Raw genomic sequence first — 72,089 nt, forward strand, 5'->3', positions numbered from 1 at the left:
CTTCGGCAGTACCTCCCAAACCGGCGACCTCTGCCACCTAGAAGGACAAGGGCAGCAGATGCATGGAAACACCACCACCTCCAGGTCCCTCTCCAAGTCACACATCATGCTGACTTGGAAATATATCGCCATTCCTTCATCGTCGTTGGGTCAAAATCCTGGAACTCCCTCCCTAACAGCACTGTGGGAGCACCTTCACCACACGGACTGCAGCAGTTCAAGAAGGCGGCTCACCACCATCTTCTCAAGGGGCAATTAGGGATGGGCAATAAATGCCAGCGACGCCCACATCCCGGAACGAATGAAAAGAATGACTAGTTTCAACAACCAATTTGACCACAGACAGGTGCCATTCTATCATTGGTTGACACACATACATGCCCACTTTACAGCAGGTGCACTGGATGATTGCCCCGCACCACCCCCACCCTTGCCCCTGGAATCTAGGGGTGCTGAGGTCAATTGCAGTGCTCCCTGGCCTGCCCAGGTTGGGTCAGCTGACTCACCACAGACAGGGATTCAGATTGGGAACTTCCTGATCTTGATGCCTGAACTGCTCACTAGCTTAACCAGTGGGGTCATTGGGAACTTCATCCTATGCCTTGATGAAATCTTTATCTCAACCGTTGAGATTTTAATTTTTTTTTTATATATCACATCAAGCCAAACAACCACAGCAGAAATTAAGTGGTCACAGCTTTCCATTTTCCTAATTAATAAGAAACAAAAGAGTTTTTGAACAAAGATAAAAGGAATCAAATAAATAAGGAGAGGAATCTGCCTCATGTGGCATGGCTGGGAAAGTACTGACTTGATGCAATGCGGAGATACACAAACCAGGGAAATCCCAAATTGGATCGTTGGTGTGTGCTGAGTTAGTTGATCTCAGCCATTGTAGACAGAGAATTGCTACAATTAGCCTTAGGTCACTGGGATTCAGGAGCAGCAATTGGCCAGGTTGCCCAGTCCAAATTGTTGGTCAGAGGCCCATGAAGACTTTATAAATGGCTATAGTAAGGGAAAAATGGGAAGACTTCTCCTCCCACGAGCGAGCCCCCTGATATAGAGGGTCGACGCTCGCCCCAACCCGCGTAACAGCCCCTGGAGTTAGCAGATAGAGATGAATGGCAAGGTATAACGATCTTTTATTATGAACGTCCGGGAACACCTCTCATCACAGCCGCCTGTGAGTGGAGATGCTCCCTGAACAGCACAATCATACAACTTTTATACATTTCAAAAACCCCTCCATTCCCTGGTAAGAATGCCCTAGATCTCTAATTGGACTACCTTATCAGTGCTACTTCTCTAATTGGATTACCTTATTAGTGCTACTTTGGATTGACAGGCCAAGACTCTCGTGACCACTTTAGGCCGTGACTAGAATGACTTCATTAGGTCAGAATTTGTTGATTCTCCTTGGTGCCCGTGAGTCCGCCTCGAGCCTCTTCGCAAGGTCTTATCAATGTCTGTTTAGGTTGTTTAGGTTCTCACATTGTATCCTGTCGGAATATTATTGAATTGATAACTTCTGGAGCCTTGGTACAAGGCCGAAGAGAGGCCTTTTACCTCCTTATGGGTCGGTGCAGGAACCAGCACTTTAACCCTTGTCCCGCTGGTACTCTTAATGCCAAATTTCTCTTACAATTCCCCCCTTTTGGCCCTTGGCTATATCCCAAGCTGGCCATATTTCCAGATAACTATCTCCCTGTAGGCAAGTTCCAGATAGGTCCGTTCACCTGGGTGGCCATCTCCCAAGCTTCGGGAGCTCCTGAGACCTTTCCCGCAGAGTTATATAAGGTAAGTCCTTCCTGTAGGACTGCTTAAATTTTCATCCCTTATGGCCTTAATCATAGTGCGTGACCTGACGTATCGTTTGGCCTGTTTAATTCGTGCACAGGTTAGCCCGACCAGTACCATCAGGACTAGGCCTCGTATTCCTACAAGTGCATGTGATATAATTCTTATCCATAGGAATATTAAGTCCAATGTCCCACAGCTTTGAGTACTAGGGCTGATCAGCCAGCATCTCATTAGGGTCTCTTTGTAGGTTTGTCTATTTCTTCCATCAGCTGAATATTGCACCAACCGTTCCTCCCTTAATTCGGGTATCTGTTTTTCTTGCGGTTCCCATACTGCCTCCTTGTACCCTTCTCGGAGGGTATCTGTGACCGTTCCGTGGATGATTCCGTTGTCTCGGGATGTATGTGGTATCCATTTATGTCTATTTTTCCCATGGGCCTGAAACAGAAGTTAGCATTGGTGATGACACAGGGGGTGACTCCTCCCCTGGTCTTAATCATCGGGTTGGCTGCTCCTGTGCTCATGCACCAAATCTCCATTCCCTTGTGGAGCAGCGATTGTTTCGGAATCGTATTCGAGAGGAGTGATACTCAGCATACATCCGTTTGTTTGGTGGAATCTGCAATCATCATTCGTCATTCGTGGCGTACCTCGACATAAAATCACTTGATTTTTTTACAGCAATCAGTTATGTCAATGCCTTTCGTACTAATTTAATTTTTATCACCTGTCTGGCAGGCTGATGGTAACGCAACCGAGTTTGGTTTCTTACTTCACCGATATTATCGATCTGATATAAGGGGTCTCCCTTTGTTACATCATACTGTGGTATGGACAACATAAATCCGATCATATTCGCCCGGCCAGTAATACATCTGAATTTTTACGTATGCTGTTCGTGATCCAATCTGGTATGTCCCCATTCTGGAGTTGCTCCAAGTTATGTTGTACTTCACTTAATATCCAGGCCTCATACCTAGAGCAAACTATCTCAGCTTGTAATCCTTTACTTATGTCGTTCCCCATTGCGTGGATCAAATTTTTGTCTTGGCATGTTTCTGTAATGTATGGGCCACCTGTAACAGTTCACCTTCCGCGCCATCTCCCAACCACGCTTGTAGGGCTTGGTTATCCATGTCCCTCCCCAGTACACCCCTCAAGATTTAAGTTAAGTTGTTAACCCGTCATCTATTGCATACAGGTGTATGGAATTCATCGTCGTAACCCCTGCCGCATAACTCGTGCCTAGTGTTTCCATTATTCCCCTTTTTGTTCAACCTTATCCTATTCCCTTTCTGACATTAAATCTCAGGGTAGTGGATTCCAGGCCTTTGAGGATCCGTTGTGTCAGGTTCTGGTATAGACTTATAGTTTCATTCCCACAGAAACTAGGAAGAATGATATCCATTAGGTTTAGGTTAAGTAGTCGCTGACGCACCCCAAATTATATCCTTTCTTTAGGTTCTTTCATTACTAGGCCCCTTTGGCTCCAGTCTTTATGGACGGGCTTATGAGGGGACTTGCGTGGCTGTGCTGGGAAGAGTTGTTGTCCCCAGGGTGGTTGTCAGGGCAGCGGTAGGGCTTCCCAGGGTCCCTTTGGGCATGTTTGGTGTCCCAGCCGGACCTTTATTTCGGGTCCACTACATTGTCATCTTTCCGCCACACTCCACCCACCTCCTTTTTGCTCCGTTCTGTTCCCACCCTTCTGTCTCTTGCTGGGTGGGTTTGGCTGCTTGTTTGCAGCTTCGTCCGCCCAGACATGTGCTTCTAGAACTGAAATTCCATCCAGTTGGATTTCTGCGCCCTTCCCCTTTTGGTCCTATGAACTTGCTCCTGTCCTCGGAATCTACTGGCGCCCATGGCATCGGCAGCCTGCTGCATTACAACCTTACTTAATACATTATACATAGCGTTAAAATAAGTTCTGTCCTTGCTCCAGTCCTTGGCTGCTGGGATGCATATTTCAACAGTTAAATTAAACAAAGCTAGTTCATGTAGTTGTGTCTTTCCTGCATGTGCTATATCTCTCGTAGTCCATCTGTATTATCCAGTGCTTGCGTGGGCCTTAAGGTCCCCAGTATCCTGAGTCTCCAGAGTCGAAGTAGCCGCTGCGGTCCCATCTCGGTGAGTGTTTTATCTGCAAATTTTAAACAGATAGCCTGGTCGTCACCAGGTGTTAGGTTCTGGTCTACTCATCCTTTATCCATGCATGTCAAGGTCACTCTGTGAAATCGGAGGTAAGGTTAGGTTGGGTTTGTGGACTACACTTACCCACCGTGGGGTACATTGGCTCTATTGCCGTAGGTGATGGTGCTATGGCTGCGCACTGCACTATCCGTCTGTTCCCGTTTAAAAAAAAATCTCTTCCAGCTTATTTATCTTAACTCTTGAATTTGTTTTGTTTGAGTATCTTTTTTTTATTTGTATCAGGCAAGTATTATTACATAGGCTAGTTCTGTTTTTATTTTTATTCTGACTATCGCACCATTTCCTCTATCTGTCAGGTGAGTCTTTTTTATTCTATTAAGAAATCCAAATTAATAATGTCCAGTATAAAACATCTGTCAATGGAAAGGGTTAATTCCTTTACAGGTTTGTAAGAAAGCCTGATGTCATTACGTGACTTCGCGTAATCATCCGAAATTTTTTTTTAAAGTCTTTGTGCCTTCAAAACTTGCTTAGAAATTAGGAATCCGTTAAAACAGCAGAAATCATTAGTAAAGCCATCATAATAAAAGTCTTCTCTCAGGAAAGACGGCATTTTAGATTAAACTCCAATTTTTTCTTAACTTCTAATTCAAGTACTTGCCAAAAAAAATTTTTTAATAGCTATTTTGTTTACTGAAATCCAATTTTCACACAAGCTGTATGCATTCCAACATTTCGTTTTTTTTTAACGGTCCCGTTCACTGGGCAAATCTTGTGTTTTATTTCTCTCAGCACAAAATTCTCTAATTCCCAGTTTTTTTCCTTTCTGTGCTGAGTTCGCACAGCTTAGATTTTTTCTCCTCGTTATTTTAAAACCCTCCTGCTTGTTTAGACTGTTCGGGACTTTTCTTGATAAACAACGTCCATTTTAGAAATCTTTCAAACTGCAGTGAAACTTTCTCGTAACTTAAAATCATTATCAATGGAGAGTGCCTTTTACCTCTTCAAATTATTTTTTTTCAATTAAGCCAATATCCTTTTCACAGCCGATATCAACTAGTATTTAGTAAGTTATGTCTTTTTCCATCGCAAACACCCCTTTTTTTCCAGCACCTATTCAGTACGTTACATCTTTTTTTTTCAGATCTCCTTTCTTCAAATTAGGTTTTGTATTTTACACGGAGGGCTCATGTCTCCATAAATTTGTTAATTTAAAATCATCAGACAATCGAAGACACTTTTCCTTTCAAATTTGTTCAATTTGTTTACTTTCAAAGTTGCGTCTTTATCTTTTTTATTTTCTCCATAACTAGAACGGAGTCTAGCATATAGGCTTTGAGGGCTGCTTTTCGTTATCTCAAATGTTCCAGTTTCAAGGCCGTTACAATTTTTACTGAGCTAGAAGCTTTCATGTCAAGGTTTTACACAAAGGAAAATGGGAGCGTACTTCCCTAGCCTGCAGCCTCGAGAGACCCTCGCAGGCTTTTTTAAAAGGCATTCTTTATCTCATTCCTAGACTAAATTTCTGTCTTTCAACCCAATGTAATCAATGATTGCGTGTTTTCTGTCAACAAGTAAGTGAGCGTGTCAAATAAATTATTTTTTTTTAAAACCACCGGGACCATGTATTTTTATCTTTTGCTCAACAAACCTATCCTTTGTGCATTTCCTAGCTCCGGAACTTATCATCTGAATAAATCCACATCTGCGTTTCTAACTTAAAATGTCTTAAAACGTCCCACACACAGGACAACACTACAAAGGTTAAAAAAACGTTCACAATGTCTGAAAAAGTGGGTGGAGCTAAAACAAACAGACAACTCCCCCATTGTTCCAAACAGGCTTTCAGAAACATGAAAAATTCATTCCGCAATCAAAAAATCACACAAGGACTCTCACTCAACGACAGACATTCACAAAAGTCTCTCTTCATTCAACAAAGCTTATTAATTGTTTGGCCGGCTGTATTTTTGGATCCCTATGTCACTTAAGATAGTCACTATCAGCTTTTTTATGGCATTACATAGTTACGCAAGTTACAATTAATGATTGGTTTTATTCACCTTTTTACTAGCCGTGTTACCCATCTTCTTCGGGGCTATCTTGGGCACTCCCTTTAATTCGTGTTAGGTATGCTGGACATTATTTATATCTATATGTCTTCCCTTGGCGCTGTACACTCGTACTGCCACGCTTTGGGTCAATATGTCTCGTCACTGCACCGTGCGCTCGTATCGCTTCGGGTCAATAGACCTTCCTCTATATCTTCCCTTGTGTCATACCCTCGCACTGCCGTGCTACCTCCACGCGCGCATTTTAGGATGCACCTTTTGACCCCCTTCTACCCCTAGATCGTCCCTGTCCTCCGTCTCCGTCCCTCCTGGACCTGCTACAAATGGTTCTTAGTACAGATGTCCTTCCCTTGCGGTTTACAATGCCACAGCTCTAACTTGAAGATGGTAAATTAAAACATACTCACCCCAACAGCTGGGTCATTGTTCCATTTGGGAAGTCTGTACCCTGCTCGCAGCGCCAAATGTAAGGGGAAAATGGGAAGGCTTCTACTCCCACGAGCGGGCCCCTTGATATAGAGGGTCGATGCTTGCCCCATCCCGCGTAACAGCCCGGAGTTAGCAGAGACGAATGGCAAGGTATAACGATCTTTTATTGCGAACGTCAGGGAACATCTCTCATCACAGCCGCCTGTGAGTGGAGATGCTCCCCGAACAGCACAATCATACAACTTTTATACATTTCAAAAACCCCTTCGTTCCCTGGTAAGACCTCCCATGGTCTCTAATTGGACTACCTTATCAGTGCTACTTCTCTAATTGGACTACCTTATTAGTGCTACTTTGGATTGACAGGCCAAGACCCTCGTGACCATCTTAGGCCATGACTAGAATGACTTCATTAGGTCAGAATTTGTTGATTCTCCCTGGTGCCCGTCAATCTGCCTTGAGCCTCTTTGCAAGGTCTTATCAATGTCTGTTTAGGTTCTCACATTGTATCCTGTCGGAATATTATTGAATTGATAACTTCTGGAGCCTTGGTACAAGGCCGAAGAGAGGCCTTTTACCTCCTTATGGGTCGGTGCAGGAACCAGCACTTTAACCCTTGTCCCGCTGGTACTTCTAATGCCAAATTTCTCTTACAGCTTTGAATCAATTATGATGGAGGGAGCACTGCACCATTGGAGCTGCCGTCTTTCGGATGACACGTTAAACCGAGGCCCCTTCTATCGTCTCAAGTGGACATAAAAGATCGCGTGGCACTATTCAAAGAAAAACAGGAGAGTTCTCCCAGTGTCCTGGCCAATATTTCTCCCTCAACCAACATCGCTAAAAAAACCCCACAGATTATCTGGTCGTTATCACATTTATGTTTGTGGGACTTGTGACAACACTTTAAAAAAGTACTTAATTGGTTGTAGCTTCCCTTTGGGAACATCGTGGGGTTGTGAAAGGCGTTCAGAAAGAAAGACTTGCATTTATATATCAGTACACTAGTAAGCTAATTACAATACTTGGCGATATAATGCTAAAAAAGAAAATGAACCAAGTGGTCCTATTTTTCCACATTCTAATACATTCCTCAACATCCTGTCAGCCACATAAAACCTGGCATTGGTCAGCAAGACCAGAACAATTAATCAGCTTGTCACACCATCATAGGCAGTCCCTCGGAATCGAGGAAGACTTGCTTCCACTCTAAAAATGAGTCCTTAGGTGGCTGTATAGTCCAACACGAGAACCACAGTCCCTGTCATAGGTGGGACAGATAGTTGTTGAGGGAAGGGGTGGGTGGGATTGGTTTGCTGCACGCTTTTTCCGTTGCCTATGCTTGATTTCTGCATGCTCTCGGCGATGAGACTCGCTTGTCTAAGGCATCATTAATTGGCACATAAAACACAAATAATCAATCCGAGCCAATGGTGACATGACAATTGTTATTATCATTACATTTCTAACTCCTCAGCTTCCAAGCTCTAATCTCCCTTGCTGCAGCTGTACACTTGTCAGCAGATAAGGACAAGTCCTGATCGGCGATGCTGCAGAAATAAACTGCTCTTGATCTGCAAAGATAACTCGTAGCAGATTATGGTAAATCGCAATATGAGCAGAAGAATTTGGTATGCAATGATACAGAAATGAGCATAGGACATAAATGCATGATAATGAGATGGAGGTGCGGAGACTTTATTCACCGCAAGAAACTAAGCAGGTTATGACACAGTGTTACACGAAAATGAGCAGGTTGTAATTCATAATGAGGTTTTGATACCTAATCGCAGCCTACAGGTTACAATATAGTATGATAATGAGCAGGTTTTAATAAAATAGCAAGCTTTGTGTAATAATATGATAATGAACAGAATTTGACATAATATGATAATCATAGAATGATACAAAACAGAAGGCATCCATTCGGCCCATCATGCCTGTGCTGGCTCTTTGAAACCTATCCAATATCAACGACTACCTCCTCCTCTACTGTTACATTGGCAGCATCTTCTTCTCTAGTGAAGGCAGATGCAAGGTATTTATTTACAACCTCAGCCATGTCCTCTGCCTCCACAAGATCTTCTCCTTACTGGTCAGTAATTGTTCCCACCTTTCCTTTGACTAACCTCTTTATATAGGGCTAGACTTTCCCGAGAGCCCCTCAACACCTATTGCCGCCCAGAAAAACCGCTAACATTTTGCAACTAATGCTGGCGAGAATTTCCATAATTAAGGTAAGAAAATGGATCTTGCACCAGGATTCTCGACGGTTAAAGGCGAAACTCGGTGAAACGAGCGGTTCTTAAAATGTTTTTAAAAATGTAATCCGAGGCTGCGGTTGGGCCTAGGGAGGGGGGAAACTTAACAAAAAAAATTTCACCAAAAAAAAAGTTAAAAAACATTCCCAAGATAGTTTTACACCTAATCGTGTTTTACAATTTAAAAATAAATAAAGAACCTTTAAGTTACCTTCCTTTGCAGGGTACCCACCTCCCGCCCTGTTTAGGCAGCTTTCACAGGGCGGTTCCCTCGGCAAACGGGACGGGTTCCGTTGAGGCCAAACTTACGGCCCGGCGATTTTCTCGGCGATGTACGTCGGCGGCTTGGTCCCGGCGGGCATTTCGAGATTTGGGCGATACCATTCACAAAGTAAGGGGCAAACTTTCGCCGGGCGGTTTCTCCCCCAAAAACAGCTGTACCGCCGAGAAAACCACTGAAAATGACGGCGAAAGCCTCCTTCTGTATGTTTATAAAAGGCTATGGGGTTCCCTTTTATGTTACCCACTAATCTAATCTGATATTGTGGTGCCGGAACAGCCCTGTATGGAGCCTCCTGTGAGTGCCTCCGGGCCGCACTAACGGGGCACTAATCTATTTTTGCCCGGATTGGGGGGCTACCGGCTCCCGCAAAATTGCGGAGGAGTTAGCGGAGGCACTGATACGGTAACGCCGCGCCCCGCCAGTAGCACCCCGGGCTGCCGTACAACCGCCGATGATATCATCGCCATGAGTGGCAACCCCTGTCCGCCCTGCGGCAAAGATTGCCCAGTGCCCCGTGAGTGCTGTCAGCGCCAGGCCGTGCCGAGTGCACAGCGGCCCCTCGCCTTTAACGGAAGGGGAGGGGCGTTGAAACATGTCAGCGCCTCGCGGAGCAGCCGCGAACACGCCCGAGTGGCGCTCCCGAATCCGCTCCAACAGGAAGTTGTTCTGCACCCTCTCAGTGACCTTCTTTACCCACCAGGGAGGCAAAACGCCATGCGGGTCTCATGTTGGTGGTTGCAGAAACACCCGCCTGCCACCCAAGCCCGTGTGGTGGCTGGTGTGCAACGGCCACCACACGTTAAAACAATCCACGCACAGGAATCTTCCACCCTTCAACATGAAGTCCGGGACCTGGAATATCAGGTCCTCCATTGAAACATCCGTGAACTCACCCTTTTTTGGCGTGGATGCAAGTCATCTTCGACACGAGGGAGCACCTATGATCATGATGAATCTCCTATAACCTGGATCAAAATCCTGGAACTCCCTCTCTAACCACACTGTGGGAGTACCTTGTACCTTCACCACATGTACTGCAGCGGTTCAAGGCGACGGCTCACCCCCACCTTCTCAAGGGCAATTAGGGATGGGCAATAAATGCCGGCCTTGCCAGCGAGGCCCACAACGAATACAAAGAAAACCTCACTGTATTCCTACAGGTTGCTGTACACCCTGTGCAGTCCCTTGCCCCATTGTGTCATCCTCCAGACTGCACTCTTTCAATATTGAAAACCGTATAGTGAGCGCTACACTCACGGAGTATCCCACTGCACTGCCTGTCTCTTCCTACCATTGTCGGATGGCCACCCACTTACTGTCCTGTGCCCTCTCTGGCTGTGGGGTGACTACCTCCTGCAACATATGGTCCAGGAGATTGTCAGCCTCCTGTAAGCCCTGCAGTGATTCCAGACATTCCCCAAGCTATAGTAATGCCCAGTAGGAGTCAGTGCTTTTGAGGGAATGGGGAGAAGGGGAAAATAGTTGAATTAAATAATATTGAAAGGGTGACCATGGAACAGACATTTGAATCAGAGGTAACTCAAGTCGTCCAAATGAAAGGCAGACTATCAATGGGATTCTAGCTCTGATACTTTGGTTACCCCAGACACCTTGCCCTTGAAATGGAGCAATGCGACTTTCCATTGTGGCAGATACAGAGTAAACTGTGCATTTCCCCTTACGTTGGCAACATGATGATGTGACTGTGTGCTCAAATTACCATAATCTGAGTCACAATCACAATGATAGCATTCTCGAGGCAAGTTAGTGATGAAAGCAAAAGCCTTTAGATGGGTTTATTAGAATGCATGCTTTGAAATGCCAGGACTATCAACAGACTGGCAGGTTGGATGGATCATCAGCCCTTTGCTTCAATCTTCTTAACAGGATTAATACTATATTAACACGATTAAGGCCAGGAGAATATGCTGAAATATCTGTATAATAGTCAATGGGAAGATCACCGAACTCTGATGGCATTCGTTTATCTTTCTGGCCTGATTAATCTTCATGCTATTCCTGGTTTTACTGTCAACTTTCTATTAAAATGCTAAATGTCAAAGATAATGTTTGTTCAGAGTTTGTTTGGATGAAATATCCTCTTTTGAATAGTGCAGTTAATCTCATTAGTGATGGTGGGGTTCAGTGAACACGACTCTTCTCCTAACTCCGATTTCATTGCGGAATGCCAGTAGTTGTCACAATGTAAGACTACTGAAGGCCTCTCACGTTCTTCACCAGGAATCAGGGGAAGCCAGTTGTGAATATTATTCATCAATGGTCTTTTCATCTGTGTCATCCAAGTTCAATTGTAGTTCAACGAGGGAGAATGAAACCCTCTGTGACAGACGGTGAGCTGTTCAGTGTCAGATCACCCTACATTCACTTCCTGAGGCACAATTAGCGGTGAATTATTAGCAGTGTACTTATTCTCCTGCACAATTCTTCAAAGCTTGGAAGGCAGGTATTTCCATACTAGATTTGGAACGTTGATTTTCCTACTTAGGTTTTTATTAACATTCTCCCTTCAAATAACCTACATCAACATATTGATATTGCTGAGTGATGGATTGCTTATTTTTCCCTCCTTCCTGGTTAACCCTTGCCATTGGATAAAGGCCGAGCTCTATCAAGCCCGTGTGGTGGCTGATGTTAAAAAAATCCACGCACAGGCATCTTCCACCCCCTCAACTGGAGTTCAGGACTGGAACATCGGGTCCTTCATTGAAACATCTGTGAACTCTTGTGGAAGCAAGTCATCCTTGTTCGAGGGACCGTTTATGATGATGATGATGTACAGGATATCAGCTGTGGCTCAGTGGGTAGCACACTTGCCTCTGAGGCAGAAGGTTGTGGGTTCAAGTCCCACTCCAGGAACTTGAGCACATAAATCTAGGCTGACGCTCCAGTGCAGTGCTGAGGGAGGTGCTGCACTGTCGGAGGTGCCGTCCTTTAGACGAGATGTTAAACTGATGCCCCTTTTGCTCTCTCAGGTGGACATAAAAGATGCCATAGCACTATTTTGAAGAGGAGCAGGGAAGTTGTCCCTGCTGTCCTGGCCAACATTTGTCCCTCAATCACCATCATTAAAAACAGATTAACTGGTCATTATCATATTGCTGTGTGTGGGAGCTTACAGTGCGCAAAGAGGCTGATGCGTTTCCCACATTACAACAGTGACTACAGTGCTGTAAAGTGCTTGGGATGACCGGAGGTCATGAAAGGCACGATAGAAATGCAAGTCTTTATTTATTTGCTTTCATCACACCACAGGCACTGGAACTAGTTGTACAGTGACAGACCTGTACCCACCAGTACTGTACCCCAGTGTTATACAGTGACAGATCTGTACCCACAAGTACTGTACCCACTGTTATACAGTGACAGACCTGTACCCACCAGTACTTTACCCCAGTGTTATACAGTGACAGACCTATACTCACCAGTACTGTACCCCAGTGTTATACAGTGACAGGCCTGTACCCACCAGTACTGTACACCAGTGTTAAACAGTGACAGACCTGTAACCATCAGTACTGTACCCCCCAGTGTTATACAGTGACACACCTGTACCCACCAGTACTGTACCCCAGTGTTATACAGTGACAGACCTGTACCCACCAGTACTGTACCCCAGTGTTATACAGTGACAGACCTGTACCTACCAGTACTGTACCCCAGTGTTATACAGTGACAGGCCTGTACCCACCAGTACTGTACCCCAGTGTTATACAGTGACAGACCTGTACCCACCAGTAGTGTACCCCAGTGTTATACAGTGACAGACCTGTACTCACCAGTACTGTACCCCAGTGTTAAATGTGCTAAAATGGTTCCCCCAGTTCCACATGGTGACTCCAGGACTACCCGAAGGTTTCACCCTGAGCCTCCTCCTATTCCTCATACACATTCTACCCCTCAGCAACATCATTCTTATTCATGGAGGTCATCCTCCATTAATACACTGCTCTGCCTCTCTGTTGCTGCTGTGGGATCTGATTGCTTCACTAACAGCAAGTCTAGCATGAGCCAGAACACTTTCCAACTTACTAGCAAGATTGATGTGAACATCTCTGGCTCATTTCTATCCCCTGACAATGAGCTGAGCGTTCAGCCCCATATTCTATCCATCACCAAGCCTGTCACTAAAGTCCAACTCATCCACGTTTGCCTCACTTCCAGCCTCGACTTTTGCAATGCAGTCGTCACCAGCCTCCGACGCCCAGTCATACATAAAATACAACCTATCTAAACCTCGGTCCCTTGAATCCTATCCAGTATCTCCTGTCATTTATGTCTTTGACGATCTCCAATCCATTGTTTCCCAATAGATTGAATTCAATGTTCTGGTCTTTGATCACAAATCTCTCCACTGCCTCGTGTCAGTCTACCCGGGTGAACTTCTGCAGCTCCACGTACCACAGACTCTTGGTATTCTTTTCATTTCCCCTTCCCTCTCTTCCCTCGTGAAAGCACTGGCTTCAGCCATTGGGCCTCAAGCTCCCACTCCCAATCTCTGAATCTTCCAACCTCTCTCCCACCTTCAAAAGCATCCTCAAAATCTACTTCCTCAACCATCGTCATAGGCAGTCCCTTGGAATCGAGGAAGACTTGCTTCCACTCTTAACATGAGTCCTTAGGTGGCTGAACAGTCCAATACGAGAACCACAGTCCCTGTCACAGGTGGGACAGACAGACGTTGAGGGAAAGGGTGGGTGGGACTGGTTTGCTCTTTCTGCTGCCTGTGCTTGATTTCTGCATGCTCTCGGCGACGAGACTCAAGGTGCTCAGTTCCCTCACGGATGCGCTTCCTCCACTTAGGGCGGTCTTTGGCCAGGGACTCCCAGATGTCAGTGGGGATGTTGCACTTTATCAGGAAGTCTTTAAGGGTGTCCTTGTAATGTTTCCGCTGCCCACCTTTGGTTCATTTGCCGTGAAGGAGTTCCGAGTCGAGCGCTTGCTTTGGGAGTCTCGTGTCTGGCATGCGAACCCTTTGGCCTGGCCAGCGGAGCTGATCAAGTGTGGTCAGTGCTTCAAGATGGAGATGTTGGCCTGGTCGAGGATGCTAATATTGGTGCATCTGTCCTCCCAGGGGATTTGTAGGATCTTGCGGAGGCATCGTTGGTGGTATTTCTCCAGCAACCTGAAGTGTCTACTGTAAGTGGTCCATGTTTCTGAGCCATACAGGAGGGCGGGTATTACTACAGCCCTGTAGACCATGAGCTTGGTGGCAGTTTTGAGGGCCTCGTCTTCAAACACTCTTTTCCTCAGGTGGCCGAAGGCTGCACTGGAGGCAGTGTTGGATCCCGTCATCAATGCCTGCTCTTGTTGATAGGAGGCTCCCGAGTTATGGGAAGTGTTCCACGTTGTCCAGGGCTGTGCCCTGGACCTTAATGACTGAGGGGCAGTGTTGTGCGGCGAGGAGAGACCATACCTTTGGTCACCGCTCTGATGCTCGACTTGAAGTACCTTGGGACATTTATTATGTTCCATAATTCAGATTACTGTTGTGGTGGTTGAGTTCTGCGTGCAGGAAATAACTAAGGGCAGTGATTTGCTGTGGCAAAATAAACTGAAAATCGTGTGAAGAATTGTAGGTCTCTCACTGCTTTACTACATGATGCTGTGCATGAAGCACATTAACACTCAATGCTCCCAAATGTACACATTTATTGGCTTTGTTCACAACTGTTACTATATGTAAAGTCCTTACTCTACAGTATGAAACCACACGAGCCACATTCTGGGGACAAGGTCACTCTGTGACCTTAACTCTTTATTCACAGGACTCCAAAGACGATGACCCTGCGTGGGACCTCCTTTTTTATACCTGTGTGATCAGGCAAGGAGTGTCTCCCACAAGTTCACCCCTTGTGGTCAAGGTGTGCATCTAGGTTGAGTGTATACAGTAATACAGTGGTGTTACATTGTGGTTACATACATGACATGAACAACTGCGATCACCTGTTATACTTTGGGATCCAATAACCACCAATTGCCATTCACCATCAGCTACTAATCCGTATCCTCTTAAAAGGGGGATCATGATCTCAACCTCAACGGCTTCTGTGCAAATCAAACGACAACAGAAGTAAACAGCACAGCCGGTGTGTCGAGCTCTTTCTAAGTAGAATTGTCTTGTGCCCTCTGACTGAGTTCAAACCTAGCCAAGGTGGATGGCTGGAAGTCTCCTCAGTCTTCTGGCTGCAAGGGTCTTATGCAAAATGAATTTAGTGGAACATTGGCATCCGGTCCAGCAAGGTCTCAATTTTAAAATTCTCAATCTCATGTTCAACGCCCTCCATGGCCTCACCACTCCATATCTCTCTAACCTCCTCCAACCCTACAACCCTCCGAGAACTCTGCATTCCTCCAATTCTGTCTTTTTATGCATCTGCCACTCCCTTTGCCCCACCATTAATATCCAAAACCTCAGTGTGTAGGCTCCAAGCTCTGGAATTCCCTCCCTAAACCTTTCCACTTATCCCTCCTCCTTTAAGATGCTGCTTAAAATATATTTCTTTGACCAAGCTCTTGGGTAACCTGTCCTTATGTTTCCTGCTTTTGGCTCGGTGTCAATTTTTGTCTGATTGCACATCTGTGAGGCATTTTGGGACATTTTACTGCGTTAAAAAGTGTCAGCCGTGGCTCAGTGGGTCGCGCTCTCACCTCTGAGTCAGAAGGTTGTGGGTTCAAGTCCCACTCCAGGAACTTGAGCACATAAATCTAGGCTGACACTCCAGTGCAGTGCTGAGGGAGTGCTGCACTTTCGAAGGTGCCGTCTTTCTGATGAGATGTTAAACCGAGGCCCTGTCTGCTCTCTCAGGTGAACGTAAAAGGTCCCACAGCACTGTTTCGAAGAAGAGTAGGGGAGTTATCCCTGGTGTACTGGGCAATATTTATCCCTCAATCAACATAACAAAAACAGATTATCTGGTCATTATCACATTGCTGTTTGTGGGAGCTTGCTGTGCGCAAGTTGGCTGCCGCTTTTCCCACATTACAACAGTGACTGCATTCCAAAAGCACTTCATTGGCTGTAAAGTGCTTTGATACAGCGGTCATGAAAGGCGCTATATAAATCCAAGTTTTTCTAAAGGTGGTATATAAATGCAAATTATTGTTGTATGATTACACATCATAAAACGGCTCCCAATTTGTCTTTACCTAGCAATTACGCACGCAGTACGTGAACCAGAAGTGTTTGATGTCAACTCTTAAGGCCTCAAGTGGAAAATGTTTAATTCCCCAACAGTGATATCCCTCACCATGGGCACAAAAAGTAAAAGCAAGGTCTCTTAGCCTCTAAAATTTTCAATGTAGACTATAAACAGTCAACATAATAAGATGCATGCTCCACTCTAGTTCATGTACACATGAGAGCTATAACTCTTCGCGATTTGTTCAGTTCTACAGTGGAACTCAATTAAGTCAAACCAGACCATGCAGTGAGATGCTGCGACAAATGTTAGATTACGGTTGTAATCATAACCTGTCACGGGCCACATCATTTTGATACAAGAGACGGCAAATTTAAACAAAGCTAAAAATCACATCAGGGACTTGTATTCATTTATCTATGAAATGTTTAAAAAACAGGAATTTAGAAAAGGCTAACTTTTCCATTTCTAATTACAAGTGAGATTGGCGGACTGCACAGAGCAGGATTAAACGGAGTGCACTTAAACAAGAGTATTTTATTCTGGAATTTGGAAAGAGTGAGAATTCGGAGAAGAGAGGGAAGGAGTTGTTGCTTTTTGCCGACATTATTTGTAGTGCTTTGTGTTACAGGTAGATATTTAATTTCATTGTCCGTAACTTAATCTAGATCAATTAAGTAGTCAAGAAACTAAACTGTAAACAATGTTACTTAAATACAAATGTAATTAACTGGAACAAGGTGATATATGTACAGCAGTGCCGGTAGTGTGCCACAACTGCAGCATGTGGGAGTTTGTGGAGAGCATTGTGATCCCGGACAATCACGTTTGCAGTAAGTGCCTGCATCTTGAGGAACTTCAGCTCAGAGTTGTTGAGCTGGAGTCTGAGGTGCAGACATTGCGGGGCATCAGGGAGGGGGGAGAGTTACCTGGATACTTTGATCCAAGAGGCAGTCACACCCCTTACGTTAGATAGTGGTGTCGACTGGTTACTGATCAAGGACAGGAGGGTGTGACTACAACTCAGGCAGGTAAGGGGACCCCAAGTGCAGTGCTGGAGGAGCCTCGGCATTTGTCCATATCCAACAGGTATGAGGTTCTTGCTGCCTGTATGGATGAGGGAAAGGCCTGCAGGATGGATGAGCAGGCTGACCATGGCACCATGGTGCAGGAGGCCATTCAAGTGGGAGACAATATAGTCAGGGGGATAAGTACTGTTCTCTGCATCCACGACCGGCAGTTCCGAAGGTTGTGTTGCCCGCCCGGTGCCAGGGTTAAAGACATCTCCTCGCGGCTGGAGAAAAACTTGGGAGTGGGAGGGGGAGGATCCAGTTGTCGTGGGCCATGTAGGAACCAATGATATAGGTATAGGAATGAGGTTCTGCGGAGAGATTTTGAGGAGTTAGGATCCAAATTAAAAAGCAGAACCTCAAAGGTAATAATCTCTGGATTGTTACCTGGGCCACGCATCAATTGGTATAGGGATAAGCAGATTAGAAGGTTCAATGCGTGGCTCACAGAGTGGTGTGGGGGGCAAGGGTTTTGCTTCATGGGGCACTGGCACCAGTACTGGGGAAAGAGGGAGCTGTTCCGTTGGATCAGGCTCCACTTGAACCGTTGGAACCAGTGTCCTGGCGAATTGAATAACTAGCACAATAGACAGGGCTTTAAACTAATGAAGCGGGGTGGAAGGGGGGGATTCAGGAAAGAGTAATGTCAAGGCTCTAGGGCAGAGTAGAGTTTTGGGTAAAATAAGCAGAGTGGGTCAGGGAGGGACAGAGAGAGTAACAAAGATCATAGGGCATCACTGACTAAATTGACAAAATAGAAAAAAGTCAAAGCTAAAGGCTCTATATCTGAATGCACGAAGAATTCACAACAAAATAAATGAATTAATAGCACAGATAGAAATTAATAGATTTGATTTAATAGTCATTACGGAGATGTGGTTGCAAAGCGACCACGGTTGGGAACTAAATATTCCAGGATTCTTAACTTTTAGTAGAGATAGGCAAAATGGAAAAGGAGGAGGGGTAGCCCTGATAATAAAGGTTGGGATGAAGACAGGAGAGAGAAAGGATCTTAGCTCCGAAAATCAAGATGTAGAATCAGTTTGGGTGGAACTAAGAAACAGCAAGAAGCAGAAAACATTGGTGGGAGTTGGTGCAGGCTCGAAGGACCGAATGGCCTACTCCTGCACCTATTTTCTATGTTTTCTATTTTTCTATGTTGTTTATAGGCCTCCAAACAGTAGTGGTAATGTAGGGCCCAGTATAAATCAGGAAATTAGAGACACGTGTAACAAGGTAATACGGTAGTCATGGGGGACTTTAATCTACATATAGACTGGGCAAACCAAATTTGGAGTAACAGTACAGAGGATGAATTCATGGAATGTATACAAGATAGTTTAGATCGTTTAGTTTAAGACCCAAGTTTTGGATTTAAGTAAATCGCTTTCAAACTCAATTTAAAATTCTATCATATTATGGTCACTTGTCCCTAAGGGCCCCTTTACTACAAGCTTATTAATGAACCCTTTCTCATTGCACAGTACTAGTTCTAAAATAGCCTGTTCCTTTGTTGGTTCAACATTAAAATGTATGATGGTAGACAAGCAATGGTTAGCTTTTAACGAATTAATAAATAATTTACAACAAATTTACATTCCTATAAGGCACAAAAATCCCATGGGAAAAGTGATCCAACCGTGACTAACAAGAGAAGTCATAGCTAGTATTTGATCAAAGGAACAAGCTTATAATGTTACCAAAAAGAGCAGTAAGGCTGAGGATTGGGAGGAGTTTAGGGGTCGAAATTTGGCTGCGGACACCGGCGGTAGGCAGCAAACGGGCGGCAAAGGCCGACCGTCATCGGTAAGCGGTGAAATTCAGTCATCTCTTTGGCAGAGGCGCAAAGAGTCAACGCTGTGCCGGCTAATGCCACCCATGTGGTGACATCATCCAGCGTACAATGCCTCTGTCGCAATATTTGCCGTACCAGCAGGCGCCTGTACAGCCTGAAAAAAGCGGTGGTTGAAGAGTGGCTCTCAGGCGCAATCGGCCAGAAAGGAAGGTAAGTTTTTCTCTTTATTTATTTCTGCATGTTTTCATTAGTTTTAAAAATGGGAAAGTGTGTGTGTGGATCGGAGAAGTTTCAGCATTTTTTTTTCTTCCCAGTTTTATCCCTGCATGGTGTCAGTGGGGAAATTCAGTGGACCTTCTGAGCTTCCGCCCAAGAATGAGTGTGCAATGCCACTTTTTAGCGCTGCTCTCTCATCTTTGGGCCTAAAAAGCAGAATTTGGCAATTTGAGCCTGCACCTAACGCCTGGCGGTAAAATCAGCTCTCGGACGGTGACACCGCATCAGAAACAGCAGGAACGAATTTCGAACCCCTAGAATAAAAATAAATAATAACTTTTATTTATATAGTGCCTTTAATGTAGTAAACCGTCCCAAGACGTTTCACAGCAGTGTTACAAGACAAAACAGATAAATTTGCCACCGAGCCATAAAAGAAGAAATTAGCGTAGATGACCTCATGTTTAAAGAGGGAGGTTTTAAGGAGTGTCTTAAAGGAGGAAAGAGAGGTAGAGAGGTGGAGAGGTTTAGGGAGGGAGTTCCAGAGCTTGGAGCCCAAAAGCTGAAGGCACAGCCACCAATGGTTGAGCGATTATAATCAGGGATAATCTAGAGGCCAGAATTAGAGGAGCGCAGACATCTTGAAGGGTTGTGGGGCTGGAGGAGGTTACAGAGATAGGGAGGGGTGAGGCCATGGAGAGATTTGTAAACAAGGATGAGAATTTTGAAATCGAGATGTTGTTTAACTGGGAGCCAATGTAGGTCAGCGAGCACAGGGGTGATGGGTGAGGAGGACTTGGTGCGGGTTAGAACACGGGCTGCTGAGTTTTGGATGACCTCAAGTTTACGTAGTGTAGAATGTGGGAGGCCAGCCAGGAGTGAGTTGGAGTAGTCAAGTCTAGAGGTAACAAAGGTTTGGATGAGGGTTTCAGCAGCAGAAGAGCTGAGGCAGGGGCGGAGGCGGGCAATGTTACGGAGATGGAAAAAGACGGTTTTAGTTATGTCGCAGATATGTGGCTGGAAACTCAGTTCACAGTCAAATATGACACCTAGGTTGCAAATAGTCCTGTTCACCCTCAAATTGATGCTAAGGAAAGGGATGGAGTCAGTGGTTAGGGAACGCAGTTTGTGGCAGGGACCAAAGACAATGGTTTCGGTCTTCCCAATATTTAATTGGAGAAAATTTCTGCACATCCAGTACCGGATGTCAGACAAGCAGTCTGATAATTTAGAGCCAGTGGGGGGGTCGAGAGAAATGATGGAGAGATGGAGCTGGGTATCATCAGCGTACATGTGGAAACTGACTCCGCGTTTTCAGATGATATCTCCAAGCGGCAGCATATAGAGGAGAAATAGGAGGGGGCCAAGGACAGATCTTTGGGGGACACCAGAGGTAACGATGTGGGAGTGGGAAGAGAAGCCATTGCAGGAGATTCTCTGGCTACGATTAGATAGATAAGAATGGAACCAGGCGAGTGCAGTCCCACCTAGTTGAGCGATGGTTGAGAGACGTTGGAGGAGGATGGAGTGGTCAACCGTGTCAAAGGCTGCAGACAAGTCAAGAAGGACGAGGAGAGATAGTTTACCTTTGTCACACTCACAAAGGATGTCATTTGTGACTTTGATGAGAGCTGTTTCGGTACTGTGGCAGGGGAGAAAACCAGATTGAAGGGATTCAGACATTGAATTCATGGAAAGATGGTCACGGATTTGGGAGGTGACCACACGTTCAAGTACTTGGGACAGGAAAGGGAGATCGGCGACAGGTAGCTAGCAAGCAGGGGTTAAGGGTTGATTTTTTGAGGAGAGGGATGATAGAAACATAGCAACATAGAAAATAGATGCAGGAGTGGGCCATTCGGCCCTTCGAGCCTGCACCACCATTCGATAAGATCATGGCTGATCATTCCCTCAGTACCCCTTTCCTGCTTTCTCTCCATACCCCTTGATCCCTTTAGCTGTAAGGGCCACATCTAACTCCCTCTTGAATATATCCAATGAACTGACATCAACAACTCTCTGCGGCAGAGGATTCCACAGGTTAACAACTCTCTGAGTGAAGAAGTTTCTCCTCATCTCAGTCCTAAATGGCCTACCCCTTATCCTAAGACTGTGTCCCCTGGTTCTGGACTTCCCCAACATCGGGAACATTCTACCCGCATCTAACCTGTCGGCAGATTTGAGGGAGAGAGGAACAGTACCTGAGGAGAGAGAACCATTAACAATGTCGGCTAACATGGGAGCCAGAAAAGGAAGTTGGATGGTCAGCAGTTTAGTGGGAATAGGGTCAAGGGAGCAGGAAGTGGGTCTCATGGACAGGATGAGTTTGGAAAGATCGAGAGGGGAGATCAAAGAGAAACTGGAGAAAGATGTGAGTTTAGGGCTGGCGCGGGGGGGGAGGGGGCCTCAGAGGAAGTTTGTCCGGTGGGCGAGGGGAAGGAAGGGAACTCGCAGAGGCAGCTGATCGGATGGTCTCAATCTTTGAGATGAAGAAGTCCATGAGCTCCTCACACATTGTTGTTGGAGGTGAGTGTGGTGGAAACAGGGGAGAGGGGCTTAAGGAGATGTTAGCAGTAGGCGGGGGTTAGCTTTGAAATCCAGAATGATCCTGGAATAGTGAGCAGTTTTTGTAGACAGGAATAGGACCCAATAATGCTTTACGTGTTCTAGTCAGATCTGGCGGTGAATAGCTAAACCAGTTGTCCGCAACATCCGTTCAAGTCTGCACCCTTTGGATTTGAGGGAGTGAAGGTCAGGGCCATACCAGGGGGAACGCCTAGGGAGGGAGAGAGTAATCTATTTAATAGGGACTCGGGCATCAAAGGTGGTAGTGAGGGTGTGACTGAGCAGATCGGTGGCTGCAGAAATGTCATTGATAAAAGAGGGCCAAAGGTTGAGTTGATAAGTGCAGTTTTAAGAGAGTTAAAATTAGAATTCAGCAAAGGAGGACCAAGAAATTGATAACTAAAGAGAAAAAAGAATATTAGAGTAAACTAGCAGAGACAGAGGCCCAGAAATCACGGCCTCCCCAGGTCTGTACGAAGTTTCTACAGACCCACGAAGGCATTGGAAAAGCCGGTATTCAGCCCACAATGCGCATGCAGTGAAAACCGGCTTTTCCGATCTGTCAAGCTGGAGCTTGACAGATGATCCACATCTCGGGAGCGAAGACATTTGCTTGGGCATGATTGCGGGATTTACCCATATCTTGCCCGACAAATGTCCTCAAAACTCTTGCGCCTGATAAAAGCAGGCACATAGCTTATTGTTACAGGGGTAAGCGTTTAAAAACATACATGAACATAATAAAATTAAATGAAATAAACACATTATATTGCCCACTACGGTAAGTTTATTTTTAATCCGAATTACAAAACTTTAAAAAAAATTGGAAAAATATTGTTTTTTTCTAAGGCATTTATTAACTTTAATTTCAATTAATTTTAATTATGTGAGGTCCGTTTTTTAATTATTATTAGTGTGTTTGTTTTTTTTCCCATTAATAGCAATGAGAACTGGTTATTGCTATTAATGAGAAAGCTGTGGAATACTGCACCTGATTGGCTGAGCAGTCACACATGACTGCACCGTCTCCGTGGGAACCTGGAGGATGGGAGCGCGCTTTGCAGCGCAGGAAGAGAAGGCCCCCCCACCGGAATCCCAGGCTCCTCCCGGACCCCCAGGTAAATCCGTAGAAATGTTTCAAGTCAGAGGCAATTGCCCGCGGGAAGCCTCCGACCGCAATTTCTGGGCCATTAAAACAGATTGTAAACATTTCTATAGGTATGTAAGTAGGAAGAGATTAGTGAAAGTAAATGTGGGCTTATTAGAGGCAGAGACAGGAGAAATTATAATGGACAATAAGGAAGTGGCAGAGGCATTAAACAAATACTTTGTGTCTGACTTCACGGCAAAAGACTCAAAAATATTCCGGAAATAATGTGTCGACAGAAAATGAGGAATTTAAAGAAATCAGTACACGTGAAGACACAGTACTGGAGAAAGGAATGGGACTAAGTGACGACAAATCCCCAGGATCTGCATTCTAGGGTTTTAAAAGAGGTAGCTGCAGAGATAGTGAATGCACTTGTACTAATCTCCAGAATTCCCTAGTTTCTAGAACGGTCCCCAAGGATTGAAAGGTAGCAAACATAACACCGCTATTTAAGAAAGGAGGAAGAGAAAAAACGGGGAACTATGGGCCAGTTAGCCTGACATCAGTAGTAGACAAAATGTTAGAATCTATTATTAGTGATGTGGTAACAGGGCACTTCGAAATTCGTAGTATGATTAAGCAGAATCAACATGGTTTTATGAAAGGGAAATCTTGTTTGACAATTCTGTGAGAGTTTTCTAAGATGCAACTAGTAGGATGGATAAGGTGGAACCAGTGGATGTAGTGTATTTCGATTTTCAAAAAGCATTTAATAAGGTGCCACACAAGAGGTTATTATACAAAATTAGGACTCATGTGATAGGGGGTAATATATTGCCATGGATATGATGTGATTGGGATTACAGAGACGTGGCTCCAGGATGATCAGGGCTGGAAACTCAACATCCAAGGGTATTCAACATTCAGGAAGGATAGAATAAAAGGAAAAGGAGGTGGGGTAGCATTGCTGGTTAAAGAGGAGATTAATGCAATAGTCAGGAAGGACATTAGCTTGGATGATATGGAATCTATATGGGTAGAGCTGCAGAATACCAAAGGGCAAAAAACGTTAGTGGGAGTTGTGTACAGACCTCCAAACAGTAGTAGTGATGTTGGGGAGGGCATCAAACAGGAAATTAGGGGTGCATGCAATAAAGGTGCAGCAGTTATCATGGGTGACTTTAATATGTATATAGATTGGGCGAACCAAACTGGAAGAAATACGGTGGAGGAGGATTTCCTGGAGTGCATAAGGGATGGTTTTCTGGACCAATATGTCGAGGGACCAATTAGGGGGGAGGCCATCTTAGACTAGGTGTTGTGTAATGAGAGAGGATTAATTAGCAATCTCGTTGTGCGACGCCCCTTGGGGAAGAGTGACCATAATATGGTGGAATTCTACATTAGGATGGAGAATGAAACAGTTAATTCAGAGACCATGGTCCAGAACTTAAAGAAGGGTAACTTTGAAGGTATGAGGCGTGAATTGGCTAGGATAGATTGGCGAATAATACTTAAGGGATTGACAGTGGATGGGCAATGCCAGACATTTAGAGACCGCATAGATGAACTACAACAATTGTACATCCCTGTCTGGCGTAAAAATAAAAAAGGGAAGGTGGCTCAACCGTGGCTATCAAGGGAAATCAGGGATAGTATTAAAGCCAAGGAAGTGGCATACAAATTGGCCAGAAATAGCAGCGAACCCGGAGAAATTTAGAACTCAGCAGAGGAGGACAAAGGGTTTGATTAGGGCAGGGAAAATGGAGTACGAGAGGAAGCTTGCAAGGAACATTAAAATGGATTGCAAAAGCTTCTATAGATATGTAAAGAGAAAAAGGTTAATAAAGACAAACGTGGGTCCCCTGCAGTCAGAATCAGGGGAAGTCATAACGGGGAACAAAGAAATGGCAGACCAATTGAACAAGTACTTTGGTTTGGTATTCACTAAGGAGGACACAAACAACCTTCCGGATATAAAAGGGGTCGGAGGGTCTAGTAAGAAGAAAGAACTGAGGGAAATCCTTATTAATCGGGAAATTGTGTTGGGGAAATTGATGGGATTGAAGGCCGATAAATCCCCAGGGCCTGATGGTCTGCATCCCAGAGTACTTAAGGAGGTGGCCTTGGAAATAGCTGATGCATTGACAGTCATTTTCCAACATTCCATAGACTCTGGATCAGTTCCTATGGAGTGGAGGGTAGCCAATGTAACCCCACTTTTTAAAAAAGCAGGGAGAGAGAAAACAGGGAATTATAGACCGATCAGCCAGACATCGGTAGTGGGTAAAATGATGGAATCAATTATTAAGGATGTCATAGCAGCGCATTTGGAAAGAGATGACATGATAGGTCCAAGTCAGCATGGATTTGTGAAAGGGAAATCATGCTTGACAAATCTTCTGGAATTTTTTGAGGATGTGTCCAGTAGAGTGGACAAGGGAGAACCAGCTGATGTGGTGTATTTGGACTTTCAGAAGGCTTTCGACAAGGTCCCATACAAGAGATTAATGTGCAAAGTTAAAGCACATGGGATTGGGGGTAGTGTGCTGATGTGGATTGAGAACTGGTTGGCAGACAGAAAGCAAAGAGCAGGAGTAATGGGTACTTTTCAGAATGGCAGGCAATGACTATTGGGGTACCGTAAGGTTTTGTGCTGTGGCCCCAGCTGTTGACATTGTACATTAATGATTTAGACGAGGGGATTAAATGTAGTATCTCCAAATTTGCGGATGACACAAATAGGTGGCAGTGTGAGCTGCGAGGAGGATGCTATGAGGCTGCAGAGTGACTTGGATAGGTTAGGTGAGTGGGCAAATGCATGGCAGATGAAGTATAATGTGGATAAATGTGAGGTTATCCACTTTTGTGGTAAAAGCAGAGAGACAGACTATTATCTGAATGGCGACAGATTAGGAAAAGGGGAGGTGCAACGAGACCTGGGTGTCATGGTACATCAGTCATTGAAGGTTGGCATGCAGGTACAGCAGGCGGTATAGGAAGCAAATGGCATGTTGGCCTTCATAGCGAGGGGATTTGGGTACAGGGACAGGGAGGTGTTACTACAGTTGTACAGGGCCTTGGTGAGTCTATACCTGGAGTATTGTGTACAGTTTTGGTCTCCTAACTTGAGGAAGGATATTCTTGCTATTGAGGGAGTGCAGCGAAGGTTCACCAGACTGATTCCCGGGGTGGCGGGACTGACATATGAAGAAAGATTGGATCAACTGGGCTTGTATTCACTGGAGTTCAGAAGAATGAGAGGGGATCTCATTGAAACGTTTAAAATTCTGACGGGTTTAGACAGGTTAGATGCAGGAAGAATGTTTCCAATGTTGGGGAAGTCCAGAACCAGGGGTCACAGTCTAAGGATAAGGGGTAAGCCATTTAGGACCGAGATGAGGAGAAACTTCTTCACCCAGAGAGTGGTGAACCTGTGGAATTCTCTACCACAGAAAGTTGTTGAGGCCAATTCACTAAATATATTCAAAAAGGAGTTAGATGTAGTCCTTACTACTAGGGGGATCAAGGGGTATGGCGAGAAAGCAGGAATGAGGTACTGAAGTTGCATGTTCAGCCATGAACTCATTGAATGGCGGTGCAGGCTTGAAGGGCCGAATGGCCTACTGCTGCACCTATTTTCTATGTTTCTATGTTTCTATGATTGAGGTTTGGTTAATGGACAGAAAACAGAGAGTAGGACTAAACAGGATTTTTTTCTGGTGGGCATGGTGGAACTAGTGGGATATTGCAAGGATCAGTGCTGGGGCGCCAGCTATTTACAATCTCTATCAATAACTTAGATTAAGGGACTGAGTGTAATGTATCCAAGTTTGCTGACAATACAAGGCTAGGTGGGAAAGTAAGGTGTGAGGAGAATGCAAAGAGGCTGCAGAGAGATATAGACAGGTTGGCTGAGTGGACAAGAACATGGCAAATGGAATACAATGTGGGGATGGGTGAAGTTATCCACTTTGGTAGGAAAAACAAAAAAGCAGAATATTTGTTGAATGGTGAGAGACTGGGAAATGTTTGCATTCAGAGGGACCTGGGTGGCCTTGTACATGAATCACAGAACGTTAACATGCAGGTTCAGCAAGCAATTAGGAAAGCAAATGGTATGTCAGCTTTTGTTACAAAAGGGTTAGAGTGTAAGAATAAAGAATCTAATTGCAATTATACAGGGCATTAGTGAGGCCACACTTGGAGTACTGTGTACAGTTCTGGTCTCCTTACCTAAGGAAAGACATACTTGCCTTAGAGGTAGTGCGGCAAAGGTTCACTAGACTGGTTCCTGGGATGGAGGGATTGTCCTATGATGATGAGGGGATTTCCCTATGAGGAGAGATTGCGTAGACTAGGCCTATAGGGTTCAATTTTGCCCAAAGCTGTTTTTTGGCGTGCTGCCAGAGTTACGCCCATTTTTTTAGGCCAGAACTACTTCAAAAATAAATGTGGCAAGTTTCCCCGTTCTATTTTTCAACCTATCCTGCAGCACGGGGGGTGGAGCCAACTGTCTGTGCCGAGAAAACGATGTTGCCCCTTTTGCGCATGCGCAAAAAAAGGATGTTTTTGACGTGATTCCTGGGGGCACGCATGCGCAGTACAACTCCCGATCTGCAATCGGCCATTTTTAAAGAGCCAGTTGTGTGTGTGAGAACATGGAGTGCTGTGTGAGAACTTTAATTATCGTTGGAAAAATCAAAGCTGCAATACAAGCTGCAAACACGGCGCAAGGATCAAGAATTTATCACAGGACGAAGTGGAGGCACTAGTTACTATGATTGAGGCCAGATGGCAGGAGCTGGACACCAGCAGAGGTCACATAAAAGTTCCACCGAAAGAAATGAAGAAACACTGGAACTAACTTGCAGAAGATTACTGTGCAGTGGTGACCACCCCGAGGTCTGGAGGCCAGTGCAAAAAGAAGTGGCAGGACCTTGGTCAAGCAATTAGTGTAAGTAATATTTTCATTTATTCACTGGAATTGCAATTGTAACTGTGACCATCTATATGTCCCACCCAGTAGAAAGACACCCTCTCTAAAAAGTTGTATTTTCATCTTTGCAGAGGAAGATGGCCAACAACAAACGAGAAAGAACTCAAACAGGAGGCGGCCCGGAAAATTTGCAGCCACTGACACACTTGGAAGAGAGGGTCGCTGCTTTGATGGTACTGCCTGGAGAAAAGCAACCACCACTGCACAAGTTGGGCCCACACTCGAGGGAGGGGGTATGTCCTGCAAATTCCAGTCTGGCTTTGCTAAAAGTTCAGTACTGCGAGGGCTAGCCATGCTTCGGTTCATGGGGATGTCTCCATCAATTACGCTTCGGTTGATGTAATGTGCTATCATTCATCGTGGTCCTTCAAATCAGCCTGCTGCCTGCGCTGTGAGCCTACTCATGTCACCCACCCTGCCCCCTCCTCTGCTGCTAACCATTTGTCTGTTCTGTTATATTTTGCAGAACTTGAGGCTAACCCTGACGATGCAGAAGAAGATTCAGACGAGGACGAGCCTGAAGAGGAGAACATCTTCCAATCCCACCTTCCAGACCAAGAGCATGGGGGTGAGGGGGAGGGGGAGGGGATGGATGAAGCCCTCACTGTTATACTCACTTTGGAGGAGGTGCAGGTGCCGTCCATTGAGGGGCCAGTCCCTTCCCTGAGTGATTTGTGTTGGTGGGACATTCTATGGTTTCACACCGTCCAAGGCTGCGGGTCCCAGTGGGATGCAGTGAGGCAAACCCAGGACCCCACTGTCCGAGTCTGTGGGTCCAACTGGGATGCTGTGAGCCACACCCAGGGTGAGGAGGGGAAGGAGAGCTCGACCACGCTCTCCTGAGGTGCAGGATCTAACAGATGTGGTTCAGATGATGGCAATGAGTGCGGGGAGCATTGACCTTACCCAATCACTCCTGGACACCATCAGTGGGGTGGGTGATGAGGTATCGGGACTGTCGGGAGAAGTAACAGCACGAGAAATGGGAACACTGTCCGGGAACATGAGAGAAGGAATATCTCAGTCAGCTGAAACCATGTCGGTGCAGATGAGGGAGGGAATGTCGGATTTAGCCGAGACACTGTCAGCGAACATGAGGGAGGGAATGTCGGAGTTAGCTGCTGCAATAAGGGATCACGCCCAGACCCCGCGCCCATTGACAGAATCAACTGCCACTCCCACTCCAATCCCCAGACCAGCCTCTGAAGAGGCCCAAGCCGGGCCTTCCACATTACCAGCTGCACCCCCCTCCCTCCACCAAGAAGTGCACATTATCTGAGATGTTCGAAAGAATAAGCTTGGTACCAACCCAAGAAACACTGCGCTACTGCCTGTGGGTCAGGGTGGAGTCAACAAGACCCAGCGCAGCGGGCGGTCTTAGAATAAGGTGGAGGAGAGATGGGTGCAGCCTTTCTTTGCTGCTGTTGTTATTGTTATTATTGTTGTTGTTATTATTGTTGTTGCTGTTGTAACTGTTCTCAAATTAAAAGTTTTTTGTAAGTTATGTAAATTTACAAGTTTCAAAATTAGTAAGTGATAAAATTTTTAAGTGATCTTAGAGTTTGTAAGTAATTTAAAGTCTGTAAGTGATCTTAAGTGAAAACTTTAAAGTTTCATTCAAGAATAAGAACATAAGAACATAAAAAATAGGAGCAGGAGTCGGCCATGCGGCCCCTCGAGCCTGCTCCCCATTCAATAAGATCATGGCTGATCCGATCATGGACTCAGCTCCACTTCCCCGCCCGCTCCCCATGACCCCTTATCCCCTTTATTAAAGTTAAGTACAAATAAATATTTGTTAAACTTTTGAATAAAATATGTTTTAAATTATAACTGAATAATTTCCATTATTTGTTCCATTATTAACACAACTTTTTGAAGTAAATAAGAATCATTACATAACAACACAACATTACGGAACAGGTCCAAACAGTAAACATGGTCCATGTGGAATAGTTGCCGCTGAGCCCTCAGGCAGCAAAGCGTTCATGGATGCGTTAAAGGGGCATGATGTCCTGGCCTCCTCCGCCGTTATGCTCCGGGTTCAGGTAGTTGCATGGCTTCCTCATCCTCCTCCTTGTCATCTGCATCTTGCTCATCGTTATCATCAGCCATTCTCACCGCAGGTGGGTCTTCTACTACCAGCTGCTGCTGCCTCATGATGGCTAACTTATGCAGCCTACAGCACACAACAGTGAGCTGACCGACAATCTCAGGGGAGTATTGCAAGTAGGCCCCGGAATGTTCCAGGCATCAGAAATGCTGTTTCAAGATGCCAATGGTCCTCTCTATGATGCTGCACATCGCAATGTGCGAAATGTTGTATTCCCGGTCAGCTTCTGTCCGGGTTACACATAGGGGCGTCATGAGCCAGGTGGCGAGGCCGTACCCTTTGTCTCCCAGTAGCTAGCTCTGCCCTTCTGGCTACAGCTGAAACATGGCAGATATAACGCTGTCGCATAGGATGAATGCATCATGGGTGCGCCCAGGGTATCTTGCATCAACTGACATGATGCGATGCATGTCGTCACACACAAGCTGCACATTAACAGAGTGGAAGCCTTTTCTGTTCCTGTACATCTCGAAATCCTCCAAAGGTGCTCGCAAGGCGATGTGGGTACAATCAATACAGCCCTATACTTTTGGGAAGCCAGCAATCCTGGAGAAGCCCACAACCCTGTCACGCATTGCCTGGGTGATCATGGGGAACTTTATGTAGTCATTCCGCCGGGCATATAGTGCAGCAGTGACCTGCCGAATGCAGACATCTGTTGCATGTTGAGAAATGATGCACACATCCCCAGTTGTAGCTTGGAACAATCTGGATGCATAGAATGAAAGTGCAGCTGTAAACTTCACTTCAACTGACAAAGCAGTCCTCCTGATGCTTCTAGGTTGCAGGTCTACTTTTACCAAATCACAAATCTCAGTTACAACTTATTTGCAGAAACGCAGCCTACTTACACAGTCTGCATCACTCAGGTGCAGGTACGAACACCAGTCTCAATATACCCGACATGGGTCAGGCCTCCTGCCCATCACCCTATGGACTCTGAGGTTCCTCATGCGATGATGTTAAATCAATTGTCTCCTCCGCATCACCATCATGCAAACGGCTTGCACAAGGTATAGCATTGCCAGTATTGTCCCATGCTTAAATTTTACCTTTGCAAGAAGCTCAAAATGGCAGGCAGGCAGGACAAGTGTTATATATGTGGACTTGTATTTACTCTGTACAGCCACCAGATGGCTCATTCCCCAGAGTCCCAAGAGATCCCATAATCCCTTGGGAGCACAGGTATTTAACAAGGCTTCACAGGTTGGAGAGGCACTCTGGAGACCTGCAATAAAAGACTACGGTCACACTTTAGTTTGAGCTCACAGTGTTCAGTCTGACTCTTTCTCCATACACAACAACTGGCGACGAGATACAGATAGCGAACCCAAAGATGCAGGGAACAGTGGGCATCCTGGAGAAATTTTCGGAGGGAGATGATTTGGGAGTCTTTTGTGGAGCGACTCGACCAATACTTCATGGCCAACGAGCTAGATAGGGAAGAGAGCGCTGCCAAACAAAGGGCGATCCTCCTCACCGTCTGTGGGGCACCAAGGTATGGCCTCATGAAGAATCTGCTCACTCCAGCGAAACCCACGGAGAAATCGCATGACGATTTGTGCACACTGGTCCGAGATCATTTGAACCCAAAGGAAAGCATTCTGATGGCGAGGTACCGGTTCTACATCTACAAAAGGTCTGAAGGCCAGGAAGTGGTGAGTTATGTCGCCGAGCTAAGACGCTTTGCAGGACATTGCGAATTTGAAGGACATTTGGAGCACATGCTCAAAGACTTTTTCGTACTTGGCATTGGCCACGAAATCATACTTCGCAAACTTTTGACTGTAGAGACTCCAACCTTGAGTAAGGCCATAGCGATAGCCCAGGTGCAGCCAGCAGATCTAGCCATGGTTATGGAAGCATTTCAGAGTGAGCAATCACCCATCACTGCCCGGCAGGTCAAAACCTGTTCAAGCCAGGACCCTTTATTATCTCTAATCAAAAGCTATGTGCTTCACGGGAGCTGGTCCAGTTTCCCAGTGGAAATGCAGGAAGAGATAAAGCCGTTCCAGCAGCGCAAAGATGAAATGTCTATACAGGCAGACTGCCTTCTGTGGGGCAATCGAGTAGTGGTCCCCAAGAAGGGCAGAGACACCTTCATCAATGACCTCCACAGTACCCACTCAGGCATCGTAATGATGAAAGCGATAGCCAGATCCCACAGCCCCAAGTTTCCACATGATTTGCTCCTGATTTTTAGGAGCAACTGGTGTAAAACGGAGTATCTTAGAATTCGGAATTCTCCACATTTAGTTTGCTCCAGTTCTAGTCAGTTAGAACAGTTTCACTTTGGAACAGAAATTTTTTTTCGCCTGATTTCAAAGTTTCGTGAGTGAAAACTTACTCCAAACTAACTTAGAATGGAGTAAGTGAAGATTTTTGTACGCTCGAAAAAACCTTGTCTACACTTTAGAAAATCAGGCGCAGGTTACAAATTAGGCGTAGGGAACGAGGTGGGGGGGGGACGGGGGGAAGGGAAGTCATTAAATTCTACAATCAATCCTTAGTTATACTTATACAAATATTATACAAATAAATCCAACCTGAATAAAAATTTATAAGCAAAGAAAAGATTAAATAAAGCATGTTCCTACCTGTGTGAAAGTGCTTCAGGCAGGCCTTTCATGTCTCTTCGTGGCCGGACAGACCCGAGGCCATTCGACCATGAGGTATCAGCGGCGTCAGTGGCTGGCCGGCAGCCGAAGAATCAGCGGACCGATGCGAGGCCATTCGACCATGAGATATCAGCGGCGTCGGTGGCTGGCCAGCAGCCAAAGAATCAGCAGCGGACGGACGTGAGGCCATTCGGCCATAGGATATCAGCGGCGTCAGTGGCTGGCCAGCAGCCGAAGAATCAGCGGACCGATGCGAGGCCATTCGACCATGAGATATCAGCGGCGTCAGTGGCTGGCCGACAGCCGAAGATACAGCAGCGGCCTTCGAGCTGTGAGGGGGACTGAGGCCATTTGGACAGGGAGAGGCAGCCACATCGACAGTTTTATATTTAAGTTTGCAGAATGGGTGCTGCATTGTCAACACCACGTATTATTGCAAAGTTGAATTGGCACTCTTATTTCTCCAAACACACAGTCCTTAATTTGTATGCACCAATGCAGCACCGGTTCTGCAAGTTTAGCAGTGAAAAGCTGAACTCACTGATTTCAGCAGGTGATTTATTCAGCAGTGCTGCTAAAAGCACTCCCTCACACACAGAAATATCAAAAAAAATTAAATTACAAGCCTTTGCAGGGGTCCAAGAAATAAATCTTCACTTTTTCTGCAGTATTTTTAAAAATGGCCGAGTGCCAATGTTTGTGTGAGACTGCGCGTGCGCGCACGCTCCAATGCGCACGCGCAGGGTTGCCGGCACCACGAAGGCTAATTTAAATTGTACCCGCCCCCTGCTGCTTAGAAAATCGGCGCGAGTGTTAGGCTCCGCCCCCTGCTGCGATGAGCACGCCGCGCCAAGCAGACATCGAGCTCCAAGGAGCTCGAGAATATCGGATTTTTTTTTAGGCTCAGTTTTCGGCACGAAAAACAGGCGCCCCGCTCGGAGATGCGCCGTTTTCGCCGCGGCACGAAACTTGGGGCCCACGTGTGGTGGCCCGGTATTGATGCGGACTTAGAGTCCTGCATTCACAGATGTAATACATGCTCGCAGTTAAGCAATGTACCCAGGGAGGCGCCGCTAAGTTTATGGTCTTGGCCCTCCAAACCATTGTCTAGGGTACACGTCAACTATGCAGGCCCGTTCTTGGGTAAAATGTTCCTTGTGGTTGTAGACACGTATTCCAAGTGGATTGAATGTGAGATAATGTCGGCTAGCACGTCCGCTGCCACTACTGAAAGCCTGCGGGCCATGTTTGCCACACACGGCTTACCCAATGTCCTGGTGAGCGACAACGTGCCATGTTTTACCAGTGCTGATTTCAAAGAATTCATGACCCGTAAAGGGATCAAACATGTCACATCTGCCCCGTTTAAACCAGCGTCCAATGATCAGGCAGAGAGAGCAGTGCAAACCATCAAGTAAGGCTTGAAGAGGGTAACTGAAGGCTTACTGCAGACTCGCCTATCCTGAGTCCTGCTTAGCTACCGCACGAGACCCCACTCACTCACTGGGATCCCACTGCTGAACTGCTCATGAAAAGAGCATTTAAGACAAGGCTCTTGTTAGTTCACCCTGATCTACATGAACAGGTAGAGAGCAGGCGGCTTCAACAAAGTACATACCATGATAGTGCAAATGTGTCACGCGAGATTGAAGTCAACGATCCTGTATTTGTATTAAATTATGGACAAGGTCCCAAGTGGCTTCCCAGCACTATCGTGGCCAAAGAGGGGAGCGGGGTGTTTCGGGTCAAACTTTCAAATGGACTCATTCACCAGAAACACGTGGAACAAATCAAACTCAGATTCACGGACTACCCTGAGCAACCCACCTTGGACCCTACCTTTTTTATCCCCCAACGTACACACCAGTGGCAACCGACACCACGGTTGACCAAGAAGCAGAACCCATCATCCACAGCAGCCTAGCAGGCCCAACACACCAGGCAGCCCAGCAAGGCCAGCTGCACAGCAGTCCAGCGAGGACCCAACAAATGATTCAACAACACCAGCTTTCACACCGAGGCGATCAACCAGGGCAAGGGCCCCAGATCGACTCACATTGTAAATAGTTACACTATTGACTTTGGGGGGAATGTTGTTATATATGTGGACTTGTATTTACTCTGTACAGCCACTAGAGGGCTCATTCCCCGGAGTCCCAAGGGATCCCATAATCCCTTGGGAGCTCAGGTATTTAAGAAGGCTGCACAGGTTGGAGAGGCACTCTGGAGATCTGTAATAAAAGACTACGGTCACACTTCACTTTGAGCTCACAGTGTTCAGTCTGACTCTTTCTCCATACACAACAACAAGGTTCTTTGTTCTGTCTTCCCACAAGGTCTGTATGGACCACACCCAGGTCTGAGCAGGTGCAGTAATCGGGAACACGCCTCCTCCCAAACCCCCGGGCTACATTTGATGCATAGTGCAGTCTTGTGATCACCTTCCACAGCACCCCACCCTCCCCCCCCCCCGGGCTTCTTTTGCAGCCGAGCCCCGAGCCCCTATGTCTGGGCGTGTGACCGATTATGCCGGCTGATGCTCCGACCCTCCAGCCCTGTTTGCAAATGTTCGGTGGTGGAGTGTGACTTGAAAAATTTGAAAAGTTACAGAATTCCATCAAACTTCCATTTACTGCGTTATAAGGTAAACAAAAATAATCTTTATTCTGCATATTTAAGTCTTCTTGGCTCCCTCCAAAACTTCACTGAGAAACAATGGCGTCTTTCTGCGCCGATTTCCAAATGCTTTCTCTTAACTCACCAGGAGGTTTTTCGGGAGTGGTCACATATGCGACCAAGGAGACATTTTTGGGGGGCAAACTTCCATAATTGACACAAACTGGAGCAGACATCAAGTTACGCCCCCTATCACTCAAAAATAAAACTAACCTAAAAAAATCGTAACTAACTGAGTTACGCTGGTGCATATTCCTTGGGGAAACTTTAATTTTTTAACTTACGCCAAAAAAAGCGCGGCAAGCCACTGGGGAAAATTGAGCCTCCTTATTCCCTAGAGTTTAGAAGAATGAGAGGTGATCTAATTGAAACATATAAAATTCTTAAGATGCTTGACAGGGTTAATGCTGAGAAAATGTTTCCCCTAGCTGGAGAATCTAGAACCAGGGTCACAGTCTCAGAATAAGGGGTCAGCCATTTAGGACTGAAATGACGAGGAATTTCTTCATTCGGAGGGTTGTGGAATTCTCTGCCCCAGAGGGCTGTGGATGCTCAGTCGTTGAGTATATTCAAGGCAGAGGTCGATAAATTTTGGGGAAGAAGGGAATTAAAGGATATGAAGATAGTACGGGAAGGTGAAGTTGAGGAAGATCAGCCAGGTTCAAAGGGCTAAATGGCCGACTCCAGCTCCTATTTCTTATGTTCTTATGTTTTCCCAGATTCCTTTCTCTTTTTTCCCCCATGCTGTATTATTAATAATCTGACAAAATAATAATAACATGGAGGCTGAATCTGTGAAATTCTCCAGTTCCCATTCTTGGACGACTGGCAATGAGTGACTGGCACTTTCATTTTTCCTCACCCCCCCTCCTCTCTTCCCAAGCAGGCCAGCCATCAAGGAGAAAGATGTGTGTCAACCCACCTACCCAGGTTTGCAAAGCTGGGGCAACACAGTCAAAACGATGTAATGGGCATTGCTGCAACACCACACTACCACTCACCAAAGCTAATCTTCGGCACCGCCTGCGAGCCACTGTGTAAGATTGTTTCTCCATCTCTTCCTAATCTGTTTTATGACCCCTGATCCACGTACACAGTATGCTGCATTAACAGTGTGTGACTGACTGACTTGTAAGTCAGCAACCATTGTAAGCAAAGCATTGTGGAATCCCTGACCAGTTCGGAGCAATATGACAAGATGCCTGCCCCACCAATGTGCCTTCACAACCTCAAATAAGAACATAAGAAATAGGAGCAGGAGTAGGCCATATGGCCCCTCGAGCCTGCTCCGCCATTCAATACGATCATGGCTGACCTGATCATGGATTCAGCTCCACTTCCCCGCCCACGCCCCATAACCCCTTATCCCCTTAATGTTTAAAAAACTGTCTATTTCTGTCTTAAATTTATTCAATGTCCCAGCTTCCACAGCTCTCTGAGGCAGCGAATTCCACAGATTTACAACCCTCTGAGAGAAGAAATTTCTCCTCATCTCAGTTCTAAATGGGTGGCCCCTTATTCTAAGATCGTGCCCTCTAGTTCTAGTCTCCCCCATCAGTGGAAACATCCTCTCTGCATCCACCTTGTCAAGCCCCCTCATAATCTTATATGTTTCGATAAGATCACCCCTCATTCTTCTGAGAAGAATGAAAAGTGTTATCACAGTGATATTTCTCCCCATCTCCTGGTCTCAAGTGATATTTCCAATTGAGCAGTAAATAAATACAATGCCCATTAAGAAGATGATGGAGACTGCCCAAACTCAAATTATACATAAATAGATATCTGATCAGTCAAGGCTAGATTCAAACTACGTAAAAGCTCAGTAACTTACCTACTCCAGCAATAAGTCTCAGAACTTGGAAGTTTTAGAATAATTGTTGTCCAAACCTTCTCCACTGCATAATTGTCTTCTTTAAGGTGAGGTGGTCCATCAGCTCTCTAATGATTTATACAAGGTTAAAACATCTGCTTTGATTTATTATAGGAGGCTCGAGAGATGTGTCTCAGAACTTAATTGAAAATCAAATGGAGCAGCAGGTGGATCCTCTTGGCTGCGGGTTAGTGCATCACGCAGAGGAACCTAAGGAAATATTACTTTAAAGGGAGATAAAACATCACTTTAAAATACACAAGGCGCTATGCTGGAGGATGGCGGCAGCCTCACACGTGTGCTGCTTAAAGCATAGCTACTGAAGCCAATGGGCCAGTGTGCCCTCATTACATTCTGAATATCATTAGCATAATTATCTCCAGCGTGAGCTAGTTTAAAGGGGTGAAGTAGCAGGGTAGATTAGAAAAGTTTGAGTTTTAGTCTACAGAGGCCTGATATGAAATGTACAAAATATTAAATAGTATAGATCAGATAAATCCTAATTATAAATTCAAAGTACATCAGCACCAGGCTTGTGAACAGACATTTAGTAAAAAAATGAATTTAGAACATCTATCAGGAAAAACTTCTCTATGTAAAGACTGACAAATGATTGGCATTATCTACTAAGAAAGAGAAGGAAAAACATTGGGCGATCACAAGGCAATTTGATGCCGCTATGGGAGAATTCATGTATTAAAGCAATAAACTTCAATGGGCAAAATTGTCTTTTCTCAAAGTGGAATTCTTCCTGTTGTTTTTCCTGCAGAAGTTGCAAACTAGATCTTAAATATTAAAGAAAGACTTGCCTATATATAGCGCCTTTCATAACCTTAGGAAATCCGAAAGTGTTTTAATGCCATTTAGTACTTTTGAAGTGTAGGCACTGTTGTAATATAGAAAACACAGCAGCCAGGTTTAGTGATGTTGGTTGAGGGATAATGTTGGCCAGGACGCCGGAGGGAACTCCCTTGCTCTTCTTCCAATAGTGCCGTGGGATCTTTCCTGTCCACCTGAGAGGCCCTTGGTTTAACATATCATCGATAAAACAGCACTTCTGAGTGCAGTGCTCCCTCAGTACTGCAAAGGAGTGGCAGCCTCGATTTTTTTAGTCAATCCTGTATTCTCTCCTCTCCCCCCGATAGTGATCCGACTCCCCCCCCATAGTGAAGCCCCCGAAAGTGATACCCGATAGTGACCCCCGATAGTGACCACCTGATAGTGAACCCCCCAGATAGTGACTCCCGATAGTAACCCCCGATAGTGACCACCTGATAGTGAACCCCCCAGATAGTGAACCCCCGATAGTGACCCCCGATAGTGACCCACGATAGTGACCCCCGATAGTGACCTCCCGATAGTGAACCCCCCAGATAGTGACCCCCAGATAGTGAACCCACCGATAGTGACTCCTGATAGTGACCCCCGATAGTGACCCCCCCGATAGTGACCACCTGATAGTGAACCCCCAAGATAGTGACTCCCGATAGTGACCCCCGATAGTGACCACCTGATAGTGAACCCCCCAGATAGTGACTCCCGATAGTGACCCTCGATAGTGACCCCGATAGTGACCACCTGATAGTGACCCCCAGAGAGTGAACCCCCAGATAGTGACTCCCAGATAGTGACCACCGATAGTGACCCCCAGATAGTGAAACCCCAAATAGTGACCCCCGATAGTGACCACCTGATAGTGACCACCTGATAGTGAACCCCCCAAATAGTGACCCCCGATAGTGACGACCTGATAGTGACCACCTGATAGTGAACCCCCCAGATAGTGACCCCCGATAGTGACCACCTGATAGTGACCACCTGATAGTGAACCCCCCAGATAGTGACCACCGATAGTGACCACCTGATAGTGACCACCTGATAGTGAACCCCCCAAATAGTGACCCCCAATAGTGACCACCGATAGTGACCACCTGATAGTGACCACCTGATAGTGAACCCCCAGATAGTGACCCTCCGATAGTGACCCCCGATAGTGACCCCCGATAGTGACCCCCCGATAGTGACCACCTGATAGTGACCCCCCCGATAGTGAACCCCCGATAGTGAACCCCGGTAGTGACCCCCCGATAGTGACCCCCCGATAGTGACCCCCAATAGTGAACCCCCGATAGTGACCCCCTGATAGTGAACCCCCGATAGTGACCCCCCGATAGTGACCCCCCGATAGTGACCCCCGATAGTTACCCTCTGATAGCGACCCCCGATAGTGACCCCCGATAGTTACCCTCTGATAGTGATCCCCGATAGTGACCACCTGATAGTGACCACCTGATAGTGAACCCCCAGATAGTGAACCACCAGATAGTGACCCCCCGATAGTGACCCCCAATAGTTACCCTCTGATAGTGACCTCCGATAGTGACCCCCGATAGTTACCCTCTGATAGTGACCCCCGATAGTGACCCCCGATAGTGACCACCTGATAGTGACCACCTGATAGTGACCCCCCCGATAGTGACCCCCGATAGTGACACCCCGTTAGTGACCCCACCGATAGTGACCCGATAGTGACCCCCCCCGATAGTGACCCCCGATAGTGAACCCCCGATAGTGACCACCTGATAGTGACCCCCGATAGTGACCCCCGATATTGACCCCCGATAGTGACCACCCGATAGTAACACCCTGATAGTGATACCCCGATAGTGACCCCCCGATAGTGACCCCCGATAGTGACCCCCGATAGTGACCCCCCCGATAGTGACCCCCGATAGTGACACCCCGATAGTGATACCCTGATAGTGACCCCCCGATAGTGACCCCCGATAGTGACCCCCGATAGTTACCCTCTGATAGTGACCCCCGATAGTGACCCCCGATAGTGACCACCTGATAGTGACCACCTGATAGTGACCCCCCCGATAGTGAACCCCCGATAGTGAACCCCGGTAGTGACCCCCCGATAGTGACCCCCCGATAGTGACCCCCAATAGTGAACCCCCGATAGTGACCCCCTGATAGTGAACCCCCGATAGTGACCCCCCGATAGTGACCCCCCGATAGTGACCCCCGATAGTTACCCTCTGATAGCGACCCCCGATAGTGACCCCCGATAGTTACCCTCTGATAGTGATCCCCGATAGTGACCACCTGATAGTGACCACCTGATAGTGAACCCCCAGATAGTGAACCACCAGATAGTGACCCCCCGATAGTGACCCCCAATAGTTACCCTCTGATAGTGACCTCCGATAGTGACCCCCGATAGTTACCCTCTGATAGTGACCCCCGATAGTGACCCCCGATAGTGACCACCTGATAGTGACCACCTGATAGTGACCCCCCCGATAGTGACCCCCGATAGTGACACCCCGTTAGTGACCCCACCGATAGTGACCCGATAGTGACCCCCCCCGATAGTGACCCCCGATAGTGAACCCCCGATAGTGACCACCTGATAGTGACCCCCGATAGTGACCCCCGATATTGACCCCCGATAGTGACCACCCGATAGTAACACCCTGATAGTGATACCCCGATAGTGACCCCCCGATAGTGACCCCCGATAGTGACCCCCGATAGTGACCCCCCCGATAGTGACCCCCGATAGTGACACCCCGATAGTGATACCCTGATAGTGACCCCCCGATAGTGACCCCCGATAGTGACCCCCGATAGTGACACCCCGATAGTGACCCCCCGATTGTGACCCCCCGATAGTGAACCCCCGATAGTGACACCCCGATTGTGACCCCCCGATAGTGACCCCCGATAGTGACCCCCGATAGTGACACCCCGATTGTGACCCCCCGATAGTGAACCCCCGATAGTGACCCCACCGATAGTGACCCCCGATAGTGACCCCCCCGATAGTGACCCCCGATAGTGAACCCCCGATAGTGACCCTCCCGATAGTGAACCCCCGATAGTGACCCCACCAATAGTGACCCCGATAGTGAACACCCCGATAGTGACCCCACCCGATAGTGAACCCCCAATAGTGACTCCCCCGATAGTGAACCCCCGATAGTGACCCCACCGATAGTGACCCCCGATAGTGACCCCCCGATAGTGATCCCCGATAGTGACCCCAGATAGTGACACCCCCGATAGTGACACCCCCGATAGTGACCCCCGATAGTGACGCTCCGATAGTGAACCCCCGATAGTGACCCCCCGATAATGACCTCCCGATAGTGACCCCCGATAGTGACGTCCCGATAGTGAACACCCCGATAGTGACCCCCCGATAGTGAACCCCCGATAGTGACCTCTGATAGTGACCCCCCCGAGAGTGACCCCCCGATAGTGACACCCCGATAGTGACACCCCGATAGTGACACCCTGATAGTGACCCCTCCGATAGTGACCCCTCCGATAGTGACCCCCCTGATAGTGACCCCCGATAGTGATTCCCCCGATAGTGAAGCCCCCGATAGTGAACCCCGATAGTAACACCCCATAGTGACATCCAATAGTGACCCCCGATAGTGAACCCCCCGATAGTGACACCCGATAGTGACTCCCCCGATAGTGACCCCCGATAGTGACACCCCCGCAATAGTGACCCCTGATAGTGAACTCCCCGATAGTGCCCCCCGATAATGACCACCCCGATAGTGACCCCCGATTGTGACCTACGATAGTGAACCCCGATTGTGACTCCCGATAGTGAACCCCGATAGTGAACCCCCCCGATAGTGACCCACCGATAGTCAACCTCCCGATTGTGCCCCCGAAATTTAACCCCGATAGCGAACCCTGATCGGGAAAGCCCCCGATAGTGACTCCCGATAGTGAACCCCCCGATAGTGAACCCCCCATAGTGAACTCCGATAGTGAACCCTCAATAGTGAATCCCCCGATAGTGTCACCCCGATAATGAACCCCCCGATAGTAAACCCCCCGATAGTGACCCCCGATAGTGACACCCCGATAGTGACCCCCGATAGTGAACCGACAACCGGCCTGATCTTCAGTCCCATTGCGGGGTATATAACCGAGCTGCCGGTCCCTATGGTTCGGGTTACGCCACGGTCCAGGACCAATTTCCGCCCGAGTGTTTTTGCCGGGGCCCTCAGGGACCATCCAACCGAGTGCTGGACTCACCACAAGCAGCACTACGACAGAAGCAAGCCGACACTGTGAGAGTGAGCCCAGGGTAAGCCGACACAGTGAGAGTGAGCCCAGGGTAAGCCGACACTGTGAGAGTGAGCCCAGGGTAAGCCGACACAGTGAGAGTGAGCCCAGGGTAAGCCGACACTGTGAGAGTGAGCCCAGGGCAAGCTGATACTGTGAGAGTGAGCCCAGGGCAGGCCAATTTCAATGGGCTACCGAGCTTCAATCAAAGCTTTTTAAAAATGAGATCTATTTTATCTTTCACAAGCCCACTTCTTCAAGCAAATCAAACTTGATTGAAACACCTTCAAAAATAACTAAATCGATTTGGGTGACAGTTTTTCCAAAGCACATGGAATCAAAATGAATTTGCCACTGATGTGTGAGTGTTGATGCTGAGAGTTAAAAGAGAAGTGGATACCGGGGTTGAATCCAGAACAAGATGATTTCTACATCTCTCCTGTGCCAACGTCGGTATTTTGTAACTGGAGATAAAAATAGTATTACTGATGAGATGCTCAAGAAAAATAACGCCTTCAGTGACCACCAGCTGTAACACCTTTCTTGAAATCTATCTTTCAGCTGATTCTTGTAGTTTAAAATATTCAACACCAATAGAGAAAGCGGAGGTGCCGCCTTGCAGGAGTGAGAGACTGACAAAGTGGGAGAGCTACATTAATATCAGCGGGCATGCAGTTGTTAACCCAGCAGTTCTCCTACTTCTATTATGAATACTAATGCAGCTCCGTCACAGTGTCAGACACAGCGGGCCTGAAGCAATTGCACTATGATGTTGTCAGCACAAATCTATCTCAATAGAAAGATGGACGTAAAATAACAAGAGCTTTGAAAGTCAATGCTAATTTTTCCTTCTGTAAATGTTGTGGTCTTTGAAGCGAGGGATGTTGGTGCTGGCCGATATAATGACGTTGGACCAACACCAAGCACTCCCAGCTCGTGCATTGCAAGCTTCGAGACAGAATAAAGCTCCCTCCGCTCAGTCCATCACTGGGCCTCAGCGTGCTCTTCACTGGCAACTGAGCTGTGCATTTATGTGTGTTTTTTTTTAAAAGGAGTCATTATAACTTGCCTGCTCAGGAGCAAGCAAAAGCAGGATCGTTACCCTGGGGTCTCTGCCCATGAGTGAATGGAGTTCCTGGGTGCTCTGCCCATGAGGGAATGAAGTTCCTGGATGCCCTGTCCATGAATGAATGGAGTTCCTGGGTGCCCTGTCCTTGAATGAATGGAGTTCCTGGATGCTCTGCCCATGAGGGAATGGAGTTCCTGGGTGCTCTGCCCATGAGGAAATGGAGTTCCTGGGTGCTCTGCCCATGAGGAAATGGAGTTCCTGGATGCTCTGCCCATGAGGGAATGGAGTTCCTGGGTGCTCTGCCCATGAGGAAATGGAGTTCCTGGGTGCTCTGTCCATGAGGGAATGGAGTTCCTGGGTGCCCTGTCCTTGAATGAATGGAGTTCCTGGGTGCCCTGCCCATGAGGGAATGGAATTCCTGGGTGCTCTGCCCGTGAGGGAATGAAGTTCCTGGGTGCTCTTCCCATGAGGGAATGGAGTTCCTGGGTGCTCTGCCCATGAGGGAATGAAGTTCCTGGGTGCTCTACCCATGAGGGAATGGAGTTCCTGGGTGCCCTACCCATGAAGGAATGGAGTTCCTGGGTGCTCTGCCCATGAGGGAATGAAGTTCCTGGGTGCTCTGCCCATGAGGAAATGGAGTTCCTGGGTGCTCTGCCCATGAGAAAATGGAGTTCCTGGGTGCTCTGCCCATGAGGAAATGGAAGGCCTGAACTTCTTTAAAAGGTTTGTTGCGTCTCACTCCTTTGTGATCATAAATCTCAATCCTAAAATTTCACCAACATAGCTCATTTTTATCTGAACTCAATGAAAGAACATTTGCTGATCTGAAATCTGCCCACAGCTTTCCAGCCTAACTCAGCCTCCTACAGTCCATAACACCGCACAATTTGTGAAAGGGAAATCATGCTTGACAAATCTTCTGGAATTTTTTGAGGATGTTTCCAGTAAAGTGGACAAAGGAGAACCAGTTGATGTGGTATATTTGGACTTTCAGAAGGCTTTCGACAAGGTCCCACACAAGAGATTAATGTGCAAAGTTAAAGCACATGGGATTGGGGGTAGTGTGCTGACATGGATTGAGAACTGGTTGTCAGACAGGAAGCAAAGAGTAGGAGTAAATGGGTACTTTTCAGAATGGCAGGCAGTGACTAGTGGTGTACCGCAAGGTTCTGTGCTGGGGCCCCAGCTGTTTATATTGTACATTAATGATTTAGACGAGGGGATTAAATGTAGTATCTCCAAATTTGCGGATGACACTAAGTTGGGTGGCAGTGTGAGCTGCGAGGAGGATGCTATGAGGCTGCAGAGTGACTTGGATAGGTTAGGTGAGTGGGCAAATGAATGGCAGATGAAGTATAATATGGATAAATGTGAGGTTATTCACTTTGGTGGTAAAAACAGAGAGACAAATTATTATCTGAATGGTGACAGATTAGGAAAAGGGAAGGTGCAACGAGACCTGGGTGTCATGGTACATCAGTCATTGAAGGTTGGCATGCAGGTACAGCAGGCGGTTAAGAAAGCAAATGGCATGTTGGCCTTCATAGCGAGGGGATTTGAGTACAGGGGCAGGGAGGTGTTGCTACAGTTGTACAGGGCCTTGGTGAGGCCACACCTGGAGTATTGTGTACAGTTTTGGTCTCCTAACTTGAGGAAGGACATTCTTGCTATTGAGGGAGTGCAGCGAAGATTCACCAGACTGATTCCCAGGATGGTGGGACTGACCTATCAAGAAAGACTGGATCAACTGGGCTTGTATTCACTGGAGTTCAGAAGAATGAGAGGGGACCTCATAGAAACGTTTAAAATTCTGACGGGTTTAGACAGGTTAGATGCAGGAAGAATGTTCCCAATGTTGGGGAAGTCCAGAACCAGGGGTCACAGTCTAAGGATAAGGGGTAAGCCATTTAGGACCGAGATGAAGAGAAACTTCTTCACCCAGAGAGTGGTGAACCTGTGGAATTCTCTACCACAGAAAGTAGTTGAGGCCAATTCACTAAATATATTCAAAAGGGAGTTAGATGAAGTCCTTACTACTCGGGGGATCAAGGGGTATGGCGAGAAAGCAGGAAGGGGGTACTGAAGTTTCATGTTCAGCCATGAACTCATTGAATGGCAGTGCAGGCTAGAAAGGCTGAATGGCCTGCTCCTACACCTATTTTCTATGTTTCTATGTTTCTATGTTTCTACAACAAGTTTCTCAAATTGTCAGCCTAATTGATGCTGTCTCATAAAATGCTTGTCTCAATCCTCCCAACTACACTAATAATTCCTGGTTCAGCACTATCCAAGTATCAGCAGGCAAATCAAGAGAGCTGCCTCAAAACTGTAGGCCCGTATCAACACGTTTGGATCAGTCTGCGTGGGCACACGTCCACATCGCAACACCCAGAGCTCAGCACTAATTGGCACTATATTGGCAGCCTGAGTTAGAGCAGCAGCAAGCAATGCAGGCATGGGAACTTAACTGGCATAATGTGCTTGTTGAAGGTTGGGATTAAGGAATGTTAGCAGGGCAGAGCAGAGGGTACTTTTCCCTGCCTCTTCAAAAAATCAACAAAATACTTCTTTGGCTTTGTGTTTTTCCAACAAAAGTCTCCGCTTCCCTCCACCTAAAGCTGCTGACACATTGCAGGGTTACTATTGCATGGGCACTGACTGCTCCTCTGAAACTATGCTCAAGCACCCATTCTTCATGTCTGAGCTTGGACAGCGTGTGCAATTCAACCATGTAGGGCACCACAGCCATGCCAGACCCTCTCATAAGAACATAAATAATAGCAGGAATAGGCCTTTTGGCCCCTCGAGCCTGCTCCACCATTCAATAAGATCTGAGAGACCTGGGGGGTCCTTGTGCATGAAACACAAAATGTTAGTATGCAGGTACAGCAAGTAATCAGGAAGGCAAATGGAATGTTGGCCTTTATTGCAAGAGGGATAGAATATAAAAGCAAAGAAGTCCTGCTACAACCATATAGGGTCTTGGTGAGGCCACACCTGGAGTACTGCGTACAGTTTTGGTCTCCGTATTTAAGGAGGGATATACTTGCATTGGAGGCAGCTCAGAGAAGATTCACGAGGTTGATTCCGGAGATGAGGGGGTTGACTTATGAGGAAAGGTTGAGTAGATTGGGCCTATACATATTGGAGTTCAGAAGAATGACAGATGATCTTATCGAAACGTATAAGATAATGAGATGGCTCGACAAGGTGGATGCAGAGAAGATATTTCCACTCATAGGAGAAACTAAAACTAGGGGACATAGTCTCAGAATAAGGGGCCGCCCATTTAAAACTGAGATGAGGAGGAATTTCTTCTCTCAGAGGGTTGTAAATCTATGGAATTCTCTGCCCCAGAGAGCTGTGGAGGCTGGGTCATTGAATATATTTAAGGCGGAGATAGACAGATTTTTGAGCGATAAGGGAGTAAAGGGTTATGGGGCAGGGCAGTGGAGCTGAGTCCATGATCAGATCAGCCATGATCTTACTGAATGGCGGAGTCGGCTCAAGGGGCCAAATGGTCTACTCCTGTTCCTATTTCTTATATTCTTATCATGGCTGATCTGACTCTCCTCAAATGTCATGTATCCTACATGACTACTGTTGGTACTATCACAAGGTGTGCCACCAGAGGGCACCGCAGTGGGAGACTTGTAGGTTACCTGTACAGGTGTGCCTGGCCTAGTATAAAAGGCAGGTCACCAGGTGTGATCCTCACTCTGGAGTTATCAATAAAGGACTAAGGTCACTACAGTTCAAGTACAACACATTGCCTCGCGCAGTCATTATCAGAGCATCCGAGGATATAACATCAACCAACATCCCCACACCGAAGCTCAGGCAGGGTTCATGGGATGAGGAGTAGGACTTCGGGTTAATTTTGTGCTCCATAACGGAGGAGCACGGCCAATTGAAGCACACAATTGCTTTAGCTGAGAGCCCTGAACTGGAATTGACACAGGGCCCTTCCTCGTCTGTAGGGCTCAGCTGGTCACTAAGTTAACCAGCTATGTAATCGGGGGAACCCAGCCAAAATACTATTGAGCATTCAAGATAACACTTGATGCTAAAAGAACCATTGACAGCTCCCCAAATGCTCTGTTTGCAAAGTGATCATCTCTTGAATAGTAATCATTGCTAAAAGATGGTGGTCTGCAGAGTGGCTCACTGCAACGAAATTCAAATATCAGTTCGAATCCTCTCTCCCCTACAAGTCTCTGTCTAAGTCAGCATCATGACTGACGTCCCAGCCAGATGATAAGGCAGTTGATGATACGCTCTGGGAATTTGGGCAGGATCCAGGGAAGGTACTGTAATAGGAGAGAGTAAATTAGCTGGTTTGAACTGATTAAAAATACAGGGTACATATAAGGCCAGAATGCGTGATTTCTGTGGGAAAAGCAGTAATTTGCCTGTTCAGCAGACACACAGTAACCAGTCAGCCTCTGTCTGTTGAGCTGTAATCTCCTCGCCCCATAATTAAGCTTCCATCTTTTTGGATGTAGAATAAATGAAGCACGCAGATGCACACACACTCTTTCACACTCACTGGTACAAGGGCTGGAGGTTTGGGATGGTGTAGGAAAGGCTGCAGTTTGGGATGGAGCAATCCACAGTTAGGGCAGCCAACAGTGGACACACCCTGCCTGTGAGATGTACAGCTGCAGCCTGCATCCTTCAGGTACTGACTTGCCCCACGAAGATGAACATGTGGCTAAGTACGGAAAGCTGCAGGTGTCTCCTGAGCTGCAGAGGGGCAGCCAGGTGACATTAATGTAATCCTCCAATCTCCATCTCTTCGCCCATTGTAGTTTAATAGTATTGATGCATTTAAGGGGAGGCTAGAGAAAGAAAGCCGATTGGGTGTTATGTTATGTATGTAACCCTTACCAATATGTAAGACTTGCCACTAGGGGGCACACCTGTGGGAGACCTAAGGGTCACCTGTGCACCCTGGGGCAAGCAGGTATAAAAGCTGGCTCACCATGCTACTTCTCCACTCTGGAGTCTGAATAAAGAGACTAAGGGCACAATAGTTTGAGCTTGTGATATAGCCCTCTGGATTTATTCTGAACACAACAGTGGGCAGGAACTTCGGTGGGGCCCAGATACAGCAGAGGTGCGGTGAACGACCGGGGAGAGGAGCAGAGAGAGATCGGGGCCCACGAGTGACGTGATGGGGGCTCAGAAGAGGCGAGGGCCCAGGGGCAGCACAGGCCAGCCCACACTGCGATATGTGTGCGCACTAGGTCCGTGCAGCAGAGCTGGTCTCCAGTTGTCTTGGTTAATCCTTGCCACTGGACCAAGACCTAGCTCTGTCAAGCCCGTGTGGTGGCTGGTGTGCAACGGCCACCACACGTTAAAAAAATCCACGCACAGGCACCTTCAGGATTCAGTTTGGGTCCTGGAATATCAGGTCCTCATCGAAACATCAGTGAACTCATCCTTTTTGGTTTGGAAGCAAGTCATCCTCGATACGAGGGACCACCTCCGAAGAAGAAGAATGTAATCCTCTAATCTCCATCTCTTCGCCCATTTCACTCATTCTGTTTTTCTTGCCTGCTTGCTTTTCACAGCACAGCTGGCTGTGAGATTTTTCTCCCACTAGAAAGTAAGGGACGCAGGTCTGAAGGCTGGCCTGTCCCAGCATCCAGTGCTAATGAAGCAGAAGCTGAGGACCATAGCTGTAACAGAAGGTTTCTGCAATCTCTGATGTTGCTGGAATAGACTCACTTACACAGCGTTTACTGATCAGTGAGAGGATGCTGGTACAGTCTGTGCAAACACGATCGCGATCCTCAGACAGGAGGGCACGATATGCCCAACAAATCCAAGTGCTGGTCGGCCCGTGTACTGCACCAGGGGGTTGAAATTCGGTCCCGCCGTTTTGAGGCGGTGTTACCGGCTGAGTGCCGATTTCACCGCCAGGCATTAGGTGCAGGCCCAAACTGCCAAATCCCGTTTTTGCGCCCAAAGCTGAGAGAGCAGCGGGCGGGAGCTCAGGAGACCCACTGCCGTCCATATCGGGAGGCTGCCACCGTGCAGGGATTAAAACATGGGAAGAAAAGGGATGAAGAAAAAAGTAACTGAAGCTTCTCCGATCCACACGCACACTTCCCCATGAAATTCATGAAAACATGCAGAAATAAATAGAGAGAAAAACTTATCTTCCTTTCGGGACCATTCCGCACGAGAACCGCTCTTTAACCACCGCTTTTTTCAGGCTGTACGGCCGCCTGCCGGTACGGCAAATATCGCGACAGAGGCGCCAAAGAGGGTGGATGATGTCACCATGCGGGTGGCGTTAGCCAGCACAGCGTTGCCTCTTGGCACGTCTGCCAAAGAGCCGACTCAATTCAAGCCGGGGTGTAGATGCCGCTAAATGACAGCGGTAGGCCTTTGCCGCCCCTTTGCCGCCTACCACCATAACGTCCATAACCAAATTTCGACCCCAATGTTTGCCGTCCTTGCTCTGATGAATGAATGAAACAGGGACTGTGACTGTATAGGTGGAGCAGAGCAGACAGGGGCAGTGGGTGATGTAAATAAACCACTTGTGGTTGATACATTTGCACATTGCAAATGAGCTGAGGAAGGAGGTGACTCAGGCAATAGGGATAGAAGTAGGCGGTTTTGGTGATGGAGACGATATGGGGTCGGACACTTGGCTCGGGGTCAAATAGGATGCAACGGTTGTGAAGGCTCTTGTTGTGTATGCATGCCTGTTTACTGTGTGATGTCTGTAACACTGTTATGCAACACTGAATGTACCCTTACACTGTACACATCTTGCCTGTACACCAGAGGGTGCTGCTGCTGGAGACCTAAGGGTTATCTGCACACTGCAGGTAACCCAATATAAAAAGGAACACACAGCTTGCTGTCCTCACTCACGAGTTGCAAATAAAGGACGACAGGTCTGCACAGTTTAAGTATCATACCCTGCCTCGTGGAGTCATTACTAAAGATGCCTACATACACTACAACTAGCGACGGGAATACGAGGTCATGAACCACATGCTCAGTATGTCGAATCTCAGCAACTTCCAGCAATTTACCGTTGGGGAAGATTGGGACGCTTTTGTAGAAAGATTGGAACGCTTAAGGAGACTGGTTGCACCGTGCAACTTTGGCGACCACCTAAATGAAGCACTAAGGGACTCTAAACTGACGAGAGCAGTGCGCCGCATTGATACTCCTCAGGGCAGAAATGCTGCCCCGAGTCCCGCAACCCTGAGTCCGCCACATTGGGCAAACCAGATGGCCCCGTGCTGGCGCTGTGGAGGAAACCACAGGGCCCACCAGTGCCGCTACAAAGACTATGCAGGCAAAGAGAAAAGGCACCTTCAAAGGATGTGCAAAAAAAAGCTTTACTCACCACATTTCTGATGAGTTGGCTGATCACCGAGGCTCCGACACAGAGGAAGGTGAAGTTGCTCAACCCCTGGAAGAGAAGTATGGAACTCATACCTGCTCCGCCGTAAGTTCTCCGTGGGCGATGAAAGTAGACGTCGATGGGGTCCCAGTTTCTATGGAGAGCGACACAGGGGCGAGCCAGTCTGTGATGAGCCAAGCGACCTTTGAAGAACTTTGGATGAATCTTGCCAATCGACCACAATGGCCGCCTGTCCAAGCGAAGCTGCTCCCAGGCCTCCGGGCCCTGGCAATCAACCTCGAACATGGATCCATCGCTGCATCTGGAGGTTCCATTGTCCAGCTCAACTGCACACAGCACCCCGGCAAAATCTCCGAGACCGAGGATCCAAACTCCACTTTCCGGGCCGGGGCAGCACTCCAAGAGGTGAACATCGACGAAAGAAATGGATTCCCGATGTCCAGGATCGAACCTGTGGAAGAAAAGAGCACCACAGCCTACCTGCAGCAAGACCAGAAAATGGCTGCAGCACCACAAGCAGCAGAACCTGTAATCAAAATGGCCTCCACCATGCCACGAGTGAACATGGAGGAGCATCACGTGACACCGAGCGGCCAATCGAATTTGAAGGTTTCCTTAAAGGAGACCGGTAACCAAAAAAACTTAAAGGGGAAGTTTCAACTATTTGAGTACATGGACTTTAAAGCTAAAGATGCAATTAAAGGGTGCAAGTATAAAAATGTATGCAATGTAACCATGAATTGTGATGCTGGTTTAACAAATGTGACTAATGAGATGAATGCAAGTGTCAGTAAGATTAAGAACAAGTTTATTATGCTTAACAATAATGATAGAGATTGTGAAATGCCTAATATAACCATGTCTGTTGAAACCAGGATACCCAAAAGTGATGCAAATGCTAGAATGTATAATGCAGGCTCGACTATGTGTGATCAGAGCCAAGGTGTCGGGTATACCGATAGGACACTGCCAAAGGACATTGGGTTCTACAGGGACCATGCTGATGCCAATGGAATCCCCCTGTGGGAGACCCCCAGGTCCAGCAGGCTACCTGACCATGTAGCCTGGACCTTTGGAACGAATGTGATGCCCCTTGCGGTACACACACAGCCAGTGGGAGCAGACCCACTACAGGGACAGTGGTCAATGGGCAGCCCAGCCACCACCAATGGCAACCTGCACCAGATCAGCCCTACAACCCCTGGCCACCAGGGCCAACGCCAGGAGCATGAGGCCAATACCCTCCAGCTTCCCTGGCAAATCCTGGGATGACCTGACCCTCATCCCAATTGGTGGACAAGGAGCTCACCCAGTCTTGTGGCCCTGCCCACCACTCCACAACAATAGTGGACAAGGAGCCCACCCAGTCTTGTGGCTCTGCCCACAACTACCCACATCACAGTGTATAAACACCACCCACTGCTGCCATGGTTACCCCCCACCAAGGGATCCCACAACAGTGACACCCACATGGCCTGTGTGTGAAGGGGGGGAAACGCATGAGGCCAGCCTCAAGCACAGGGGTCACACCTGGCAACCACACAACCCTCACCACAACCTCCCATAGCCCACCACTGATCACCTCCCCTGGTCATGACAATAAGGATATGAAAAATGCTTAGGGGGGAAGTGTTGTTGTGTAGGCATGCCTGTTTACTGTGTGATGTCTGTAACACTGTTATGCAACACTGAATGTACCCTTACACTGTACACACCTTATCTGTACACCAGAGGGTGCTGCTGCTGGAGACCTAGGGGTTGCCTGCACACTGCAGGTAACCCAGTATAAAAAGGAACTCACGGCTTGTTGTCCTCACGCAGGAGCTGCAACTAAAGGACTGCAGGTCTACACAGTTTAAGTATCGTACCCTGCTTTATGGAGTCATTACTAAAGGTGCCTACATACACTATAGCTCTGGTGCAGCCTCAGGCAAAGGGATGGACCAGGCTCTCCAGGGAGAGGGATCGAGTCAGTGGCTAGGGAACGGCATCTGTGGCGGGGACTGAAGACAACGACTTCGGTCTTCCCAATATTTAATTGAAGGAACTTCCTGTTCATCCAATACTGGATGTCATACAAGTAGCGTGACAAATCCAAGGCAGTAGAGGGGTCGAGAGAGGTGGTGGTGAGGTGCTGCTGAGTCGAGTCAGATGAAGTCCTTTCATGTGAGAATAAAATGTTGATGTTCAGTTTACAATTTTGGATTTGGATTTTGGATATATGGCGGGGGGGGGGTGGCGGTTGGGCAAGCAGAGTAATGTTCCACAACAATGGGACTTATAAATTACTTCTAAAAGTTGTATAATGAGTATCAGATTGGGTATGTAACCTTCTCGTACTGAGTGGGCTGTTCAAATATTAAACAGCGCCAACTGGAAAGTCAGAAATATGATACTGGATGAAATACAAATCTATTTTTCCCCATTTCATTTCCACGCCTTGTGAAATGGAAGTCCCCCATTCCAAACTTCTTTATTCATTTAGATTTTTAATAGATTTTCATCAACATTAGAACCAACATGCCATATCCTGCCCCATCGGATCTTGGGCTTCGCAAAAGGTGTCAACCCGAAACAATAGAATCATAGATCCATAGAAAGTTATAGCATGGAAGGAGGCCATTTCGGCCCATCGTGTCCGCGTCGGCCAACAAAGCGCTATCCAGCTTCATCCCACTTTCCAGCTCTTGGTCCGTAGCCCTGCAGGTTACGGCACTTCAAGTGCACATTCAAGTCCTTTTTAAATATGGTGAGGGTTTCTGCCTCTACCTCCCTTTCAGGCAGTGAGTTCCACCCTCAGGGTAAAGACATCTCCCCTCATATCTCCTCTATACCACCCCCAGTTACTTTAAATCTATGCCCTCTGGTTGTTGACCCCTCTGCCAAGGGAAACAGGTCCTTCCTATCCGCTCTATCCATGCCCCTCATCATTTTATACACCTCAATCAGGTCTCCCCTCATCCTCCTCTGTTCCAAAGAAAACAGACCCAGCATCTCCAATATTTCCTCATAGCCAAAATATTCTAGTCCAGGCAACATTTTTGTAAATCTCCTCTGCACCCTCTCCAATGCAATCACATCTTTCCTGTAATGTGATGGCCAGAACTGCACACAGTACTCCAGCTATGGCCTAACCAGTGTTTTATACAGTTTAAGCATAACCTTCTTGCTCTTGTATTCCATGCCTCTACTAATAAAGGCAAGTATTCCATATGCCTTCTTAACCACCTTATCTACCTGGCCTGCTACCTTCAGGGATCTGTGGCCCTGCACTCCAAGGTCCCTTTGTTCCTCTACACTTTTCAGTGTCGTACCATTTAATGTGTATTCCCTTTCCTTGTTAGACCTCCCCAAATGCATTACTCACAATTATCTGGATTGAATTCCATTTGCCATTGTTCTGCCCACCTGACCAGTACATTGATATCTTCCTGCAGTCCGCAGCTTTCTTCTTCATTATCAACCATACAACCTATTTTAGTATAATCTGAAAATTTCTTAATCATGCCCCCAACATTTCAAGTCATTGATATATACCACAGAAAGCAAGGGACCCAGCACTGAGCCCTGCGGAACCCCACTGGATACAGCCTTCCAGTCACAAAAACACCCATCAACCATTACGGAACCATCTACAGAAGCGAACAACCTGACGAGGTTGAGCACAGTAATCATGCAAAGCAAAATGCATATGCATAAAAGAAGCAGAATATCAACCAGCCTGGCTTGACTATCCAATTTATAAAACCATGTTCAATTGCTGCCCCACAAGTACATATTCCCTTTCCTAACTTCATTCGGAACATGCTGCCGTAGCGAATTTTAAGCTCCTGAGAGAGGTAGTTGAACAAGAAAAATACTTGTAAATCTGGAAGTAAAATGTAACTCTGTTCCATTGCTTTGCGCTTGTATCTTCACTCACTGCCCAACAACTAACACTCTTGAGCCTTTCCCTCTCAATCAGCCAGCTGTACGTAATGTTAAGTTTATTTCTTCCATGTGCACTAGAGTTTGCCAGTCATTTGGAAATAGGGGGAAAAAATTGCTGTTTGACTGGGCGAGGCAGTTGGAGACGGGCGGTCACGTGATGTAACATCCAGGGATAAGTCCAGCCACAGTTGGCAAATCCAAGGGCAAATGGCAGCAGGCCAACTGTGCCCCTGACTGAGATCAGCGAAGTGAGTGAGCAGGAATGGCGCCGAGTGCTGCTATTCTGTACGGGTTATCATCATAGGTGGTCCCTCGAACAAGGGTGACTTGCTTCCACAAGGGTTCACAGATGTTTTAATAAAGGACCCGATGTTCCAGTCCTGAACTCCAGTTGAAGGGTGGAAGATGCCTGTGCGTGGATTTTTTTAACATGGGGTGACCGTTGCACACCAGCCACCACACGGGCTTGACAGAGCTAGGTCTCGGTCCAGTGGCAAGGGTTGAACCAAGACAATTGGCGACCTGCTCTGCTGCACGGACCTAGTGCGCACACATATCCGGTTATACTACACCGGGTGATACCCGCAGGGATCGCCACAATGGCGGGAAGTCTCCCCGGAGCTGCTCTCCCTCCGCCGCTGGAGCTGCGGCCGACGCCCCGTGTCAGCGGTGATTCACCGCTTCCACCGCAATCTCTGGCCCAGTGTAACAGCACCGAGGGTATGCTCAACCATTATGCAACACTGGTTAGGCCCCAACTGGAGTGTTGTGGCCAATCCTGGATACCGCACTTCAGGAAGGATGTCAAGGCCTTGGGGAGGGTGCAGAAGAGATTTACTGCAATGGTACCAGGGATGAGGAACTTCAGTTACCTGGAGAGGCTCAAGAAGCTGGGATTGTTCTCCTCAGAGAAGAGAAGATTAAGGGGAGATTTGATAGAGGTGTTCAAAATCACGAATGATTTTGATAGAGTAAATAAGGAGAAATGTTTCCACAGGGAGAGCGTCAGTAACCAGAGGGCACAGATTTAAAATAGTTGGCAAATGAACCAGGAAGGGGGGGAGGGGATGAGGAAAATGTATTTACGTAGCGAGTTATGATGGTGTGGATTTTGTTGCCTGAAAATGTAGTTGAAGCAGATTCAATAACTTACAAAAAAGAATTGGATATACACTTGAAAAGGAAAGATTTGCAGGGCTATGGGGAAAGAGTGGGGGAGTGGGACTAATTGGATCGCTCTTTCATAGAGTCGGCATGGGCTCGATGGGCCGAATGGCCTCCTTCTGTGCAGCAAGATTCTGTGATTTAAAAATACTTGCTTTCAAAGTCTCAATATGCAATAGTCACCTTCACACTAAACTGACAAGTTAATTTAACAGCTTGTCATTCACATGCTAACAAGAGTAGGAAATAGCTTTCTATTATGATCTTTGTTGGCTCCAAATGTCCAAGTTGTTAGCTGAAGTATAAAACTGCACTTCTACGAGCAATTTCAATAACTACATCCTCCTTTAGACGGGCTCATGGAAGGGTTTCACTCTGCTAAGCATATTTCAAGAAATTACAAAGTGAAATTGAATTTCAACAAGGATTTAGAGGCAATCTCAAGGTCTTCGTCACGCCTTCCTGTTCACTTCACCATCTGGCTTTTGGGCATTTTGAGCCCACATTCACATAATTGCATTAAACTGGCCATCGGGCCCCCCCACTCCCATTGCTCAGTCAATAAATGCGTTTCCTGATTTATAACGGAGCTCCACAAACCAGGAAAGCCCCAGGGGTGCCACCCACCAGTTTGTGCTGAGTTAGCTGTGACAGAAGTGCAATTCCTCAGCGTCTGACTGGGCTGGGGAGGAAGAGGAGAAATCAGCCAGAGTTCTCACTCCCAGTCACTAACCAGTGGCTCCTGCTTGATAATGTGCATGTATAGATATCAGATGAGCAAGGATAGGTCTTAGCTATGTTGCCCTTGATTGATGAATAGCTAGAAACCCAGCTGATAATTGGCCATTTTGAGGAGGTAATGAAGTCTGACCAGCTCTTATGGCATCAGTGGATGGAGCTGCACTGCATTTCAGCATGATAGACTTGTCCTTGAAATGCAATTGGTGATTCTTGTTAGGTAAGCATAGCAAGGGATATGGAGAAGAAGCATGTAAATGGGGTTCAGCTACAGATTGGCCATGATCTAATAGAATAGCAGAACAGACTCGAGTTGTACAGAGTCTTGATCAGACTCCATCTGGAGCATTGCGTTCAGTTTTGGGCAGCACACCTTGGGGAGGAGATATTGACCCAAGTGGGTGCAGCACAGATTCATCAGAATGATAGCAAGGTTTAAAGGGTTAAATTATGATGACACCTTACATAAACATGGCTTATATTCGCTTGAGTTTAGACTGAGGGATCTAATTGACATTTGAAATGACTACGGCATTCAATAGGGTCAATACAGACAAACGATTTCATCTGGAATCAGAACAAGGAGCACAATCTTTAAATAAGAGACACGCCGTTCAGGAGTGAAATAAAGAAGGACTGTTTCACAGAACGAGCTAGTGGAAATATTGGTAGAAAAAGGGTTGAGGTTCTGCAGGCAGAGTTTAGGAAGCTTGGAGAGAGATTAAAAAGCAGGACCTCAAAGGTAGTAATCTCTGGATTACTCCCAGTGCCACAAGCTAGTGAGTACAGAAATAGGAGGATCGAGCAGAAGAATGCATGGCTGGAGAGATGGTGCAGGTGGGAGGGCTTTAAATTCCTGAGGCATTGGGACCGCTTCTGGGGCAGGTGAGACCTGTACAAGCCGGGCGGGTTATACCTCAACAGAGCCGCGACCAATATCCTCGTGGGAAGGTTTGCTAGTGCTGTTAATTTTTCAAAGGAATTATTTTCCATAATAACAATTTATCCATGCAATAAGGCAAGGACACGACCGACACACTTTTTTTCCCCTTTATAACCATTTGACCGACCACAAATCTGACTTCATTGACAAACTAGCTTGGCAGGGGGATGGGAGCCTTAGAATAGATTCAGTAGAGAGGGGAGTAAAGCTGGAAGTGGAAAGTAAAAATGTAGACAGTGAATTTGAAGGACAGAGGAAACAAGCAGGAGAAAAGGGTACAAAAACAAATTTAAAAGCTCTTTGTCTAAATGACGTAGCATTCGTAACAACATAGATGAGTTGATGGCACAAATAGTTATAAATCGGTATGATCTGATAGCCATTACAGAGATGTGGTCGCAAGGTGACCAGGACTGGGAACTAAATATTATGGGGTATTTGACAATTCAGAAGGACAGACAGAAAGGAAAAGGAGGTGGGGTAGTACTGTTAATAACAGATGAAATCAGTGCAGTAGTGAGAAATGATAGTGGCTCAGGAAATCAAGATGAAGAATCAGTTTGGGTGGAGATAAGAAATAATAAGGGGAAGAAGTCACTAGTGGGCGGAGTCTATAGACCCCCTATCAGTAGCTACATTGTAGGATGGAGTATAAATCAAGAAATAATGGAGGCTTGTAAGAAAGGTATGGCAATATTCATGGGTGATTATAATCTTCATATTGATTGGCCAAATCAAATTGGCCAAGGTAGCCTTGAGGAGGAATTCATACAGTGTATCTGGGATAGTTTCCTTGAACAGTACATTGTGGAACCAACCAGGGAGCAGGCTACCTTAGATCTGGTACTGTGTAATGAGGCAGGATTAATAAATGATCTCCTAGTAAAGGATCCTCTAGGAAAGAGTGATCATAGCATGGTTGAATTTCACATTCAGTTGGAGGGTGAGAAAGTTGATTCTCAAACCAGGGTCCTGAGCTTAAATAAAGGAGACTACAAAGGTATGAGGGCAGAGTTGGCTAAAGTGGACTGGGAAAATAGATTAAATTATGGGATGCTTGATGAGCAGTGGCAGACATTTAAGGGGATATTTCATAACTCTCAACAAAACTATATCCCAATGAGAAGGAAAGACTGTAAGAAAAGAGATAACCATCCGTGGCTAACTAAGGAAGGAAGGGATGGTATCAAATTGAAAACCAGGGCAGACAATGTGGCCAAGACTAGTGTGAGGCCAGAGGAAACTTTTGAAAGCCAGCAAAGAATGACTAAAAAAATGATAGCGAGGGAAGATAGATTATGAAAGTAAGCTAGTACAAAATATAAAAATAGATAGTAAGAGTTTCTACAGGTACATAAAAAGGACAAGACTGGCTAAAGTAATGTTTGGTCCCATAGAGGATGAGGCTGAGGAATTAATAATGGAGAACAGGGAAATGGCAGAGACGTTGAACAAATATTTTATATCGGTGTTCACGGTAGAAGACACTAAAAACATCCCAAAAGTGGATAATCAAGGGGCTATGGGGAGGGAGGAACTTAATACAATCACTATCAGTAATGAAGTATTACTCAGTAAAATAATGGGACTAAAGGTAAACAAGTCCCCTGGACCTGATGGCCTGCATCCTAGGGTCTTAAAAGAAGTGGCTGCAGAGATAGTGGATGCATTGGTTGTAATCTATCAAAATTCCCTGGATTCTGGGGCAGGCCCAGCAGATTGGAAAACTGCAAGTGTACCGCCCCGATTTAAAAAAAGGAGGGAGACAAAAAGCAGGAAACTATAGACCAGTTAGCCTAACATCTGTCGTTGGGAAAATGCTGGAGTCCATTATTAAGGAAGCAGTGGCGGGACATTTGGAAAAGCATAATTCAATCAATCAGAGTCAGTATGGTTTTATGAAAGGAAAATCATGTTTGACAAATTTGCTGGCGTTCTTTGAGGATGTAATGAACAGGGTGGATAAGGGGGAACCAGTGGATGTGGTGTATTTGGATTTCCAGAAGGCATTCGATAAGGTGCCACATAACAGGTTACTGCACAAGATAAAAGTTCACGGGGTTGGGGGTAATATATTAGCATGGATAGAGGATTGGCTAACTAACAGAAAACAGAGAGTCGGGATAAATGGGTCATTTTCAGGTTGGCAACCAGTAACTAGTGGGGTGCCGCAGGGATCAGTACTGGGACCTCAACTATTTACAATCTATATTAATGATTTGGATGAAGGGACCGAGTGTAATGTGGCTAAATTTGCTGATGATACAAAGATGGGTGGGAAAGCAAATTGTGAGGAGGACACAAACAATCTGCAAATGGATATTGACAGGCTAAATTTGGCAGATGGAGTATAATGTGGGAAAATGTGAGATTATCCACTTTGGCAGAAAGAATAGAAAAGCAAATTATGATTTAAATGGAGAAAAATTGCAAAGTGCTGCAGCACAGAGAGACCTGGACTCCTTGTGCATGAAACACAAAGTTAGTATGCAGGTACAGCAAGTAATCAGGAAGGCAAATGGAATGTTGGCCTTTATTGCAAGGGGGATAGAGTATAAAAGCAGGGAAGTCCTGCTACAAATGTACAGGGTATTGGTGAGGCCACACATGGAGTATTGCGTACAGTTTTCGGTATTTCGACAGGTCTTGGTATTTAAGGAAATATATACTTGCTTTGGAGGCTGTTCAGAGAAGGTTCACTAGGTTGATTCTGGAGATGAGGGGGTTGACTGATGAAGATAGGTTGAGTAGGTTGGGCCTATACACATTGGAGTTCAGAAGAATGAGAGATGATCTTACTGAAACATGTAAGATAATGAGGGGGCTCGACAAGGTGGATGCAGAGAGGACATTTCCACTCATAGGGGAAACTAAAACTAGGGGACATAGTCTCAGAATAAGGGGCCGCCCATTTAAAACTGAGATGAGGAGGAATTTCTTCTCTCAGAGGGTTGTAAATCTGTGGAATTCTCTGTCCCAGAGAGCTGTGGAGGCTGGGTCATTGAATATATTTAAGGTGGAGATGGACAGATTTTTGAAAGATAGGGAATAAAGGGTTATAGGGAGCGGGCAGGGAAGTGGAGTTGAGTCCATGATCAGATCAGCCATGATAATATTGAATGGCGGAGCAGGCTCGAGGGGCCAAATGACCTAGTCCTGTTCCATTTCTTATGAAATCTGGAACTCTCCCCAAAAAGGCTGGGGTGCTGGGTCAATTGAAATGTTCAAGACTGAGATCAATATTTAAGGGTATCAAAGGGTACGGATCAAAGGTGGGTAAATGGAGTTGAGGCAAAGATCAGCCATGATTTAATAGAATGATGGAACGGGCTTGAGGGGCTGAATGACTTATGTTGCTATGATACGTGTTATGCTCATAATAAAGTGATACGACTGAGTACTGTATGCAATGAATAAGTGTGACATTAGCTCCTTTAATTAAACTCCAGAGTGTTGGTACAGCGTGGGAGACCTGCTTATATACAGTGCTCCCAAGGGATGCTGGGATCCCTTGGACTCCAACAGGTAGGCACTCTGGTGGTGGTATGATACAGGTTGCCAAGGGTTACATACATAACATTACTCCCTCCCAAAGTCAATGGTACACTTATTTACAGGGTGAGACAATCTGGGGCTTTGCGCTCCCTTGTCGATCGTCTCAGTACAAATGCAGGTGTGGGTGAGTTGGTTGGTTCTTCGCTAGGTTGCTGGGCAGCTGGCCTTGCCAGGCTTCTAGGGATGGTGAGTTCAGCTTCGTGGTCAACCATGATGTCGGTTGTCACTTGTGTGTGTGTTGGAGGGGCGAAGTTGGTGGTGTCCTCTTCGGGTTGCTCGTGGCTGTTTATGAATCGCAATTTGATTTGGTCCAAATGCTTTCTGTACATTAGTCCATTGGCCAGTTTGACCTGAAACCCCCTACTCCCTTCTTTGGCTATGCCAGTGCCTGCAAACCATTTGGGACCATGTCCATAGTTGAGTACAAATACAGGGTCATTGACTTCAATATCGCGTGACAAGTTTGCGCGATCGTGGTACATGCTTTGTTGATGCCGCCTGCCCTCGATGTGATCATGAGGTCAGGGTGGACTTGTTTTGAGCGCCCTTTTCATGAGCAGCTCGACTGGGGGAACCCCGGTGAGTGAGTGGGGTCTGGTGCGGTAGCTGAGCAGGACTCGGGACAGGCGGGCCTGCAGGGAGCCTCCCGACACACGTTTCAAGCTTTGCTTGATGGTTTGGACTGTCCGTTCTGTCTGGCTGTTGGATGCGGGCTTGAACGGGGCAGATGTGACATGCTTGATCCCATTGCGGGTCATGAATTCCTTGAATTCAGCACTGGTGAAACACGGCCCATTGTCGCTGACAAGGACATCAGGCAGGCCGTGCGTGGCGAACATGGCTCGTAGGCTTTCGATGGTGGCAGTGGATGTGCTTACAGACATTACTACACATTCAATCCATTATGAATAAGCATCCACAACAACCAAGAACATTTTGCCTAGAAATGGGCCCGCAAAGTCAATGTGGATCCTCGACCACGGTTTGGAGGGCCATAACCACAAACTTAGCGATGCCTCTCTGGGTGCATTGCTCAGTTGAGAGCAAGTGCTGCATTGGCGCAGGCATGACTCTAAGTCTGAGTCGATGCCGGACCACCACACATGGGATCTGTCTATAGCTTTCATCGTTACTATGCCTGGGTGGGTACTGTGTAGGTCGTGTATGAACGTTTCCTTGCCTTTCTTCGGCAAAACCACATGATTACCCCACAAAAGACAGTCCGCCTGTATGGATATTTCATCTTTGTACCGCTGGAATGGCTTGATCCCTTCATGCATCTCCGCTGGGACGCTGGACCAGCTCCCATTGAGGACACAGTTTTTCACCAGGGACAGTAAAGGATCCTGGCTGGTCCAGGTCCTGATCTGGCGGGCCGTAACGGGTGACTTTTAGTTTTTGAATGCATTCATTACCAAGAGCAAGTCTGCAGGCTGTGCCATTTCTACCCCGTTGGTGGGCAATGGTAGCCGACTGAGAGCATCAGTGCAGTTCTCTGTGCCTGGTCTGTGGCGGATTACATAGTTATATGCAGACAGCGTGAGTGCCCATCTTTGGATGCGGGCAGAGGCATTGGTGTTAATCCCTTTGCTCTCTGAGAATAGCGATATGAGCGGCTTATGTTCAGTTTCTTGCTCAAACTTGAGATCAAACAGATACTGGTGCATTATTTTCACCCTGTAAACGCACGCCAGAGCTTCTTTTTCAATCATGCTGTAAACCCTTTCGGCCATGGACAAACTCCTGGACGCAGAGGTGACCGGTTACAATGTTTCCGATTCGTTAGCCTGTTGTAGCACACACCCGACCCCATATGACGACGCATCACAAGCGAGCACTAATCGTTTACATGGGTTATACAGAACAAGTAGTTTGTTGGAACATAACAGATTTCTGGCTTTCTCAAAAGCAGCCTCTTGTGATTTCCCCCATACCTAGTCTCCCTTACACAGTAGCACATATAGGGGTTCTAGCAAGGTGCTTAACCTGGGTAGGAAATTACTAAAATAGTTGAGGAGTCCCAGCTCCGTCACGTTCTGTGGTCTCGGCACGTTCTTGATTGCCTCTGTCTTGGTGTCGGTGGGTCTGATGCAGTCTGCCGCGATTCTTCTTCCTAAGAACTCGAACTCTGGCGCCAGGAAAACACACTTCGAGCGTTTCAACCTGAGTCCCACGTGATCTAGCCGACTTAGAACCTCTTCCAGGTTCTGCAAGTGTTCAATGGTGTCCCGACCTGTGACCAGTATGTCGTCCTGGAAGAGCACGGTGCGTGGAACTGACTTTAGCAGGCTCTCCATGTTCCGTTGGAAAATTGCCGCGGCCAAACGAATCCCAAACGGGCATCTATTGATGCAGGTGAGGCCTTTCGAAGATTCCGCCAGTTCCTGCGTCATGTAGGCCGAGGTCAGGTCCAATTTGCTGAACATCTTTCCTCCTGCCAGGGTCGCAAATAGGTCGTCTGCCTTGGGTAGCGGGTAGTGGTCATGTCGTGAAAAACGGCTAATCGTTACTTTATAGTCTCCGCAAATTCTGACTGTGCCGTCGCCTTTGAGAACTGGAACAATTGGACTGGCCCACTCGTTGAATTCCACCGGCGCGTTGATGCCTTCTCACTGCAGCGTGTCCAGCTCAATTTCCACTTTCTCTCGCATCATAAATGGCACCACCTGTGCCTTGTGGTGGATGGGCCGTGTATCGGGAACGAAATGTAACTGCACCTTCGCCCCTGAGAAACTTCCGATGCTTGGCTCAAACAACGACAAGAACCTGCTCAGAACCTGGGCACATGAGGTGTCGTTGGCGGATAAAAGCACTCGGATGTCGTAACAGTTCCAGCGGATTTTTCCCAGCCAGCTTCTGCCGAACAGTGTGGGGCCATCACCTCGTACAATCCAAAGTGGGAGTTCGTGCACTGCTCCATCATAGGAGACTTTTACTTCTGCGCTGCCAATAACAGGGATCAGCTCTTTGGTGTAAGTTCTTAACTTGGTGTGAATAGTGCTAAGCTTGGGCCTGTGTGTCTTGTTGCACCACAGCCTGTCGAAGGATACTGGAATTTTGTTCAGTTCAACTTTTAACATGATCGGTGGACATTTCGTGGTGAAGGTGTGTACCCCGTACACTTCTGCCTCCTCGGTTCGAGTCTCTGGTTCAGCCTGATCCACCATGGATCGGTCTTCCTCTGCAACGTGGTGGTTTGCAGGGCTTGCAGCTCATCTGCACATTCGCTGGAGGTTCCACAGCCTTTGCACACATAGTGTTTGAAGCGGCATTGATGGGCTCAACGATCACCTCCGCAGCACCAACAAGGTGTTAACTGCCTTGCATTAATGATTGATGGCGGACTCTGGGTCATCTGAGGTTGTGCAGCTGCCGGTGTGTACGTTCTGCCATGTACATTCCTGCCTGAAAACGTTGTTACTTTGTGTACAGTACTTGCCGAAACCTCTTTATGCTGCGAAATTTGTTTGGTGTTATCACTGGTGGACATAAATGCCTGGGCTATCGTTATGGCTTTGCTCAGATTCGGTGTTTCAGCAGTCAATAGTTTGTGAAGGATAACCTCATGGCCAATGCCAAGCACAAAAAGGTCTCTTAGTATTTGCTCAAGGAATCCATCGAATTCGCAATGTCCTGCAATGCGCTTTAGATCGGCGACGTAGCTCGCCACTTCCTGGCCTTCAGACCGTTGGCATGTGTAAAATCGATACCATGCCATCAGAATGCTTTCCTTCGGATTTAGGTGCTCCCGGACCAGCGTACACAGTTCTTCATAGGATTTGGTTGTTGGTTTCATCGGAGCAAGAAGATTCTTCATGAGGCCATAGGTTGTTGCCCCGCAAACGGTGAGGAGGATCACCCTTCGTTTGGCAGTGTTCTCGTCCCCTTCCAGCTCGTTGACCACGAAGTATTGGTCCAGTCACTCCATGAAGGCCTCCCAATCATCCCCTTCTGAGAATTTCTCCAATATACCAACAGTTTTTTGCATTTTTGCGAGATTGTTCATTATCTCGTCGCCAATTGTTATGCTCATAATAAAGTGACATGACTGAGTACTATTTGCAATGAGTAAGTGTGACCTTAGCTCCTTTACTTAAACTCCAGAGTGTTGGTACAGCATGGGAGGCCTGCTTATATACAGCGCTCCCAAGGGATGCTGGGATCCCTTGGGACTCCAACAGGTAGGCCCTCTGGATATCCTTATTAGGCGGGAAATTGTATTAGGGAAATTGATGGGATTGAAGGCCGATATATCCCCGGGGCCTGATAGTCTGCATCCTAGAGTACTTAAGGAAGTGGCCCTAGAAATAGTGGATGCATTGGTGATCATTTTCCAACAGTCTATCGATTCTGGATCAGTTCCGATGGACTGGAGGGTAGCTAATGTAACACCACTTTTTAAAAAGGGAGTGAGAGACAAAACGGGTAATTATAGACCGGTTAGCCTAACATCGGTGGTGGGGAAAATGCTGGAATCAAGTATTAAGGATGAAATAGCAGCGCATTTGGAAAGCAGTGACAGGATCAGTCCAAGTCAGCATGGATTTATGAAGGGGAAATCATGCTTGACAAATCTTCTGGAATTTTTTGAGGATGTAACTAGTAGAGTGGACAAGGGAGAACCAGTGGATGTGATGTATTTGGACTTTCAAAAGGCTTTTGACAAGGTCCCACAAAAGAGATTGGTGTGCAAAATCAAAGCACATGGTATTGGGAGTAATATACTGACGTGGATAGAGAACTGGTTGGCAGACAGGAAGCAGAGAGTTGGGATAAACGGGTCCTTTTCAGAATGGCAGGCAGTGATTGGTGGAGTGCCACAGGGCTCAGTGCTGGGACCCCAGCTCTTCACAATACACATCAATGATTTGGATGAAAGAATTGAGTGTAATATCTCCAAGTTTGCAGATGACACTAAACTGGGTGGCGGTGTGAGCTGTGAGGGGGACGCTAGGAGGCTGCAGGGTGACTTGGACAAGTTAGGTGAGTGGGCAAATGAATGGCAGATGCAGTATAATGTGGATAATTGTGAGGTTATCCACTTTGGAAGCAAAAACGCGAAGACAGAATATTATCTGAATAGCAGCAGATTAGGAAAAGTGGAGGTGCAACGAGACCTGGGTGTCATGCTTCATCGGTCTTTGAAAGCTGGCATACAGGTACAGCAGGCGGTGAAGAAGGCAAATGGTATTTTGGCTCCTAGCTAGGGGATTTGTGTATAGGAGCAGGGAGGTCTTACTGCAGTTGTACAGGGTCTTAGTGAGGCCTCACCTGGAATATTGTGTTCAGTTTTGGTCTCCTAATCTGAATAAGGATGTTCTTGCTTTTGAGGGAGTGCAGCGAAGGTTTACCAGACTGATTCCCGGGATGGCAGGACTGACATATGAGGAGAGACTGGATCAACTGGGCCTTTATACATTGGAGTTTAGAAGGACGAGAGGGGATCTCATAGAAACATATAAGATTCTGACGGGACGGGACAGGTTTGATGCGGGTAGAATGTTCCCGATGTTGGGGAAGTCCAGAACCAGGAGACACAGTCTTAGGATAAGGGTTAGGCCACTTAGAACTGAGATGAGGAGAAACTTCTTCACTCAGAGAGTTGTTAACCTGTGGAATTCCCTGCCGCAGAGAGTTGTTGATGCCAGTTCATTGGATATATTCGAGAGGGAACTAGATATGGCCCTTACGGCTAAGGGGATCAAGGGGTATGGAGAGAAAGCAGGAAAGGGATACTGAGGTGAATGATCAGCCATGATCTTATTGAATGGCAGTGCAGGCTCGAAGGGTCGAATGGCCTACTCCTGCAACTATTTTCTATGTTTCTATGTTTCTATGGTGGTGGTATGATGCAGGTTGCTAAGCGTTACATACATAACAATACTGACATTGGGTGCTAAGAGTTAATGTTCCACTCCCCTGCATTAACATCGATCATCTTGATGAACAACATATTACCAAAACAAGTTTATACAGAGTACTCAGTGTACAGATTCTTCGAATGTGTAGAACCAAATTACTCACTGTTTTCAGCACTTTCCAGATAATTCAAAGGCAACTACTCCGCCGCTGTCGCAGAAATAGCTTGAGTTGACTGAGTACTGCCTCAACCCTCTGTCCAATTGTATCCGCCTCCCTCATCAACCCAAGTTTGCACCCCTGCAGACAATGACAGACTCCAATGAGTAATACCACATAAATCTAGAGGAGTGTAAAAGTTCCTCCAAATGTGTTACTACAAGTAGCAGGTAATCTATAATGTAGCGTGCATTAGTGTTAGTATTGACTCAGTTAACAGCATGCAGTTTGTACCATCTACAAGATGCACTGCGGCAACTCACTAAGGCTTCTTCGACAGGACCTCCCAAACCTGAGACCCCCTATCACTTAGGAGGACAAGGACAGCAGGTGCATGGGAACACCACCACCTGCAAGTTCCCCTCCAAGTCACATACCATTCTGATTTGGAAATATATCGGCCGTTCCTTCATCATCGCTGGATCAAAATCCTGGAACTCCCTCCCTAACAGCACTGTGGGAGCACCTTCACCACATGGACTGCAGCAGTTCAAGAAGGCGGCTCACCACCACCTTCTCGAGGGGCAATTAGGGATAGGCAATAAATGCTGTCCCTGCCAGTTACACACATATCCCATGCATAAATTTTTAAAAATCTTGCCTCTAAGTCAGTAGGTTATGTTTACAAGCCATCCTTCAATTATTGAGCAGTCTAGGCTGGCACTCCAGTGCAGTACTGAAGAATACGGGAATGCGGGATTACTGAGGTGTAATCTTCTGGGTGAGAAATCATAGCAATTCGACCACAAATCTCAAAAGTTATGTTGGTTTAATGAAATCTTTCAAGTTTAGTCTCCAGAGTAGATTAATTAAATCCAGCATTTAAAAACATAGATCAGCCAATAATAATATTAAGATATACAGCATTGAATCTGACAGCCATTTACCACATCTACATAATGTTAAAAATTAAAATAATTAAAATGACAAGTATATCTAATCTAATCAACAGCTGATAAGGCCAGAACTAACAAATAATAATTGGTAGGAGTTTAAAAGCTATTACAAGTGTCAGTACTGATATTCACTCAATTAGAAGGTATTTATTGGCAGCTCAATGTTATGTGTGAAAGCTTGGCTGGAACTGAATAGAATTTCACTCAAAGTAGAGCAAATGACTGATTCAGAGACATTGGCCCAATGTTAACTGCCTCCATCTGGCGAAAACTGGGCCAAATTGAGGGGTTGGTTAAAATAACAGCAGGCATTTACAACCTTTGACCCCACCGACTTCCTGCCGAGCCCCCATATTGACCTGTTCTTTTGCGCAGGGAAACAATGCTCCCACATGAAGGAAGCCCTACTTTCAACATATAGATTGGGTCCAATGATATCCTGGGCCACAAGGTAAGTTTTAAATTCACTTTTGATGTTTCCTTGTGGGCCAGGAATGCTCCTCCAGGCCTCCTGAGGAAGCCATGGACTTCACTTGTGCCAGGCTATCCACCCCTCCTCCCCAGGAGGGTGGACAGACCCTGTCTCTCCCCATCGATTGTGGACAGATCCTCTTCTCTCTCCCAATCTCGGCCAGACACCTTCTGGCCCACTGACCGTGGCCAAACCCCCTTCTCCCCCGATCATGGCCAGACCTCCCTCTCCCCTCCACCCCAATCACAGCCAGAGCTCCCTCCCCCCCCCTCCCCAATGACAGCCAGCGACCCTCTCTCCTTCCCCCCCCCCTTGATCGCAGACAGAGACCCCTCTCCCCTCTCCCCCCCCCCCAATCGCAAACTCTCCCCTGATCGCTGCCATAGCACCGCCCCCCCCCCCCCCCGACAGCGCCCCCACCCTGCCCGATTGCAGCAAGGTGGTTAAAAAAGCATTTGGTTACTTGGATTTCTACAGAGAGGAATAAAATGTAAAAGCAAAGAGATCGTGTGAGAACTTTCTAAGTCACTGGTTGGGCCTCAGCTGGAGTATTGTGGACAATCTTGGGCACCACACTTCAAGAAAGATGTAACGGCCTTAGAGAGGTTGCAGAGGAGGTTTACCAGGATGGTAAAACAGGATAATAAAATGGGGAAGGTGGCTCAACCATGGCTAACAAGGGAAATTAAGGATAGTGTTAAATCCAAGGAAGAGGCATATAAATTGGCCAGAAAAAGCAGCAAACCTGAGGACTGGGAGAAATTTAGAATTCAGCAGAGGAGGACTAAGGGTTTAATTAGGAGGGGGAACATAGAGTATGAGAGGAAGCTTGCAGGAAACATAAAAATTGACTGCAAAAGCTTCGATAGATAGGTGAAGAGAAAAAGATTAGTGAAGACTATTGTAGGTCCCTTGCAGTCAGAATCAGGTGAATTCATAATGAGGAACAAGGAAATGGCAGACCAATTGAAAAAATACTTTGGTTCTGTCTTCACTAAGGAAGACACAAATAACTTCCTGAAAATATTAGGGGACCGAGGGTCTAGCGAGAAGGAGGAACTGAGTGAACTGAGGGAAATCCTTATTAGTCAGGAAATGGTGTTAGAGAAATTGATGGGACTGAAGGCCAATAAATCCCCAGGGCCTGATCGTCTGCATCCCAGAGTATTTAAGGAAGTGGCCCTAGAAATAGTGGATGCATTGGTGGTCATTTTCCAAAATTCCATGGACTCTGGATCAGTTCCTATGGATTGGAGGGTAGCTAATGTAATCCCACTTTTTAAAAAAGGAGGGAGAGAGAAAACAGGGAATTATAGACTGGTTAGCCTGACATTGGTAGTGGGGAAAATGCTGGAATCAATTATTAAAGATGTAATAGCAGCGCATTTGGAAAGCAGTGACAGGATCGGTCCAAGTCAGCATGGATTTATGAAAGGGAAATCATGCTTGACAAATCTTCCAGAATTTTTTGAGGATGTAACTAGTAGAATGGATAAGGGAGAACCAGTGGATGTGGTGTATTTGGACTTTTAGAAGGCTTTTGACAAGATTCCACACAAGAGATTAGTGTGCAAAACTAAGGCACATGGTAATGGGGGTAATGTATTAACGTGGATAGAGAACTGGTTGGCAGACAGGAAGCAAAGAGTAGGAATAAACGGGTCCTTTTCAGAATGGCAGGGGTGACTAGTGGGGTACCGCAGGGTTCAGTGCTGGGACCCCAGCTATTTACAATATACATTAATGATTTAGACGAAGGAATTGAATGTAATATCTCCAAGTTTGCAGATGACACTAAACTGGGTGGCAGTGTGAGCTGTGAAGAGGATGCTAAGAGGCTGCAGGGTGACTTGGACAGGTTAGGTGAGTGGGCAAATGCATGGCAGATGCAATATAATGTGGATAACCGTGAGGTTATCCACTTTGGGGGCAAAAACAGGAAGGCAGATTATTATCTCAAAGGTCACAGATTAATAAAAGGGGAGGTGCAACGAGACTTGGGTGTCATGGTACATCAGTCATTGAAAGTAGGCATGCAGGTACATCAGGCAGTTAAGAAAGCAAATGGCATGTTGGCCTTCATAGTGAAGGATTTGAGTATAGGAGCAGGGAGGTCTTACTGCAGTTGTACGGGGCCTTGGTGAGACCACACCTTGAGTATTGTGTGCAGTTTTGGTCTCCGAACCTGAGGAAGGACATTCTTGCTATTGAGGGAGTGCAGCGAAGGTTCACCAGACTGATTCCCGGGATGGCAGGACTGACCTATGAAGAAAGATTGCATCGACCAGGCTTATATTCACTGGAATTTAGAAGAATGAGAGGGGATCTCATAGAAACATATAACATTCTGACAGGATTGGACAGGTTCGATGCAGGAAGAATGTTCCCAATGTTGGGGAAGTCCAGAACCAGGGGTCACAGTCTAAGGATAAGGGGTAAGCCGTTTAGGACCGAGATGCGGAGAAACTTCTTCACCCAGAGAGTGGTGAACCTGTGGAATTCTCTACCACAGAAAGTTGTTGAGGCCAATTCATTGGATATATTCAAGAGGGAGTTAGATGTGGCCCTTACGGCTAAAGGGATCAGGGGGTTTGGAGAGAAAGCAGGAGTGGGGTACTGAAGGTTGCATGATCAGCCATGATCATATTGAATGGTGGTGCAGGCTCGAAGGGCCAAATGGCCTACCCCTGCCCCTATTTTCTATGTTTCCATGTTTCTATGTTGTTTCTATATACTAGGGATGAGGGACTTCAGCTATGAGGAGAGGTTAAGAGGTGACCATATTAGAGATGATGAGAGGTTTTGGGAAAAAATCTACTGCCTCTGGCGAGTGGTTCAATAACCAGAGGTCACAGATTTAAAATCATTGGCAAACGAGCTGGAGGGGAGACGAGGAGAAATATTTTTACTCAGAAAGTTGTGAGGATCTGGAACTCTCTCCTGAAAAGGTGATGAAAGCTGATTCCATAAGTCATTTTAAAAGGGAGTTGGGCGGGTGCTTGAGGGTGAGGAGTTTATAGGGTTATAAACGGAAAGCAGGGATGTGGGATTGAGCACAACTGCTCTCTCAAAGAGCCGGCACAGGCACGATGGGCCGAATGGTCTCCTTCTGTGCTGTAAGTTTCGATGATTCAATTTGCTCAGGTGAGCATTTAGACAGTCTCAAATCAGCCCTCAATAGAGCTTTTCAGTTTGGAGTCCTTAACTCTTTTTTTTAAAACACAGTCAAATTGTGAGGGGGTTACAGCTGAAATTGATTTTCTGATGGAGCTTAATTGTACCTCAGGTAGAATGAAACACTGAGCTTTGATCCATAGAATTGTATGAATTTTGTAGTCACTTCAGAGCTGAAAGGCATTTCATGTCCTCTGGCATTTATTGGGTAGAATTCAATGCCTGTGCTACACAAAAAAGATCTCAACGTGACACATGAAAATGACGTAGGTGCTCAATGAATTGAGTGTAGAAGCAGCTTAAAGCGCTGCGCGAGATGGAGCAGAGATTTTCATTTTAATGGAACAACCTGGACATGACAGATTTCCATGTAATTTCCTTTAGCACAATCTCCAGGGAGAAC

The sequence above is a fragment of the Pristiophorus japonicus genome, chromosome 15 (assembly GCF_044704955.1).
Source record: "Pristiophorus japonicus isolate sPriJap1 chromosome 15, sPriJap1.hap1, whole genome shotgun sequence".
Classification (NCBI taxonomy): Eukaryota; Metazoa; Chordata; class Chondrichthyes; family Pristiophoridae; genus Pristiophorus; species Pristiophorus japonicus.